General features: G+C 43.3%; 2 protein-coding genes and 2 long non-coding RNA genes across 5 annotated transcripts; 1 reads left to right on the top strand and 3 right to left on the bottom strand.

Annotated features, from left to right (window-relative positions):
• Positions 1–13,022: 13,022 nt before the first annotated feature.
• On the bottom strand, positions 13,023–25,184 carry LOC138980867 (uncharacterized). Its single transcript, XR_011460465.1, has 3 exons — positions 25,101–25,184; positions 21,585–22,748; positions 13,023–14,658 (listed from the first exon to the last, which is right to left on the bottom strand). It is a non-coding gene; the product is annotated as an uncharacterized lncRNA (long non-coding RNA).
• A 6,960-nt stretch (positions 25,185–32,144) lies between these two features.
• Positions 32,145–45,654, bottom strand: LOC138980156 (neuropeptide S receptor-like). The gene is made up of 3 exons (XM_070352983.1): positions 45,576–45,654; positions 36,711–37,865; positions 32,145–32,737 (listed from the first exon to the last, which is right to left on the bottom strand). Exons 2-3 carry the CDS (start codon positions 37,751–37,753, stop codon positions 32,419–32,421), a joined length of 1,362 nt encoding a protein of 453 aa, XP_070209084.1. The 5' UTR covers positions 37,754–37,865; positions 45,576–45,654; the 3' UTR covers positions 32,145–32,418.
• On the top strand, positions 39,348–42,728 carry LOC138980157 (uncharacterized). Of its 2 annotated transcripts, XR_011460256.1 has the most exons (3): positions 39,348–39,545; positions 40,335–40,425; positions 41,403–42,728. It is a non-coding gene; the product is annotated as an uncharacterized lncRNA (long non-coding RNA). The 2 variants fall into 2 exon arrangements; XR_011460255.1 differs by having other exon boundaries at positions 39,508–40,425.
• Positions 45,655–52,600: 6,946 nt separating the features above from the next.
• On the bottom strand, positions 52,601–58,484 carry LOC138980866 (neuropeptide S receptor-like). The gene is made up of 3 exons (XM_070353742.1): positions 58,406–58,484; positions 55,457–56,659; positions 52,601–53,193 (listed from the first exon to the last, which is right to left on the bottom strand). The coding sequence occupies exons 2-3, from the start codon at positions 56,545–56,547 to the stop codon at positions 52,875–52,877; spliced, it is 1,410 nt and encodes a 469-aa protein (XP_070209843.1). The 5' UTR covers positions 56,548–56,659; positions 58,406–58,484; the 3' UTR covers positions 52,601–52,874.
• Positions 58,485–69,603: the final 11,119 nt, after the last annotated feature.

The following is a 69,603-nucleotide window of genomic DNA, read 5'->3' as shown; positions in this document are numbered from 1 at the left end:
GCTGCACAGGTACAGTCTAGCCTCTGGGTTCATTTTGAATGACAGAAAATGTTCTCTTACAACCATAAACTACATCAAGTCACTTTCAGACTAACTTCCAGGAACAGGTTCGGGTTATTCTCAACATAAAGCCGTTGTAACACGCATTCAGGATCAGGATCAGGATCGATACATTGCAGGAACCCTTTTAGGTTATTATCGCAACGGAAACGAGAGAGCGCAACCCCCAACATTAAAAATGTTAATAATAGGAATTATTTGATCCTAGCCTATCCTCTTTTTCTAGGGAGGTCAGTTTTGGGGGCTAGGGGGTCGGTTGAAGAACAGGCAGCATCCGAGTGACACTCCCAGCCTTCCCCCACACGCAGATCCCCACACACCCTAAATCCTATCCCTAACCAAATTTAAAAGCAGGTTAAAAACATGTTTGGCGCTAGTGTGGAGCGGCCGTCATGGCACCTCTGCTATTTATTATAATAATTTATTATTAATAATGGCATATTCACATTCCACACACAGACACTGGTATATACACCAGAAGTCTATAACAGTAACATCTAATCTACCAAGCTTCCAGTAACAACACTTACCCATCTCGATGGCGTTTTAGCACTCTACATTACGGTGCACAGAGCTTCTGGCCCAGGGAATTGCCCACCATGGAACCTAATACCATGACGCGTTGATAATCTTATGATGTCATCTGCGTGTCCTGACGTCATCTGCCTGTCCTGACGTAAACTAACTAAAATAGACTACAGTATCTCTGAATAGACGGAGCTCCTGTGCTGGTCGAGACTCCTTACGAAACAAGACAAGAAAGAGCGTCCTGGCATCTGCTCAAAACACAACATCGGGAAAACTTGCGCTACACTTCAAAATCAACAAAGAATTAGTTCTTCACCAAGGGATTCTTGACACCCACATATCCTTGGCATTCGTTGTCATTAATCCAACAAAATAAGGGCACACATTTGTGGCCCACAAACTGCAAATGTGCCTCACAATTTTTTGGGCTTATTTTTATGGGACACATTTTGGTTTTGTGGGCCACAAACTGTATTTGTGGAGCATAAAATAAGGGGCACAAATTAAGCTTCATAAAAAATAAGGACAAATATTTGTGGGGCTTAAAAAATGTTTTGGGCTCTTTTTTGTCCTCCCTAATTTGGACGTTCAGCGTGGTTTTCAGACCTACTGCGTTTCGGTTTTTAGTTAATGGCGGATCGAAGGCGCTTGCTACAGATCTCTAGACAGAATCTCCAATGGCAATGATGTTTGCTAATGCGAGAGAATTGGGACGGGCGAACCTTTGCATATTAACCAGAGGTAAGTTTCCATGTTTCGTTTCATAACTGAGAGTGGGTTTATGGTAGTATGTGTTGCAACATGTGTCATTTCGACTCACTCGAGTCACTGTCAGTCACTCAGTGTCACCGTGTCAGTCCACAGGCGGAAGGTATCGTCCACTGGACTACTACTATCACATCAAGACTACTTTCTGTGATAGTAGTAGTCCAGTGGACGATACCTTCCGCCCGTGGTCAGTCCACAGGCGCAAGGTATCGTTCACTGAACCAACACGTAGATAGTTGCCCTGAACAGGGATTTTCTCATTAATTTGAAGAAAATTACCACTACCACGTGCTTTTTGCAACCTCTTTTCAAGGTGCATGATCATGATAATTTATAAATTCCTTTTGTTTTTAAAGATTGAGTCTAACTTGAAATACTCAAATAGGTAACCTTCTGATCGGTTATAATTATGTTATTGCAGGTTGGTGTCATGAAGTGGATTGTAGTGTGAATAAAGGATCTTTTCTGAAAACGTGTTCTGCCCTATTTTTTTACACTGACTTCAAACTTCACACCAACACACTCCAAACACAGAATTTTGGGAGGATGCAGACTTATTATTTCCTCACCAAAATATAACACAATTCTTCACTTCAAATACATCAATACGAATCAACTTCTTGAACACACAGTTCACACAACATATAGCATTCACTCAATGCATGTAAATATATAGTATAAAGATACTTTCTCAAAGATAGATTAACGCACAAGATAAGGTGCTGACAGACACTCACGAGTTCGTATCACGGCTCACTGCATGTCGTCATTTACACATCCTTGTGTCGCTGAATCCCGTAGATGATGAATTCCCAGAAACTTTCCTTATAGGTGCCAACACACACCTTTCACGTTTCTCCCCGAGAAACATTTCCACCATTTGCGAAAATAACCGTCGCTACGACTGGTACGATGAAGACTCCGCCGTCTAGCCATCTGCGCCGATGTGGTCCTTTGCTCTCCACCATCGCTCCGCGCTCTTACGTGTGAGGTCCCTCCCTCGCTCACGTCCTCATGACCCCTCGTCATGGAAACCCCTAAAGAATTAACCCAAGTCTTAGTACACATTCTCTTAAACCATCTCCTCTTCCTACATTAAAGTCATGTAAACATCTCTCTCGTTCATTCTACATTCACATTCCGTCCACAGACAAAATCCAACTACACTTCATCCATGAATCACTTAATCCATCACTGACACTACCACACATAGTATCACTGTCTTAAACATAACATAAATGCGTAACAGCAATTATGTTCAAGAATTTACCAACGAAAACCACAACACAATCACAACAAGAATTCTCTCAAACTTCACACTAGATTTTAGTGCACTTTGTATACACTAACCTTTACATTCCAGCTATGTATTCCAACTTCAATAATATACAACATAGTAAATCATTTACCTTAAAGCCATATGTACTCGATGACTATACACGCTAATTGCTTTACCAACAGCTGGAGACAGACTAAATTAAGTTCCCTGCAAAATATTGTGGTCTAGGACCCCTTAAATGTTGAGATATTTGAATTTGAATTTTGATCTGGATCGTCCTATTTATAGATTTGGCAACACATGTAACGTTGATGCAAGGGAGAGAACACCGCGGCTTTGTTGACATCTTCACTTTTTCAGAGGCTAGAACAAGCTGTAATGCATGTATTATGGTCCGCGCATGGTGACGTATCGTCATTATATGGTCTTATGGTGCGTTTGACATCGATTGTGGGCAAACTACACTTTGTAAACACGGGAGTGCGTTAGTATGCCTTTAAGAGACCCGTCTCTTGAAAGAGTACTTGTTCCCCGAACAAGACCGACACGCGCTGACAACCTTCTCGGTTGAAAATCTTAAACGCTGTGACGTTATTAAACCTCAGACCAGCTACATTTCTCATAAACACAACTCATGTCAAACTATGGTTTTCTCGTGCAACACACGAAACCCGAGATAACGCTACTCCTGTCCCCAACGCATCGCATTTCAATATTTAGGGAGGTTAAAACACGACGTGGTTGCACATCACAAATATCATACCCACATCTTTGTGACAGTTGGCATCAATCAGAAGAGAGCTAGAGCTAGTATGTTCAACTTCAAGGTCTCCTCTCAGCTGAAAAAAACAACCGATTGCTGCATGATCTTGAGGCTGTCACTGACAGAAGTAAAATATTTGATGCCACTGCCGCAAATCAGGTAAGAGTAAGGCAAAGAGGTTTTATTATGTACAACTGTCAGTGTTATGATGTACAGTGTGTTTTTTCCTTCCCCTCCCTCACGAGTCACATTCAAGTTCTGGTCAGAATAACTCATATGGAGGTGTGTGCGTATGACTGTGAGCAAGACTGAGAGAGTGTTTTCATTTTATTTTTATAATTCATGTTCAGGGATAATAATAAAATATTGAACACCTACTGACTTAGAGTCCAAACCACAGAACTGCTCAAACCTCTTAGCTTTATTTCACCAGTATGATGATCATGCAGTTCATCCAGTATTAGAATCATTACTAATACTAGAAGCGCATGACTTTCAGTGTGTACCTTTAAGTTTAATAAAAGTACAATGTATTGCTGTAAACAGTCACTCACTCACTCACTGTCAGGATATATCTCATTCTCAGTGAAACTGTGTGTCAAGTTCTATTATTTTTTCCTTTGTGCTCTACACACATGCATACATGTTATACATACATATATATAATATACATATGTATATGCACACATCCACTTGTCTACATTGTATGTCTGTCACTCTATCAGTCTATGTGAACACATTCAGTTCACTGATTCAGTCAAAAACTCACTAAATGTAAAAGGACTTATAAAATGTTATATTCTAGAAAGATATCAATGCCACTGTCCCACAGTATCATAAGAATCAAGCGTTAATGTTGGTTTGGTCGTCTGTTGTCGTTTTTATATTTAGTCAAGCTTTGACTAAATATTTTAACATCGAGGGGGAATCGAAACGAGGGTCGTGGTGTATGTGCGTATGTGTGTGTGTGCGTGCGTGTGTGTGTGTGTGTGTGTAGAGCGATTCAGACTAAACTACTGGACCGATCTTTATGAAATTTGACATGAGAGTTCCTGGGTATGAAATCCCCGAACGTTTTTTTCATTTTTTTGATAAATGTCTTTGATGACGTCATATCCGGCTTTTCGTGAAAGTTGAGGCGGCACTGTCACGCCCTCAGTTTTCAACCAAATTGGTTGAAATTTTGGTCAAGTACTCTTCGACGAAGCCCGGGGTTCGGTATTGCATTTCAGCTTGGTGGCTTAAAAATTAATTAATGACTTTGGTCATTAAAAATCTGAAAATTGTAAAAAAAAATAAAAATGTATAAAACGATCCAAATTTACGTTTATCTTATTCTCCATCATTTGCTGATTCCAAAAACATATAAATATGTTATATTCGGATTAAAAACAAGCTCTGAAAATTAAATATATAAAAATTATTATCAAAATTTTTTTTTCGAAATCAATTTAAAAGCACTTTCATCTTATTCCTTGTCGGTTCCTGATTCCAAAAATATATAGATATGATATGTTTGGATTAAAAACACGCTCAGAAAGTTAAAACGAAGAGAGGTACAGAAAAGCGTGCTATCCTTCTTAGCGCAACGAATACCCCGCTCTTCTTGTCAATTCCACGTGCACTGCCTTTGCCACGGGCGGTGGAGTGACGATGCTACGAGTATACGGTCTTGCTGCGTTGCGTTGCGTTCAGTTTCATTCTGTGAGTTCGACAGCTACTTGACTAAATATTGTATTTTCGCCTTACGCGACTTGTTATATTTAGTCAAGTTTTGACTAAATATTTTAACATTGAGGGGGAATCGAAACGAGGGTCGTGGTGTATGTGCGTGTGTGCGTGTGTGCCTGTGTGTGTGTGTGTGTGTGTGTGTGTAGAGCGATTCAGACTAAACTACTGGACCGATCTTTATGAAATTTGACATGAGAGTTCCTGGGTATGAAATCCCCGAACTTTTTTTTCATTTTTTTGATAAATGTCTTTGATGACGTCATATCCGGCTTTTCGTGAAAGTTGAGGCTGCACTGTCACGCCCTCATTTTTCAAACAAATTGGTTCAAATTTTGGTCAAGTAATCTTCGACGAAGCCCGGACTTCGGTATTGCATTTCAGCTTGGTGGCTTAAAAATTAATTAATGACTTTGGTCATTAAAAATCGGAAAATTGTAAAAAAAAATAACAATTTATAAAACGATCCAAATTTACGTTTATCTTATTCTCCATCATTTGCTGATTCCAAAAACATATAAATATGTTATATTCGGATTAAAAACAAGCTCTGAAAATTAAATATATAAAAATTATTATCAATATTAAATTGTCCAAATCAATTTAAAAACACTTTCATCTTATTTCTTGTCGGTTCCTGATTCCAAAAATATATAGATATGATATGTTTGGATTAAAAACACGCTCAGAAAGTTAAAACAAAGAGAGGTACAGAAAAGCGTGCTATCCTTCTTAGCGCAACTACTACCCCGCTCTTCTTGTCAATTTCACTGCCTTTGCCATGAGCGGTGGCCTGACGATGCTACGAGTAAAATGGCATTGCGTTCAGTTTCATTCTGTGAGTTCGACAGCTACTTGACTAAATATTGTATTTTCGCCTTACGCGACTTGTTTGTTGTTGCTCTTGTTGTTTTATGGGGGAGGGTGCAGTGTGTAAATTCATCTGGTTCTGTGGACAGTGTGTTTGTTGTTCCTCCACATAGGTAAATATCATACTGCATGTAGCTCCTAGTACTACTTGTCCTGTCAACTAACTGTTTTAAATTTGGTGCTCAAAGGAATGTTACTTCAGCCAATATTATATATTACAGGTTGGCATCGATCCGGCACAGTGGAAGAAGCAGATTGATTCCTTCGTGATCCGGAGGCTGTCAAGACTCAAATGGGAAATATTTCATGCTAATGGCAATTCAGGTAAGAGTTTTGCTACATGATCATATTGTGTTTTATCCTCCCTCTCAGTCTCAAGTTCTGGTTACATTCTGACTGTTGGTGTGTGTTTGTGTGTGAGAACCGAAGTGTGTGAGTGTGTGTGTGTGTGTGTGTGTGTGTGTGTGTGTGTGTGTGTGTGTGTTTGATTTTCCCTGGCCAGTCAGGAGAGCTGCCAGACATTAATAGTAATAATACCTGCAGATTTTTCTAGCCCTGCAGATTGATGTTACAGTTACACACCTTTGCTTTGCTTTTTGAATTTGATAGCAAGCGCTGACAGGGAATGTGTCTTCTATATTTCATATAATTAGAATGTTTACGCTCTTGGCATTTATGTGGGTTTAGTGTGTGTGTGTGTGTGTGTGTGTGTGTGTGTGTGTGTCAGTTACAAACACAATTTACTCCTTACTCATACTTAAAACTTGTTCTTGTCATTGTGTTTGGATTTAAGATCAGTTCCTTTGTCATTCATTTGTCAGTAGGGACAAAAGATGACGAAGACCTGGCCAGTGAATGTGGATGAAAAGCAGTGCTATCCAAGTCCAGCTGTGATCGATGGGGAAACTACAGCAACAGCGGCAGTAAATGTCCACTCAGTATTGGTTGTACTGAGCATTACAACTTGTTGCTATTGTAAATTTGTCAATGTTTTAAAGGCCCACTACGCCTCATTTAAAAAGTTGTCCTAACCTTTAACATGGGATAAGACCATCCCTCCACTTTGTCACAGACCAAAAATCAACACTTTGACTGCTTTCTGTAGTGAGGTAGATGTTTTGGTGGTTTCGGTGATTTTTTTTTTCTTTAGAAGAAGCTGTACCTGAATTTATTCTTTAAAAAGATACCACTCTGCATAGAGAGCCTTGAGGCAGTTCATTTTTGGTATGCAACTATTAGTGCCCGTATGGTCTTATTTCATGTAAAAGCCTCGGGTATGTCGTCAGGCGTCCGACATAGACGGATTGAAAGGCTCACATGTCTGATTCACATAGCCGCATGGCGGTCAGATGTCCTATCGTTTTGAACTGAGCGCTGTCATTGTCCGATAAGAACTCCATTCCTTCTGGCAGCGCACTATTCTATATTTTTCTCTCAAGATACACATTTTCAAAAAGCGACCGAGCACTCTCGCGTACATGTGCACTGAAATTTTGCAGTGCGGATCTTGTGTTTTCGGGAATTCCAAACCGTTTGTGATGTGGGCTGTTTGGGTACACGTGCACCTGTCTGCAGCACATTAAAGTTAGGAGTACGGGAGACAACTCCAACTGACCATAAGTCTTGCGTCTGCTTTTGGTTTCAGTTCGAGACATTTTGACGAAGCGCATTGAATTATGCCACCGAAATAAAACTAAGGCCTGTCCACTTACAAAAACGGCTCTGTCAAAGTACAGTAAATCTTCATCAGACCTGATTTTCTTAGATTTTTGAGGTCTTAAAAGGGGGTGCCACTGTATGTGTTACCCCCCCCCCCCCCCCCCCCCCCGCGGGTTAGGGGGAAGAATTTACCCGATGCTCCCCAGCATGTCGTAAGAGGCGACTAACGGATTTTGTACCCCCCCCCCCCCCCCCCCCCCCCGCGGGTTAGGGGGAAGAATTTACCCGATGCTCCCCAGCATGTCGTAAGAGGCGACTAACGGATTTTGTTTCTCCTTTGACCCTTGTTAAGTGTTTCTTGTATAGAATATACAGTAGTCAATTTTTGTACAGATTGTAGTCAAGCAGTATGTTAGAAATGTTAAGTCCTTTGTACTGGAAACTTGCATTCTCCCATTATATCTTATTTAAAGATGCACTAGCAGATTAGGGTTCTGATCCTCAACTAATGCATTCCTACCACAATTAGAATCCCCCACCCCCCCACCCCCACCCTCATCCTACCTACATGTATGTACGGCCCTGTTAAAGAGGAGAGACTGGGTGGCCGAGTGGTAACGCACTTGCGCTCGGAAGCGAGAGGTTGCGAGTTCGACCCTGGGTCAGGGCGTTAGCAATTTTCTCCCCCCTTTCCTAACCTAGGTAGTAGGTTCAAGTGCTAGTCTTTCGGATGAGACGAAAAACCGAGGTCCCTTCGTGTACACTACATTGGGGTGTGCACGTTAAAGATCCCACGATTGACAAAAGGGTCTTTCCTGGCAAAATTGTATAGGCAGAGAAAAAAATGTCCACCAAAATACCCGTGTGACTTGGAATAATAGGTCGTGAAAAGTAGGATATGCGCCGTATTGAATGGCTGCGATCTGCTGGCCGATGTGAATGCGTGATGCATTGTGTAAAAACAATCCATCTCACACGGCATAAATAAATCCCTGCGCCTTGAATATGTGCGCGATATAAATTGCATAAAAAATAGAATAAAGTAAAAAAAATCCCTGCGCTTAGAACTGTACCCACGGAATACGCGCGATATAAGCCTCATATTGATATTGATTGATAGTGAGGGATCTGAAAAGGGGGTTACACTGTAATGGGACACGTCGAAGGCGAGTCAGTATAACGTATTTGCTTTTCAGTCTTGTTGACGCGGGCGGAAAGCGAAGATAGTCTACCACGAGGGTAACCTCACTGGACTGTAAATCTTATCCAATCCAATCCAATCCAATCCAGTATGTAGTGACTGACTAGTGCATTCTTTTTATCATGAATGCATGCAACGACGGACGATGTAGTTCACCGATTACTTACAGCTTGCAGAGAATCTAAAACATCGAATGACTCAAGTAGGTGATGCCGCAAACCGAACCAAACAATGTGTCCATAACAGTCTAGATCTATATTTCGAAAGCATTCGTTAGTTAAAGACACAGTAAGCCTCCCGTAAACCATCACAGATACGGTCAGGCTTTTACACACAGTACAAACACCCTTTCATTTAAACACTCACCGATTGAGAACATCCTTGCTGCCCTCCGTAAAGAGCGAACCATTTTCAAAGAATTTATTTGTGCGTGGTTTATCATACCCCTGAGCCATCGTGAACCCGTGTGAACCAGTTTCCCTTTTTCACAATGTAGTCGTCAGTTAGTCATTTGAATGCGACTCGATGTGAGCTTATTTACAATAGCACGTTTTTATGCACGAAACAAACGGCTGTGGTTCACAAGAACTCTAGCGATGGCTTTTGACTGTTGAGAGGAACGGCAATATGCACTGATAAACCGTCGTCTGCTACGACCCTTGCGTGACCCTGCTTCCGGGCTTTTCTTTTTTCAAACTTTCACAACTTCGAATTGTACTGATCTTGTCTTGATGAAAAAAGAATTCTTTTATGATTACAGAATGTTTGTGTCACAAGCTGTCAATTTATTATTTAGATTTTAAAAGTTAGGTCAAGCGCAAAAACGCACCACGGTCCAAAAACATTTTGATAATCATCGATTCACGGCTATCGCCTGTTTACATCGATAGAATGAGACCGGAAGGGAAGTAACTCATGTTTGACCTGAGTTCAGGATGGGTCCAAAAAGTGTTCGAGACAATCTGCAAAATTAATTATTTAAAAATTGCTCGCTCTTTACGTAGGGCACCTAGGGTGTTCCCGTTTGGTGAGCGTTCAAATGGAAGGGTGTTTGTACTGTGTGTAAAAGCCTGACAGTAACTATGTGTGATGGTTTACGGGAGACTTACTGTCCGGGCGTGAATTCCGGTATTCATAACAGCCGTCCAGCACCAAAACGAGGAGCCATTGTTGTTGAGGACCAAGTCCACGAAAATAAATTCTTTGAAAATTTCTCACGCTCGACAGAAAGCAGCCAGGATGTTTCCGTTCGGTGAGCGTTCAAATGGAAGTATGAGCTCTGGGGAGCTCTGCGATGGTTTACGGGAGGCTTACTGTGCCCTTAAGGGAAAATTGTGAGGTAACTCCTTCAAAACAGCAACATCTGCACTGTATTTCTTTTTCTATGAGTAGGGCACAATGTCCGCAAATGTTAGTGTCATCAAAATCTTGGAGGTGCAACCTTTTCTGCAAAAGTTCTTTTATTTCAGTCACTGTCGGATACTCTGAGCACTTGATCCAGGTCATTTTATAATTGCACGAAATGTGTTATGTCTCGACTCTTGATGTTGATACATTTAAAGCATGAACTAGCCGTCACAACAGCACAATGTTACAATGTTGAGTTCAAACAGCATCCCAGATTTTCGACAGTCGTGGATAACCACTGAGGAGATCTCCCCTGAACTCTTGACAACCACTGTTGACAACAAAAAGTAGTTCCTCGTGGTCGCCATCTTTGCTTTGAGGTGCATTTCAAAATAAACTTTTAATTATTTATTCACTAGTATTCAGAAGGAAAATGTACATGTGAATGGGTCCATGTGTTTGCTTGGTCATCTAAAATGTTGTTGATGTCATTGTTCACTTTCTTTTCCGTTAAGGTGGCATCTGTTGCAAAGCTGTGTTACGCCCCATTTTGTCGTATCGGCCCATTTTGACGCATTAAGACAACATGGGCCACCCTCATGCCCCATTTTATCGCACATTGCCCATATTGTCGCACCTGCGACAAAATTGGCCGCGAGTGTAGATATTTTGATGTTTAGCTCAGGAAGGCCAGTCCCGTTTGCTTACTAGCATCAGCATAAAAACACCTGGTTCCTGAGTGTGAGTGGGAATGTGTATACTTGTGTGTGTATACATTTTCGAGTGTCTCCCCATCTGTCTGTCAGTCTGCCTGTCTGTCCAATCGTCCGTCTATTTCAAACTTGTTCACACGATAGTTAGATAATACAGATTTTCAGAAGGGGTTAATGGGGACATGTTTCAGTCTGCATAAACAGATACACACACATCAGTTTCATCAAGTACTTTTGAAAGACCGAGTGACAGACACACACATCAGTTTCATCAAATACTTTTGAAAGACCGAGTGACAGACGCACACACATCAGTTTCATCAAATACTTTTGAAAGACCGAGTGACAGACACACACACACATCAGTTTCGACAAGTACTTTTGAAAGACCGAGTGACAGACACACACACATCAGTTTCGACAAGCACTTTTGAAAGACCGAGTGACAGACACACACACATCAGTTTCATCAAGTACTTTTGAAAGACCGAGTGACAGACACACACACATCAGTTTCATCAAATAGCCTACTTTTGAAAGACCGAGTGACAGACACACCCACATCAGTTTCATCAAGTACTTTTGAAAGACCGAGTGACAGACACACACATCAGTTTCATCAAATACTTTTGAAAGACCGAGTGACAGACACACACACATCAGTTTCATCAAGTACTTTTGAAAGACCGAGTGACAGACACACACACATCAGTTTCGACAAGCACTTTTGAAAGACCGAGTGACAGACACACACACATTAGTTTCATCAAGTACTTTTGAAAGACCGAGTGACAGACACACACACATTAGTTTCATCAAGTACTTTTGAAAGACCGAGTGACAAACACACACACACATCAGTTTCGACAAGTACTTTTGAAAGACCGAGTGACAGACACACACGCATCAGTTTCATCAAGTACTTTTGAAAGACCGAGTGACAGACACACACATCAGTTTCATCAAATACTTTTGAAAGACCGAGTGACAGACACACACACATCAGTTTCATCAAGTACTTTTGAAAGACCGAGTGACAGACACACACATCGGTTTCATCAAATACTTTTGAAAGACCGAGTGACAGACACACACACATCAGTTTCATCAAATGCTTTTGAAAGACCGAGTGACAGACACACACATCAGTTTCATCAAATACTTTTGAAAGACCGAGTGACAGACACACACACATCAGTTTCATCAAGTACTTTTGAAAGACCGAGTGACAGACACACACATCAGTTTCATCAAATACTTTTGAAAGACCGAGTAACAGACACACACACATCAGTTTCATCAAGTACTTTTGAAAAACCGAGTGACAGACACACACATCAGTTTCATCAAATACTTTTGAAAGACCGAGTGACAGACACACACACATCAGTTTCATCAAATACTTTTGAAAGACCGAGTGTCAGACACACACACATCAGTTTCATCAAGTACTTTTGAAAGACCGAGTGACAGACACACACACACATCAGTTTCATCAAGTACTTTTGAAAGACCGAGTGACAAACACACACACATCAGTTTCATCAAGTACTTTTGAAAGACCGAGTGACAGACACACACACACATCAGTTTCATCAAATACTTTTGACAGACCGAGTGACAGACACACACACACACACTAAGAGGGAGGATCATTCACATTACACCGTGGCTGAACATTATTTTTCACCCAAATCTATCCAATATCTCACAACCTTCGTGATGGAAATATGGTAACTCTGACAGATAGGCAGACAGAAAGACAGACAGACAGACAGACAGACAGACGGACAGACAGATGCATGTCCCCATTAACCATTTCTGTAAAACTGGTAACATCCACAAATCGTGTGAACAAGTTTGGTGTAGACGGACGATCGGACAGACAGACGGTCAGACAGATGGAGAGACACTTGAAATTGTAGGTAATGTCGCCAGTCACTTCACCCATAGCTATCCAATATCTCACAACCTTCGTGGTGGAAATATGGTAACTCTGACAGATAGGCAGACAGAGAGAGAGAGAGAGAGAGAGAGAGAGAGAGAGAGAGAGAGAGAGAGAGACAGACAGACAGACAGACAGACAGACAGACAGACAGACAGACAGACAGACAGAGACAGAGACATAGACAGAGAGTTCGCTGTTTCACACTTAGTTTTAGAGACAAACGAATATACGTATGGATGGATGGAAGAATGGATGGATGAATGGATGGAAGAATGGATAGATGGATGGATGGATGGACGGACGGACGGACAGACGGATGGACGGATGGCAGACGGACAGAAGGACTGACAGATTGGCTGAAGGGCGGACTCTGACTGACTGACTAACTGACTGACTGAATAACGGACGGACAGAAGGATGGGAATGTTTGCATACACCATGTCTATAAGCAACAAGCTTGTTCAGCAAGTACGACACATTGGGGTATGAGAGTGGACCCATTTTGTCGTAATGCGAAAAAATGGGCCGATGCGATAAAATGGGGCATGAGGGTGGCCCATTTTGTCGCAAAAATCGGCCCATTCTGTGGTAATTTGTCTAATGCGTCAAAATGGGCCGATGCGACAAAATGGGGCGTAACAAAGCTGGTTGTTGTTTGTTCTTCGTCCATATTTATTTCGGTGACGTTTTATCTTTGACGACAAAGAGCAAGGCACACTACGTTCTGTAACGTATGATACACGTACTTCTTCAGCATACTCGTCGCTTTGTCGTTGTTGAAACTCAGTCTTGACTTTCGTGTTCGATCGCCGCTTTTTGAAATAAAACCAGCAGTTATTTCTTCGAGCTTTTTCTCTTGCAGACGTGAACGTTGCCATGATTTTCTTGTTATGCCACAGATCACGCACTATTCTCCCATAATTTATGGCACGCCCATGATGACGACACACAGCACATACGCAAGAGCAACCATGCCGTTATAAACAATGACGAAGGCAGAAGACTTGTACTCATCAATGACCGAACACTGAGCGCCAGTAATATTTGAGTCCGGAAAACTTCGCGTTCACTTTCCGGTAAGCACCGCATAAGGCAAGGCAAGAACGAACGAAGCAACGCCACAGAATAGGACACACATGTAGCCGGTTTTCAAAACAGGTGCATTTTCTGCCGCATGCTGCAAATCATGCACTGTCTGTCTTTCGACAGACACATCAACCAATACGGTAGCAGAGAACGGGACCAGGAAAATGGTGACACTTCTTGACATCTTGTAAGCCCACCCAGAGTAAAACGTGGCACTAAAACATATATCTCTACTATTTGCAAAGGAATTGCACATACGTTGATGAGAAAATCACAGTTACTCATGGCCAGAATGCAAGTTCTCGAAACGCTGGGTTAGAACCTCCTGTAGTACACATGGAAGACGAGTGTGTTACCCACTATGCTCACTATCATCAACACGACAAGGAAAACTATGGTTGGTACTGAGTTGAACACAAACTCCGCGTTTTTCTGATTCAGAAATTCATTTATAATGACAGTGCATTGAATAACGAGTCTAATTCTGGGCTCGTGGACCCTTTTGTGACGTCATCATTACTTGAGCGACTTGTCCGTGGTGAACTCTCCAGCATGTTCCTTGGAATATCTAATGACGGTGACGGTGACGTTGTTGATGCTGTTATTGTTGTCGAAAATGACGTTGTTGATGCTGGTATTGTTGTAGAAACTGTTGATGTTTGTTGTGTTCTTCTTGGTGTTGTTGTTTTTACAGCTGCATTTGTATATCTAGAACAAACGAAAAAAAACAATCAATATTGTGAGTATGTTCAAACAATTTGCCACACATATAAACACATTGATGTATAGACGTCTAGTGAACACTTTTATCTACATCAGAAACAAATAACATATTCTGAGAAAGATGAAGAAAATCAAAACAGCTCTAATTTGTGACTGTAATTAATATCACTTGAAGACACAGAGACATATATGTAAGCAGACTCGGCCGCGCACACACACACACACACAAACACACACACACACACACACACACACACACACAAACACACACACACACACACACACACACCCACACACATACGCACACACACATACACCCACCCACCCACACACACACACACACACACACCCACACACATACGCACACACACATACACCCACCCACACACACACACACACACACCCACACACATACGCACACACACATACACCCACCCACACACACACACACACCCACACACATACGCACACACACATACACCCACCCACACACACACACACACACACACACACACACCCACACACATACGCACACACACATACATATACACACATACACTCACACACACACAGAAATCAACCATAATGCACGATACGTAGAGGTTACATGCCGAGTCTCAAATAATGGTCGAAGTTGGCGGATCATGAAAAATGCGAGCTTCAGCGAGCTTTTTCATGACCGCGAACTGAGACCATTATTTTTAATAATCACTGAGACGAGGTGTGTAACCTCTTTATTCCTCCTTTCTTCAGTTATTCAAAGAAGACAGGAGTTTTTGTGCGAAAGTTTGATCGAATCCGAATCACTCAACCAGTCAACCTGCGCAGGCGATTGATTAATGCGCGGTTGTATAGTTCCGTGCAAATCATTCAGGAATCAGGAATCAGGAATTTTACGCCGCTTGGAACCTTTTTAGGTTATTTGCGCGACGGGGGTGAGAGCGCACCGCCTATACGTTAAAAACAAACTAAGGACCTATTAATTTCTGTGTGTCCTCATAAAATCATCTAAACATGTTACTTCAAGTAACCCCTAGTTTAGGACACCCCATAACCTATACAATTTCCTATCATTGTTTGGGTGTTTGAGGAGCTGGGGGGTAACGAGGGACGTAAAGCACCCAACATACACGCCGACCCCAGTCCTCTTATTTTAGCTTTTAGCAAATATCACTGTTCTGTGCGAACAGCTACCTGTCTTGACCTACAAGGCACCACAGTTCTGTGCTCACAGCTACCTGTCTTGACCAACAAGGCACCACAGTTCTGAGCCCACAGCTACCTGTCATGATCTATCAAATATCACTGTTCTGTGCGAACAGCTACCTGTCTTGACCTACAAGGCACCACAGTTCTGTGCTCACAGCTACCTGTCTTGATCTACTGTTCTGTGCTCACAGCTACCTGTCTTGATCAAACAAGGTAACACTGTTCTGTGCTCACAGCTACCTGTCTTAACCTGCAAGGTACCACAGTTCTGTGCTCACGGCTACCTGTCTTGATCAATACGGTACCACAGTTCTGTGCTCACAGCTACCTGTCTTGCTCTACAAGGTAACACTGTTCAGTGCTCACAGCGGGAGCATATCGTTACTCCCCCGTATCGTTACTCCCCCGGCTCGTTACTCCCCCGGCTTGTTACTAACCCTAACCCTAACCCTATGGGGGAGTAACGAGCCGGGGGAGTAACGAGCCGGGGGAGTAACGAGCCGGGGGAGTAACGAGCTGATCTCCTCACAGCTACCTGTCTTGATTTACATGGTACCACTGTTCTGTGCTCACAGCTACCTGTCTTGACCTACAAGGCACCACAGTTCTGAGCTCACAGCTACATGTCTTGACCTACAAGGCACCACAGTTCTGTGCTCACAGCTACCTGTCTTGACCTACAAGGCACTACAGTTCTGAGCTCACAGCTACCTGTCTTGACCTACAAGGTGCCACTGTTCTGTGCTCACAGCTACCTGTCTTGACCTACAAGCCACCACAGTTCTGTGCTCACAGCTAACTGTCTTGACCTACAAGGCACCACAGTTCTGAGCTCACAGCTACATGTCTTGACCTACAAGGTGCCACTGTTCTGTGCTCACAGCTACCTGTCTTGACCTACAAGGCACCACAGTTCTGAGCTCACAGCTACCTGTCATGATCTATCAAATATCTCTGTTCTGTGCGAATAGCTACCTGTCTTGACCTACAAGGCACCACAGTTCTGTGCTCACAGCTATCTGTCTTGATCTATAAGGTAACACTGTTCTGTGCTCACAGCGGGAGCATATGGTCCTTTGTCGCTGCCCTACACGCCACCAGGCGTGAAAGGCAGTAAGTAAGTAAGTAAGTTGACCTACAAGGCACCACAGTTCTGAGCTCACAGCTACCTGTCATGATCTATCAAATATCACTGTTCTGTGCGAACAGCTACCTGTCTTGACCTACAAGGCACCACAGTTCTGTGCTCACAGCTATCTGTCTTGATCTATAAGGTAACACTGTTCTGTGCTCACAGCGGGAGCATATCGTTACTCCCCCGTATCGTTACTCCCCCGGCTCGTTACTCCCCCGGCTTGTTACTAACCCTAACCCTAACCCTATATGGGAGTAACGAGCCGGGAGAGTAACGAGCTGATCTCCTCACAGCTACCTGTCTTGATTTACAAGGTACCACTGTTCTGTGCTCACAACTTCCTGTCTTGACCTACAAGGCACCACAGATCTGTGCTCACAGCTACCTGTCTTGACCTACAAGGCACCACAGTTCTGAGCTCACAGCTACCTGTCATGATCTATCAAATATCACGCAAAATTCCACTCGTGCAAAACACGAGTGTACGTGGGAGTTTCAGCCCACGAACGCAGAAGAAGAAGAAGAAGAAGACCTACAAGGCACTACAGTTTTGTGCTCACAGCTACCTGTCTTGACCTACAAGGCACCACTGTTCTGTGCTCACAACTACCTGTCTTGACCTACAAGGCACCACAGTTCTGAGCTCACAGCTACCTGTCTTGACCTACAAGGCACCACAGTTCTGTGCTCACAGCTACCTGTCTTGACCTACAAGGCACTACAGTTCTGAGCTCACAGCTACCTGTCTTGACCTACAATGTGCCACTGTTCTGTGCTCACAGCTACCTGTCTTGACCTACAAGCCACCACAGTTCTGTGCTCACAGCTACCTGTCTTGACCTACAAGGCACCACAGTTCTGAGCTCACAGCTACATGTCTTGACCTACAAGGTGCCACTGTTCTGTGCTCACAGCTACCTGTCTTGACCTACAAGGCACCACAGTTCTGAGCTCACAGCTACCTGTCATGATCTATCAAATATCTCTGTTCTGTGCGAATAGCTACCTGTCTTGACCTACAAGGCACCACAGTTCTGTGCTCACAGCTATCTGTCTTGATCTATAAGGTAACACTGTTCTGTGCTCACAGCGGGAGCATATGGTCCTTTGTCGCTGCCCTACACGCCACCAGGCGTGAAAGGCAGTAAGTAAGTAAGTAAGTTGACCTACAAGGCACCACAGTTCTGAGCTCACAGCTACCTGTCATGATCTATCAAATATCACTGTTCTGTGCGAACAGCTACCCGTCTTGACCTACAAGGCACCACAGTTCTGTGCTCACAGCTATCTGTCTTGATCTATAAGGTAACACTGTTCTGTGCTCACAGCGGGAGCATATCGTTACTCCCCCGTATCGTTACTCCCCCGGCTCGTTACTCCCCCGGCTTGTTACTAACCCTAACCCTAACCCTATGGGGGAGTAACGAGCCGGGAGAGTAACGAGCTGATCTCCTCACAGCTACCTGTCTTGATTTACAAGGTACCACTGTTCTGTGCTCACAACTTCCTGTCTTGACCTACAAGGCACCACAGATCTGTGCTCACAGCTACCTGTCTTGACCTACAAGGCACCACAGTTCTGAGCTCACAGCTACCTGTCATGATCTATCAAATATCACGTAAAATTCCACTCGTGCAAAACACGAGTGTACGTGGGAGTTTCAGCCCACGAACGCAGAAGAAGAAGAAGAAGAAGAAGACCTACAAGGCACTACAGTTTTGTGCTCACAGCTACCTGTCTTGACCTACAAGGCACCACTGTTCTGTGTTCACAACTACCTGTCTTGACCTACAAGGCACCACAGTTCTGAGCTCACAGCTACCTGTCTTGACCTACAAGGCACCACTGTTCTGTGCTCACAGCTACCTGTCTTGACCTACAAGGCACCACAGTTCTGAGCTTACACCTACCTGTCTTGACCTACAAGGTACCACTGTTCTGTGCTCACAGCTACCTGTCTTGACCTGCAAGGCACCACAGTTCTGAGCTCACAGCTACCTGTCATGATCTATCAAATATCACTGTTCTGTGCTCACAGCTACCTGTCTTGACCTACAAGGCACCACAGTTCTGAGCTCACAGCTACCTGTCATGATCTATCAAATATCACTGTTCTGTGCTCACAGCTACCTGTCTTGACCTACAAGGCACCACAGTTCTGAGCTCACAGCTACCTGTCATGATCTATCAAATACCACTGTTCTGTGCGAACAGCTACCTGTCTTGACCTACAAGGCACCACAGTTCTGTGCTCACAGCTACCTGTCATGACCTACAAGATACCACTGTTCTATGCTCACAGCTACCTGTCTTGACCTACAAGGTACCACTGTTCTGTGCTCACAGCTACCTGTCTTGACCTACAAGGCACCACAGTTCTGTGCTCACAGCTACCTGTCTTCACCTACAAGGCACCACTGTTCTGAGCTCACAACTACCTGTCTTGACCTACAAGGTACCACTGTTCTGTGCTCACAGCTACCTGTCTTGACCTACAAGGCACCACTGTTCTGAGCTCACACCTACCTGTCTTGACCTACAAGGTACCACTGTTCTGTGCTCACAGCTACCTGTCTTGACCTACAAGGCACCACTGTTCTGAGCTCACAACTACCTGTCTTGACCTACAAGGTACCACTGTTCTGTGCTCACAGCTACCTGTCATGACATACAAGGCACCACTGTTCTGAGCTCACAACTACCTGTCTTGACCTACAAGGTACCACTGTTCTGTGCTCACAGCTACCTGTCTTGACCTACAAGGCACCACAGTTCTGTGCTCACAGCTACCTGTCTTGACCTACAAGGCACCACAATTCTGAGCTCACAGCTACCTGTCATGATCTATCAAATATCACTGTTCTGTGCGAACAGCTACCTGTCTTGACCTACAAGGCACCACAGTTCTGTGCAAACAGCTACCTGTCATGACCTACAAGGTACCACTGTTCTGTGCTCACAGCTACCTGTCTTGACCTACAAGGCACCACAGTTCTGTGCTCACAGCTACCTGTCTTGACCTACAAGGTACCACTGTTCTGTGCTCACAGCAATGAGTTTTATTATAATTATAGAATGTATACAGAGAATTTTGAGTTTGAAAAGTACTTGTCCATCCTGCCGGTTAATTTAGCAAACGCTGTTTTAAAATTTAGAACACTGAATCATAAATTGCCTATACAAAAAGGTAGGACTCTTAGTATTCCCAGACAAGACAGAATCTGTCACAAATGTTCATCAGGTGACCTTGGGGACGAGTTCCATTATATTTTTGTATGTCCTTTTTTTACCAATTATAGAAAACAGTTGTTACGGTGCTATTATTATGCCCGCCCCAATTCAGTTAAATTCAGAGAGCTTTTTTCCACTACAAAAAAGAGTTTATTGCTAAAACTCGCAAAGTTCATGACACTTGTCATGGACTGTTTGAGAAGCGAGTAAAATTTAATTCTCTTTTAGCTTTATACTCCGTTATCTGTTTTGTGTTGTTTGTAATAGTATCTTTGTCCTTATGTTAACTCACCCATCACCCCCCCTCCCCCTTCCCCCCATTTCCCATAGTAAAGAAATGTATGTAATTACTTTGTGTGTTTTATTATTATTATTATTATTATTATTATTATTATTATTATTATTATTATTATTATTTATTATTATTATTATTGTTGAATTGTTTCTTGTATTGTTTTTGCTCTCCCTCACCCCTCAACTCCCTTTTCTGTACATAGTCTGATTTCTTTTTGTTTTAGTTCCTTTTATTTGGTGTTGAATGAAATGTGTTTTTATTGTGTTTTTTAATTTTCCATGTACCCTCACGGGGTTTTATCGGAATAAAACTTGACTTGACTTGACTTGCTACCTGTCTTGACCTACAAGGCACCACTGTTCTGAGCTCACAGCTACCTGTCTTGACCTACAAGGTACAACTGTTCTGTGCTCACAGCTACCTGTCTTGACCTAAAAGGCACCACAGTTCTGTGCGAACAGCTACTTGTCTTGACCTACAAGGCACCACAGTTCTAAGCTCACAGCTACCTGTCTTGACCTACAAGGCACCACAGTTCTGTGCGAACAGCTACCTGTCTTGACCTACAAGGCACCACAGTTCTGTGCTCACAGCTACCTGTCTTGACCTACAAGGCACCACAGTTCTGAGCTCACAGCTACCTGTCTTGATCTATCAAATATCACTGTTCTGTGCGAACAGCTACCCGTCTTGATTAACCAAGTACCACTGTTCCGTGCCCACAGCTACCTGTCTTGATCTACCAGGTACCTTTGTTTTGTGCGCACAGCTACCTATCATGATCTATCAAATATCACTGTTCTGTGCTCACAGCTACCCGTCTTGATTAACAAAGTACCACTGTTCCGTGCCCACAAACACCTGTCTTGGTCTACCAGGTACCTTTGTTCTGTGCGCACAGCTACCCGTCTTGATCTATCTATCCGCTGCCATTGTGCTGTGCTCACATCTACCTGTCTTGATCAACCAGGTACCCACACACACACGTATACACACATTACAAAGACAAATGATCACACAGACGGTACAAATGAAATCACCTTCTCTTATCCCAAAACAGACGACGGCACTCATAACGAAATCTGCGCGAGAAAAAACAGTAGACGATAGGGTTGACAGCGCTGTTGATGAAATATAAACGCAGACCAATCATGCTCAAGTTCAGGTCCAAAGACCGCATGAATTCTCCAGAGGTTCGTTGGTCAAGTATTTCAATGACGAGGTAAGGGAGATAGGTACAAACGAACATCACGGTCAGAACAAACATCATGATCGTTGTGCGCATAGGAACGTCCTTGACCTGGCCTTTGACCGCTGATATTTTTTCTGTCTGCAGCTGTGTAGCAGACGTGAACGTTGCCATGGTTTTCTTGTGTTGCCACAGATGATGCACTATTCTCCCATACGACACGCTCATGATGACGACACACAGCACATACGCAAGAGCAACCATGCTGTTATAAACTATGAGAAAAGCAGAAGACTTGTACTCATCACTGAACGAACACTGAGCGCCAGTAATATTTGAGTCCGGAAAACGTCGCGTGCTTTTTCCGATAAGCACCGCATAAGGCAAGGCAAAAACGAAAGAAGCAATGCCACAGAATAGGATACACAGGTAAGCGGATTTCAAAGACAGGTATTGTTTGCTGCAGATCGCTTTCTGTCTTTCGACAGACACAGCAACCAATACTTTGGCAGAGAACAGGACCAGGAAAAGTGTGACACTTCTTGACATCTTGCAACCCCATACAGAGTAAAACGTGGCATTGAAACATATCTCCGTTATCTGCAAAGGAATTGCACAGACGTTGAGGAGAAAATCAAGGTTACTCATGGCCAAAATGTAAGTTCTCGAAACGCTGGGTTTGAACCTCCTGTAGTACACATTGAAGGCAAGTGTGTTACCCACTATGCCCACTACCATTAACACGACAAGAAAAACTATGGTTGGTACTGAGTTGGACACAAACTCCGCGTTTTTCTGATTCAGGAATTCATCCACATTGTCTGGGTCTAATTCTTGTCTCGTGGACCCTGTTGTGACGTCATCATTACTTGAGCGACTCGTCCCTGGTGAACTCTCCAGCATGGCTGTTGGAATGTCTTATGACAATGACGTTGTTGTTGGTGTGGTTGTTGCAGTTGTTGTTGTTGTTTTTGTTGTTGTTGATGTTGTTGTTTTTACAGCTGCATTTGTATATCTACAGAACAAACGAAAAATAAAATCAATAGTGTGAGTATGTTCAATTAATTTGCCACACATACAATCAGATTGATGTATACACGTCTAGTGAACACTATTACCTACTACATCAGAAAAAAAATAACATTTTCTGAGAATGTTTGTTCTATTAAAACAGCTCTTATGTGTTACTAAAATCAATCTCACCTTATGACAGATATGCAAGCAGTCACGGCCTCACACAAAGACGCACAGAGAACACGAACACACACACACACACACACACACACACACACACACACACACACACACACACACACACTTGATCTACAAGGTGCCACTGTTCTGTGCTCACAATTACCTGTCTTGATCTACCAGGTACTCATGTTCTATGCTCACAGCTTCCCGTCTTGATCTACCAGGTACCACTGTTCTGTGCTCACAGGTACCCGTCTTGATCTACCAGGTACAACTGCTCTGTGCTCACAGGTACCCGTCTTGATCAACTAGCTACCACTGCTCTGTGCTCACAGGTACCCGTCTTGATCAACCAGCTACCACTGCTCTGTGCTCACAGGTACCCGTCTTGATCTACCAGCTACCACTGTTTTTACAGGGTGCACTCACGCACTCTCATTTGTAGGCCTGCATCACCAGTTACACAGTCATTGACCTGACCTGACTTTCTGCCTGATCTACTCGCGCACTCGACCTGCAGGCAATCTCCCATCCCAGGTTGCACGCTGCACAGGTACAACAGTCTAGCCTCGGGGTTCATTTTGAATTACAGAAAATGTTCTCTAAGGCCTGTCTTGCACTGTGCCGAATATCCTTGCGAATATGAACATGTTGTATTCGGCAAAAAAAGAGACGAATGGACAGGAAAAAATATTGAAAATTCGAAGCGTTACCGATCATTGCGAATGCATACAAATCCATATACGAATGTCTTGCGGATGTATTACGAACGTTGCGAGTGCTTGCAAACATTTTACGAATAAAGCGCTTATGCAATTCGCATTGTTCGTAATACTGCTCTTATACTGTGCCGAAGTTCCCTTGCGAATATAATTCACCAATAATTCGTAATGATCGGGACATGATCGCAAGACATTCGTAAATGTTCTTAACCATTCGTCTCTTGTTGCGAATATTAGCAACATGCTCCTAATATTCGCAAGCCATAGATTCGTAATCATCGTAAAGGTATTCGTGGCGCTCGCAAAGCGTTCGCAATGATCGGTACACATTCGCAAGCACTCGCAACTATTCGTAAGACATTCGCAAGAAATGTGTATATGAACATGTTGTATTTGGCAAAAAAAAGAGACTAATGGACAGGAAAAATATTGACCATTCGAAGCCTTACGAATCCTTGCGAATGTCTTACGAATGGTTGCGACTGCTTGCGAATGTCTACTGATCATTGCGAATGCATACGAATCTATATTCGCAAGGATATTCGGCACAGTGTAAGACAGGCATAACGACTGTTTGCGAATGCCTTGCGAGCCTGACGAATACATTGCGATGATTACGAATGTTCGCAAGGCACAGTGTGAGACAGGCATAACGAATGGTTGCGAATGTCTTGCGAGCGTTACGAATACATTGCGATGATTACGAATGTCTTGTGAAATCTTACCAGTACGTTGCAAAAAAGTTAAGAATATGACTTCTTTGCGAATATTAGGAACATGTTGCTATGTTCAAAACAAGAGACGAATGGTGGCGAATGGTTAAGAACATTTACGAATGTCTTGCGACCATGTCCCGATCATTGTGAATTATTGGAAAATTCTATTCGCAAGGGCAATTCGATCGGCACAGTGTAAGAGTAGCATTACAACCATAAACTACATCAAGTCACTTTCAGACTAACTTCCAGGAACAGGTTCGGGTTATTCTCAACATAAAGCAGTTGTAACACGCATTCAGGATCAGGATCAGGATCGATACATTGCAGGAACCCTTTTAGGTTATCATCGCAACGGAAACGAGAGAGCGCAACCCCCAACATTAAAAATGTTAATTATAGGAATTATTTGATCCTAGCCTATCCTCTTTTTCTAGGGAGGTCAGTTTTGGGGGCTAGGGGGGCGGTTGAAGAACAGGCAGCATCCGAGTGACACTCCCAGCCTTCCGCCACACGCAGATCCCCACACCCCCTAAATCCTATCCCTAACCAAATTTAAAAGCAGGTTAAAAACATGTTTGGCGCTAGTGCGGAGCGGCCGTCATGGCACCTCTGCTATTTATTATAATAATGTATTAATGGCATATTCACATTCCACACACAGACACTGGTATATACACCAGAAGTCTATACCAGTAACATCTAATCTACCAAGCTTCCAGTAACAACACTTACCCATCTCATTGGCGTTTTAGCACACTTCTTTTCGGTGCAGAGCTTCTGGCCCAGGGAATTGCCCACCATGAAACCTAATACCATGACGCGTTGATAATCTTATGATGTCATCTGCGTGTCCTGACGTCATCTGCATGTCCTGACGTAAACTAACTAAAATAGACGGAGCTCTCGTGCTAGTCAAGACTACTTACAAAACAAGACAAGAAAGAGCGTCCTGGGCATCCGCTCAAAACACAACATTGATGGAAAACTTGCGCTAAACTTCAAAATCAACAAAGAATTAGTTCTTCTCCTAAAGGGGGGCTCACACACAGGCGGAGCAAGGGTGGAGCGGAGCAAGACAATTGTCTCCGCTCTCCACCTGCCCTCTCACACACACGCTCCGGTTCTGCTCCGTTCCTGCTCCGGTAGGGGATTCCCCTATGATATGACGTAGTTTCTCCACTCGCGCTGTCTTATGGGAAATATTTTTACACGTGGATAAGCAGTGGCGGGAAAAAAACACCGTGATGTTTTATCGCAATTACTGAACATCTTTCTAAATGGACTCTGTGTAAGTCAATGTGTGTGCGTGTGTGCCAGTGCGTTTTAGAGCTTTTCAGACACACAATTTGTGAGTGTGGGGGTCGGGTGAAGAGAGAGGTGGACTAACAACTGTTGGGACATGTTTTCAGTTTTGGTTCTTTTTTGTTTCATCGAGTTATATCCGAAGCTTCAAAGATGTTCAATGTGTTATTTAGAATAAATAAAGTTTAAATTTGTGTGAGTGCGCTCAGCTCGCTCTCTCGTGCAGTCGGTCCCTTCTGCGGGATGGGTTACACCTTGGAGTAACGTGTTCGGCGGATGGGTCGGAATGCACGTGAGAGGGACCCTGTATCGTGTGGCAGTTGTGTGTGTATGGCCTATTAAGTAAAATATTCCTGCACCTGGATATGTGATTGTTAGCTTTTGTAGTCAGTGTAGTCAGTCAGCTTTTGTACACCAGCGCAGCAGCAGCAAAGTATTTTGTCAGCTAAGCTGACTTGGAAATTTTTTCTCAGTTCTTTTCACTTCAAAATGTTTATACGCAGCAGTGCAAAATGACTGACAGAGACAGTTCCAAATTCAAGTTTGACAAGTGGGTCAAACAGCTCCCTTCTACGGTGGCAGAAATGTTGGTGGAGGCCGGTTTTGACACGCACATCGCACTGGTAAATGCCACGAGGGCCAGTGTGACTGAACTCAAACTAAAGCCGAGCCACCATGTTGCTACTTTGGCTCTGATACGTGAACTTCAGGGCGACGATGGGCCACTGTCAAGAGAGCAGGCAGCGGCGACATCACCGGCGACGACAGCGGCTACGGCAGCAACGTCCCTCGACAAGTTATTGCAGAGGTCAACGACCGGCACGGGCGCCGCGACGCCGCTGGACGGAGGCCGTGTAGACCTGGATCCTACCGTTTTTCTGAACACACAGCCACGTTCAGGTGAGGCCCTCAAAATAACAGACTTCATCACATACCGGGAGGCGGAACAGCAGGAGATCGAGCTTTGAGAGGGCGTATTCATTCGACTGAGCGCCAATCAAAAAACCAAGCTAGACAATGTTTCGCCTGCCCAGTTTCTAAGTGCCAACGCAAGAATTATGGCGAAACTTATCGAGACCTTTCTTCAGTTATTCAAAGAAAAGAGGAGGTTTTTTGCGAAAGTTGGATCGAATCCTATTCACTCAACCAGTCAACCTGCGCAGGCAATCGAATAATGCGCGGTTGTATAGTTCCGTGCAAATCATTCCATTCTGTTAACACTTCTTGTCAGTTTTCCTATTTTGGACTAAAATCAAGTACACAGATATGCTGTTATTCTGCTGTGGCGGCAAAGGCAGATATTGTGTGTTTTGTATAATGTTTTGGTATCGCTTAGGATAATGTTCTTTCGTCAAATGGGACTAGCAGACGAACTTTTGCACCCGTGTTCCAACGTTAAAAACTGTATGAAGTTCAGTTTTCTGGGGAAAATAGTGTATGAAACCGCTTTATGTTGTTTAAATTGATGAGATGTGTGCATTTGGTTGCGTGTGATCTGTTTATTAAATGAAATATTGTTGAAAACTGACCGTCGGATTGCAGTCTCTTGTCGAAGAAACTGAGTGAAAAGAAGGGAAACTACTCTTGTCGCTAGACAAAGTATGAGTTACTTGCCTTGCGGGAAATTGCTTGTGATGAACGTTTGAGCACGGCAAATCTAGATTCAGAAAACAACCGAACTCATGGATTTTATATGAAGATTCATGTGTTCAGGCCTGTAGTTGTTAATTTAAATGCGGTATGTTTGTATTGTTTGCTCCAGAGATGTATACTTCGTACGTTAGAGCACTTCCAATTTCCCCCTCGATGAATTCGGCGAATTGGTGTTGGAGGGAATTGTTGTTTTCCCTTAAAATGTCCCGAAATTGTTCTCTGCAGTTGAGCCGTTCAAACCTGGGTTGAAGTCGGTGGCCCCTTTCAAAAAGGGTACACACCGGTTCTTAACCACAGCGAAACAATCGATAACACTCGCAATCAAGAAGAACCGGTGTGTACCCTTTTTGAAAGGGGCCACCGAGGGGGAAATTGAAAACGAGACAGAAACCATCAAATGTCTCCGCGACGAAGCTCTCGCCATCGCGGGTAAAGATGAAGAAGCCCTCAACATGCTGAAACTCAGCCTCCAAAAATTCATCAAGGATGAACAAACTTTGGTACAACGCCACCGTGACTACGAGGAAGACAGGGAAAGACGCGAACACCGCAACCAACAACGAAAACGGCCACGGGACCACTCAACAAGTAACTACAGAATCCCCAAGCTGCCAAAGCGACAATAGGCAAAACGTTTGTCTAATACCTACACTCCGGTCTGCCCTTGGGCGGACCACCCTCATCTTCCAAAAAGGGATGAATTGTTTCGTTGCTAAACCACCTTATGAAACAACCAACACACTACCTCCCCCTGTCAACCTGTACATACAGTACACAGACAAAATAATGAGAAGGGTTGAACAAACAACCACACCACTCCCCACATTTACCTGTACCATCAGTACACACAACAATACGGAGAAGCCTCAATCACTGAGAGGACAGTACACACAAATACACCCAAACAAGGGAACTGAAAAATAGTCATCTATAAATGATTATTCTCAATCGAGAAACAAAGTGATGAGGATATGGGTTTGAATAGTTGTCCCCTAACGAGGCTACCTTTCAGTTTCCCCAGAACACCTCTATAAAATCACAAAGAAGCTATCCTAACAATTTGAAACTGTAAATATTGCCGAAAAGTACTATAATTGGGAGAGGTACTTAGGGATCTCTGGGCTGCCTGCTGCATTTGCCGGGTTTGGCAGACCCTTGATTTTTTACCCCCTAGGAAGTGCTCATGGATGCAGAATCATTTGTCTGCAAACTCTACAACCCGAACACCCAGCACACGTCCACACAGCCGCTGCGATGCGACGTTTTCCACAGCGTGAAGAAAACGCTTGAGAACTTCCCCCCCCACACAAGATGCTTTGAACCTACACATCAAGAGATCTCACTACCAGGCACTTGTGTGGAGGCGGGCTCTGGAAACTAAGCCACACCTACCGGCTGTTGTCAACAGTGGATGGAAGCTGGTCACGAAGGAGACTGGCGACGTGATTGAGCCCATCCTGCTGAGTCGTGCACCCACAACTGACACAAGACAACGTTTTCTCGAGCTCATAGATTGTGGCTGCACATCTTGTGCTACAAGACGCTGCAGATGTTGGTCCAGTGGACAGGGATGCACAAGAGCATGCCGATGCAAAGACTGCAGAAACCCACACACTTTGGCAGGGCTACGCAACTAAGCCTTGAAATACCACTTTGTGCCTGAGAAACTATTGTTCTGTTTCCATGGAGGCATGTAGCCTGTCATACTCAGTGATCCAGAAGCGACAAATCGTTTCTTATAATGTTACATACCCATTATTGTGCCATCATTACATGTTCATTGCTAAAAAGGGAAGACCTAACGAGTGTAATGCATAAACGTGTGTGCATCATGTTGTACTATGGTATTTGACATTGTTCTTGTGTATTGAAGAGTCAGAGTTGTTGTGTACTGAAAGTGCATAATTAGCATGATAATTATGCTATATAGTATCATTGGTGTTTCAGAAATATTACAATTTTCAGTTTATATCACCACCCAATGTTTGTATTTTCTTGTCATCATTGATTTCAATTTGTTGTTCTCCAAAGCAATATGGAGTAAACTCTTTGGACGCTGATATGGCATTGTCTAAGATAGCAAATTCAGAAAGATAATACTTACTAAATTCGTACATCGCACAGAGCTATTTTGTCAAATATTTAATTTTTGTAAGGAAATGTGAATGTTAGGGTTATTTTTTGTGCCACCATTGACTTTGTCATCATGCAAAACATAGGAACTGACTCCATGTTTTTGAGTTTATCCCAAATATAAGCTGAGATATGAAGAAAAATGTAGATTGTGGCGGCCATTTTGAAAAGTGTCATGGCGGCCATAATATCCAAATTCAGAATGTCCACCTACTCAGATCATGTTTATTCTTGCATATGTGAATTCTTCATGTCAAAATACATATACGTAGCCCTTTAGTTTGTCACTTTAGTCCATATAACACGTGAGATATGGCCCGCATAAGATTTTCAGGCGGCCATTTTGAAAAGTGTCATGGCGGCCAAACAAACCAAATTCAGAATGTCCACCTACCTAGACTACACTACACCACGGCCAGACTCTCCATTGAGACCAGGTGGATGCTTGTAACCCTCAACGTTTAGCGTCCCATTTTTTTGGCAAGCTACAGATTTCAGCTACCCGACTATTAGAGTCACCACCATAAGCTTGAGCTTGTTGATGATCCGTAACATGTACCATGTTCAAATGCATACGAATTGTTGAATAAAAACTGTTTAAACCAGCATCACGGTCAGAACAAACATCATGATCGTTGTGCGCTTGGGAATGTCCTTGACCTGGTCACTGACTTTTGAGTTTTTTTTCTGTCTGCAGCTGTGTAGTAGTAGTGTACGGGTCGAGTGGGAGACAAGGTGGCATCTGTTGCAAAGCTGTGTTACGCCCCATTTTGTCGCATCGGCCCATTTTGACGCAATAAGACAACATGGGCCATCCTCATGCCCCATTTTATCGCACATTGCCCAAATTGTCGCACCTGCGACAAAATGGGCCGCGAGTGTAGATATTTTGATGTTTAGCTCAGGAAGGCCAGTCCCGTTTGCTTACTTGCATCAGCATAAAAAAACACCTAGTTCATGAGTGTGAGTGGGTATGTGTAGACTTTTGTGTGTATACATTTTCGAGTGTCTCCCCATCTGTCTGTCCAATCGTCCGTCTATTTCAAACTTGTTCACACGATAGTTAGATAATAAATATTTTCAGAGGGGGTTATTGGGGACATGTTTCTGTCTGTCTGTCTGCATAGACAGATACACACACATCAGTTTCATCAAATACTTTTGAAAGACCGAGTGACAGACACACACACACACTAAGAGGGAGGATCATTCACATTACACCGTGGCTGAACATTATTTTTCACCCAAATCTATCCAATATCTCACAACCTTCGTGATGGAAATATGGTAACTCTGACAGATAGGCAGACAGAAAGACAGACATTCAGACAGACAGACAGACAGATGCATGTCCCCATTAACCATTTCTGTAAAACTGGTAACATCCAAAAATCGTGTGAACAAGTTTGATGTAGACGGACGTTTGGACAGACAGACAGACTGACAGACAGACAGACAGACAGACAGACAGACAGACAGACAGATGGAGAGACAGATGGAGAGACACTTGAAATTGTAGGTAATGTCGCCAGACACTTCACCCATAGCTATCCAATATCTCACAACCTTCGTGATGGAAATATGGTAACTCTGACAGATAGGCAGACAGAGAGAGAGAGAGAGAGAGAGAGAGAGAGAGAGAGAGAGAGAGAGAGAGAGAGAGAGAGAGAGAGAGAGAGAGAGAGAGAGAGAGAGAGAGAGAGAGAGAGAGAGAGCTGTTTCACACTTAGTTTTAGAGACAAACGAATATACGTATGGATGGCAGACGGACAGAAGGACTGACAGATTGGCTAAAGGGCGGACTCTCTGACTGAATGACTAACTGACTGACTGAATGACGGACGGACAGAAGGATGGGAATGTTTGCATACACCATGTCTATAAACAACGGGCTTGTTCAGCAAGTACGACACATTGGGGTATGAGAGTAGACCCGTTATGTCGTAATGCCAAAAAATGGGCCGATGCGATAAAATGAGGCATGAGGGTGGCCCATTTTGTCGCAAAAATCGGCCAATTCTGTCGTAATTTGTCTAATGCGTCAAAATGGGCCGATGCGACAAAATGGGGCGTAACAAAGCTGGTTGTTGTTTGTTCTTCGTCCATATTTTTTTCGGTGACGTTTTATCTTTGACGACAAAGAGCAAGGCACACTACGTTCTGTAACGTATGATACACGTACTTCTTCAGCATATTCGTCGCTTTGTCGTTGTTGAAACTCGGTCTTGACTCTCGCGTTCGATCGCCGCTTTTTGAAATAAAACCAGCAGTTATTTCTTCGAGCTTTTTCTCTTGCAGACGTGAACGTTGCCATGATTTTCTTGTGGTGCCACAGATCACGCACTATTCTTCCATAATTTATGGCACGCCCATGATGACGACACACAGCACATACGCAAGAGCAACCATGCCGTTATAAACAATGACGAAAGCAGAAGACTTGTACTCATCACTGACCGAACACTGAGCGCCAGTAACATTTGAGTCCGGAAAACTTCGCGTGCACTTTCCGGTAAGCACCGCATAAGGCAAGGCAAGAACGAACGAAGCAACGCCACAGAATAGGACACACATGTAGCCGGTTTTCAAAGACAGGTGAATTTTCTGCCGCATGCTGCAAATCATGCACTTTCTGTCTTTCGACAGACACATCAACCAATACGGTAGCAGAGAACAGGACCAAGACAATGGTGACACTTCTTGACATCTTGCAAGCCCACCCAGAGTAAAACGTGGCACTAAAACATATATCTCTACTATTTGCAAAGGAATTGCACATACGTTGGTGAGAAAATCACAGTTACTCATGGCCAGAATGCAAGTTCTCGAAACGCTGGGTTAGAACCTCATGTAGTACACATGGAAGACGAGTGTGTTACCCACTATGCCCACTATCATCAACACGACAAGGAACACTATGTTTGGTACTTAGTTGGACACAAACTCCGCGTTTTTTTCTGATTCAGAAATTCATTGATGATGACAGTGCATGGAATAACGAGTCTAATTTTGGGCTCATGGACCCTGTTGTGACGTCATCATTACTTGAGCGACTTGTCCGTGGTGAACTCTCCAGCATGTTCTTTGGAATATCTATTGACGGTGACGGTGACGTTGTTGATGCTGTTGTCCGTGGTGAACTCTCCAGCATGTTCCTTGGAATATCTATTGACGGTGACGGTGCCGTTGTAGAAAATGTTGATGCTATTATTGTTGTAGAAAATGTTGATGTCATCATTGTTGTTCTTGGTGGTGTTGTTTTTACAGCTGCATTTGTATATCTAGAACAAACGAGAAAAACAATCAATATTGTGAGTATGTTCAAACAATTTGCCACACATATAAACACATTGATGTATAGACGTCTAGTGAACACTTTTATCTACATCAGAAACAAATAACATTTTCTAAGAAAGATGAAGAAAATCAAAACAGCTCTAATTTGTAACTGTAATTAATATCACTTAAAGACACAGAGACAGATATGCAAGCAGACTCGGCCGCGCAACACACACACACACACACACACACACGCACACACACACACACACACACACACACACACACACACACACACACACACACACACACACACACACACACACACACACACACACACACATACGCACAGAGAAATCAACCATAATGCACGATACAAAATGTTACACGTCACAATTATACAGTATCAAATAATAGCATATCGCCGATCTGTTCATCCCAATACAGACAGTCGTCTTGATCAACCAGGTACCACTGTGATGTGCTCACAGCTACCTGTCTTGATCTACCAGTTACCATTGTTCTGTGCTCACAGCTACTGGTCTTGATCTTCAAGGTAACACTGTTCTGTGATCAGAGCTACCTGTCTTGATCTACAAGGTAACACTGTTCTGTGCTCACAGCTACCTGTCTTGATCTACAAGGTAACACTGTTCTGTGCTCACAGCTACCTGTCTTGATCTACAAGGTAACACTATTCTGTGCTCACAGCTACCTGTCTTGATCTACAAGGTAACACTGTTCTGTGCTCACAGCTACCTGTCTTGATCTACGAGGTAACACTGCTCCGTGCTCACAGCTACCTGTCTTGATCTACAAGGTAACACTGTTCTGTGCTCACAGCTACCTGTCTTGATCTACAAGGTACCACTGTTCTATGCTCACAGCTACCTGTCTTGACCTACAAGGTACCACAGTTCTGTGCTCACAGCTACCTGTCTTGACCTACAAGGTACCACAGTTCTGTGCTCACAGCGGGAGTATCTCGTTACTCCCCCGCATCGTTACTTCCCCCGGCTCGTTACTCCCCCGGCTTGTTACTAACCCTAACCCTAAGGGGGAGTAACGAGCCGGGGGAGTAACGAGCCGGGGGAGTAACGAGCCGGGGGAGTAACGAGCTGACCCCCTCACAGCTACCTGTCTTGATCTACAAGGTACCACTGTTCTGTGCTCACAGCTACCTGTCTTGACCTACAAGGTACCACAGTTCTGTGCTCACAGCTACCTGTCTTGATCTACAAGGTACCACTGTTCTGTGCTCACAGCTACCTGTCTTGATCTACAAGGTACCACAGTTCTGTGCTCACAGCTACCTGTCTTGATCTACAAGGTACCACTGTTCTGTGCTCACAGCTACCTGTCTTGACCTACAAGGTACCACAGTTCTGTGCTCACAGCTACCTGTCTTGATCTACAAGGTACCACTGTTCTGTGCTCACAGCTACCTGTCTTGACCTACAAGGTACCACAGTTCTGTGCTCACAGCTACCTGTCTTGATCTACAAGGTACCACTGTTCTGTGCTCACAGCTACCTGTCTTGACCTACAAGGTACCACAGTTCTGTGCTCACAGCTACCTTTCTTGATCTACATGGTACCACTGTTCTGTGCTCACAGCTACCTTTCTTGACCTACAAGGTACCACAGTTCTGTGCTCACAGCTACCTTTCTTGACCTACAAGGTACCACAGTTCTGTGCTCACAGCTACCTTTCTTGATCTACAAGGTACCACTGTTCTGTGCTCACAGCTACCTGTCTTGACCTACAAGGTACCACTGTTCTGTGCTCACAGCTACCTGTCTTGACCTACAAGGTACCACTGTTCTGTGCTCACAGCTACCTGTCTTGACCTACAAGGTACCACAGTTCTGTGCTCACAGCTACCTTTCTTGATCTACAAGGTACCACAGTTCTGTGCTCACAGCTACCTTTCTTGACCTACAAGGTACCACAGTTCTGTGCTCACAGCTACCTGTCTTGACCTACAAGGTACCACAGTTCTGTGCTCACAGCTACCTGTCTTGACCTACAAGGTACCACAGTTCTGTGCTCACAGCTACCTGTCTTGATCTACCAGGTACCACTGTTCTGTGCTCACAGTGTCACAAAGATGTGAGTAGCATATTTGTGAGGTGAAACCACGTCGTGTTTTTAACCTCCCTAAATAGCGAAGGGCGATGCGTAGCTGACCGGTGAAGCGTTATCTCGAGTTTGGTGCGTTGCACGAGAAAACCATAGCTTGAGATGAGCTGTGTTTTGAGACATGTAGCTGGTCTGGGGTAAATAACGACACAGCGTTTGAGATTTTCAACCGGGAAGGTTGTCGGCGCGTGTCAGACTTGTTCTGGGAACAAGTACTCTTTCAAGAGACGGGTCTATGATTTACTATGTTGTATATTATTGACGTTGGAATACATAGCTGGAGTGTAAAGGTTACGGTGTATACAAAGTGCACCAAATCTTAGTGTGAAGCTTTGAGAGAATTCTTGATGTAATTGTATCACGGTTTTTCATGGGGAATTTCTTGAACATAATTGCTACGCATTTATGTTATGTTTAAGACGGTCATGCTTTGTAGGTGGAGTGTTATTCATAGATTAAGTGTTAGTTTGGATATTGATATGTGGACGGAATGTGAACGTAGAATGAACGAGAATGTATGAGTGGTACATGAACGTTTGGAAGAAGAGATGGTTTTAGAGAATGTTGTATTAAGACTTGGTTAAATTCTTTAGGAGTTTCCATGAGGGATTTCCATGGCGTGTACTAGGGAGGGTCCTTACACGGGAGAAGCGCGGGACGATGGTGGCGAGCAAGGGACTACATCGGCGCAGATGACTAGACGAGTGGAGTCTTCATCGATACCGGTCGTAGCTGACGACGGTTGTTTTCGCAAATGGCGGAAGGGTTTCTCGGGGAGATGGGTTTCTCGGGGAGAAACCGTATCGTTACTTCCCCCGGCTCGTTACTCCCCCGGCTTGTTACTAACCCTAACCCTAAGGGGGAGTAACGAGCCGGGGGAGTAACGAGCCGGGGGAGTAACGAGCCGGGGGAGTAACGAGCTGACCCCCTCACAGCTACCTGTCTTGATCTACAAGGTACCACTGTTCTGTGCTCACAGCTACCTGTCTTGACCTACAAGGTACCACCGTTCTGTGCTCACAGCTACCTGTCTTAATCTACAAGGTACCACTGTTCTGTGCTCACAGCTACCTGTCTTGATCTACAAGGTACCACTGTTCTGTGCTCACAGCTACCTGTCTTGACCTACAAGGTACCACAGGTCTGTGCTCACAGCTACCTGCCTTGATCTACAAGGTACCACTGTTCTGTGCTCACAGCTACCTGTCTTGACCTACAAGGTACCACAGTTCTGTGCTCACAGCTACCTGTCTTGATCTACAAGGTACCACTGTTTTGTGCTCACAGCTACCTGTCTTGATCTACAAGGTACCACTGTTCTGTGCTCACAGCGGGAGCATCTCGTTACTCCCCCGTATCGTTACTTCCCCCGGCTCGTTACTCCCCCGGCTTGTTACTAACCCTAACCCTAAGGGGGAGTAACGAGCCGGGGGAGAAACGAGCCGGGGGAGTAACGAGCTGATCCCCTCATAGCTACCTGTCTTGATTTACAAGGTACCCCTGTTCTGTGCTCACAGCTACCTGTCTTGACCTACAAGGTACCACAGTTCTGAGCTCGCAGCTACCTGTCATGATCTATCAAATATCACTGTTCTGTGCGAACGGCTACCTGTCTTGATTAACCAAGTACCACTGTTCCGTGCCCACAGACACCTGTCTTGATCTACCAGGTACCTTTGTTCTGTGCGCACAGCTACCCGTCTTGATCTATCTATCCGCTGCCATTGTGCTGTGCTCACATCTACCTGTCTTGATCAACCAGGTACCCACACACACACCTACACACACATTACAAAGACAAATGATCACACAGACGGTACAAATGAAATCACCTTCTCTTATCCCAAAACAGACGACGACACTCATTACGAAATCTGCGCGAGCAAAAACAGTAGACGATAGGGTTGACAGCGCTGTTGATGAAATATAAACGCAGACCAATCAGGCTCAAGTTCAGGTCCAAAGACCGCGTGAATTCTCCAGAGGTTCGTTGGTCAAGCATTCTAATGACGAGGTAAGGGAGATAGGTAGAAACGAACATCACGGTCAGAACAAACATCATGATCGTTGTGCGCATGGGAACGTCCTTGACCTGGCCTTTGACCGCTGATATTTTTTCTGTCTGCAGCTGTGTAGCAGTTGCCATGGTTTTCTTGTGTTGCCACAGATGATGCACTATTCTCCCATACGACACGCTCATGATGACGACACACAGCACATACGCAAGAGCAACCATGCTGTTATAAACAATGAGAAAAGCAGAAGACTTGTACTCATCACTGAACGAACACTGAGCGCCAGTAATATTTGAGTCCGGAAAACGTCGCGTGCTTTTTCCGATAAGCACCGCATAAGGCAAGGCAAAAACGAAAGAAGCAATGCCACAGAATAGGATACACAAGTACGCGGATTTCAAAGACAGGTATTGTTTGCTGCAGATCGCTTTCTGTCTTTCGACAGACACAGCAACCAATACTTTGGCAGAGAACAGGACCAGGAAAAGTGTGACACTTCTTGACATCTTGCAAGCCCATAAAGAGTAAAACGTGGCATTGAAACATATCTCCGTTATCTGCAAAGGAATTGCACAGACGTTGAGGAGAAAATCAAGGTTACTCATGGCCAAAATGTAAGTTCTCGAAACGCTGGGTTTGAACCTCCTGTAGTACACATTGAAGGCAAGTGTGTTACCCACTATGCCCACTACCATTAACACGACAAGAAAAACTATGGTTGGTACTGCGTTGGACACAAACTCCGCGTTTTTCTGATTCAGGAATTCATCCACATTGTCTGGGTTTAATTCTTGTCTCGTGGACCCTGTTGTGACGTCATCATTACTTGAGCGACTCGTCCCTGGTGAACTCTCCAGCATGGCTGTTGGAATGTCTTATGACAATGACGTTGTTGTTGGTGTGGTTGTTGCAGTTGTTGTTGTTGTTTTTGTTGTTGTTGATGTTGTTGTTTTTACAGCTGCATTTGTATATCTACAGAACAAACGAAAAATAAAATCAATAGTGTGAGTATGTTCAATTAATTTGCCACACATACAATCAGATTGATGTATACACGTCTAGTGAACACTATTACCTACTACATCAGAAAAAAATAACATTTTCTGAGAATGTTTGTTCTATTAAAACAGCTCTTATGTGTTACTGTAATCAATCTCACCTTATCTATATATATATATACGACTAGTGTCTGTGTGTCTGTCTGTGTATCTGTCTGTGTGTCTGTGTGTCTGTGCGCGATGCACGGCCAAAGTTCTCGATGGATCTGCTTCAAATTTGGTGGGCATATTCAAGTAGACCCGGGACACGACACAACCTGGTCGATATTTCAACACGTGCTCTCAGCGCGCAGCGCGGAACCGATTTTGGTTCCACCTCAGCTATTTTGGTTCCACCTCAGCTTACCCGGGCCCCCATACCGACACACCATAGCCGCTACACCACATCACAACGCCAAAGTTCTCGGTGGATCTTTTTCAAATTTGGACACCGTATTCAGCTACACCCCGGACACAATATCATCGATGAGATATTTCAACACGTGCTCTCAGCGCGCAGCGCTGAACTCATTTTCGTTTTTGTGTTCATTTCACCATTATAAGTAACTCTTCCTTATCTTCTCCAGTGTTTGGCGTTTATCTCCCTTCCTTCGTGTGGCTTTCCCGTTCAGTTGTAAGTTACTACACTGCGCTGTCCACTGCGCTGAGCGTCTTCGGATATTCCCGGCGTCAAACACTGTACATAAGGAAGACGTGGAACTTGCGAAGAAAATGCGAAAAAGTGTTTGTGGGTTATCGTCCCTAGTCACATGCTGACGGCGAAAACAAAATGGCGGATCGCGTAGGTACCGATCGCGTGCGAGGTGGTGGTAAATTGTGCTCGGCTTTTTGTTGCAAGAACGCCCGTTACAAACAGAGCTGCTTCGGGAAAACTTTCCACAAGTTCCCTAAAGAAGAAAAAAGGTGGGTTGTGCAGTGATTATTTCATCAGGTTTACCTTCTTCAGAATGAGAATGCAATGGCTCGAGTCAACTCACTCAGATAAGCCAACTGTCTCTGGGCATTTTTGTCTGCTATGATACTACAGTATTTATAGAACTAATATGCAAATGAAATATTACAAACATAGCATGGATCGGTTCATCCTGAGATTTCTGTACTAGCTGTACTATGTACGCGTGTGTCTGCGTGTGTATCTGTGCCTGTGTACACTGTACTTACGACTGTGAGTGTGAGTCAGCAGTCAGTACAAAACAACAGTTTACACTTGATGACAAACTACCCGTGATCATATTTGCCGAAATCTTTATCAAACCTTGCTTACGGGAAAACTACAGTACAAAGGTACATCACTCATCCGTTTTGCGTTCAGGCAGAGCGTTAGATTTAGACTGAAGATCTGATTTATTTTTTGTCTTTCCTTTTTGCTTAGTTTAACAATAACATTGTTGTTTTTATTGTCAAACTAGGTGCAGAATATGGATGCAATTCACAAGGCGAGAGGACTTTGAAAAGCTGCAGCCAGCTGATGTTCAAGGTCTCAAGCTTTGTACTGATCACTTTGAGGCCAACCAGTAAAACAATCCTGCAGAGAGGATCACTTGTGTGGAATGCTGTCCCGACATTGTTTGCAGTGCCCAATCCACCACCGAAGGTTATTTATTTATTGGTTTTAGGTTTTTGCAAACCAATGAAGCACACTATTAAATGCAGGTTGAGTAATGACAAGTTTGAGGCTGATGTAAGAATTGAAAAAAACCAGCATTGTTCCCATCAAATAATGCCTGTTTGCATTTAGCGCAAAAAAATGATAAGGCCAACAAAAAAAAGTTACTTATTTTGGATCGACGTCTTGATTATGATGATATGATGAACTTATTTTGCCAAAAAACAGCCCCAAATGGCAAAAAAAGTATAGGGTCGGCGTCAACAACAAAAAAGTTGTATGTTTCTGGTCACCTGACCCTACCTATGTTTTCCCGACGACCCTAGACTTTTATTTTGCATTTTCAAAAATAAAAGGGGTATTCGAAAATCAATTGTTTTCCTGTTTTTCAACAAAATAAGTTAAAAAGATGGTTTAAAAAAAAAAAGTTTAGAAAAAAAATCTCCACCTTTAGTCATGTTAGGCCACAAAAAAAGTCTGTTTAAGGTAACATAGGCCCCCCAAAAATAGCGTCGGTAGGTCGGCTTTTTATTTTTGTATTTTAGCCATCTGAATATTTTAATTTCATTTTTTAATGCCCCCAAAAAAGTCTAGGGCCGGTGGGAAAAAAATAGGGTCGGTCCGGATACTGTAAACAGATTATTTTTTGTTTTGCCTTACGAGAAACATACACTTTTTTGTGTGGCCTAAGACCAATGCCATGAAATTGGGAGAATTGTTTCATTGTGACTGGGTGTTGGTTGTGAGTTTGTCAGTTAAAGAGCTGTGCATTTGCAGGTTGCTAGTGGGAGGAAGCCACCATCGCAAAGGGTAGCTACAAATGAAGCCAGCACCGACCTGTCGCCTGATGCACAAATTGTTCAACCAGGTAAGAGATTTTTAACCATGAAGAACACCCTGACATCAAAAAATGTTTAAACCCATCCATTACATAGTTGATAATTGCTGTATAGGGTGACGGGCGCTGTGGCGGGGTGGTAAGACGTCGGTCTATTAACTCGGAAGGTCGAGGGTTCGAATCCCGGTCGCGGCCGCCTGGTGGGTTAAGTGTGGAGATGTTTCCGATCTCCCAGGTCAACTTATGTGCAGACCTGCTAGTGACTTATCCCCCTTGGTGTGTACACGCAAGCACAAGATCTTGTAATCCATGTCAGAGTTCGGTGGGTTTTAGAAACACAAAAATACCCCGCACGCTTCCTCCGAAAGCGGCGTATGGCTGCCTAAATGGCGGGGTAAAAACGATCATACACGTAAAATTCCACTTGTGCAAAAAAAATGAGTGCACGTGGGAGTTTCAGCCCACGAGCGCAGAAGAAGAAGAAGAAGCTGTATAGGGCGGATGCATGGATGGATGAAATTGTACCTGTAGTTCCAACACGTAAAGATGGGAAACATATCCTGTTAGAGGCATGGTGTAACAAGAAACAATTAAGTGGCTCTATTCCCATCTCCCCCCCCCCCCCCCTTTCCCCGTCGCGATATAAGCTTCGTGGTTGAAAACGACGTTAAACACCAAATAAAGAAAGAAAGAAAGAGGCATGGTGTGTGAGGAGTTTACCTGGTACTGTTGTCCTAATCAATCAGTCAATCAATCAATCAATATGAAGCTTATATAGCGCGTATTCCGTGGGTACAGTTCTAATGGCCTCACCCATTCAGTACCAAACAAGGTCAATTCCATCATTGTTCCACATCGTATCCATAGTTGCTAATACACTTCATTTCTGGCCTGCCTTCCTACGCTATTGTTTATTTTCATTTTGTGATTTAATTACACGTGTTTTAATTTCTTCCAGGTTGTAACTTGTTATGGTTATGTTATTTTATGTGTGTTTTCTTTTTTAGATGACATTCAGGCGATCCTGGAGGACATAGGATGTAAAGCATCAAAGTCGTCATCTTCCCCATCCCCTCGTGAAGCGGAACTTTGGCAGAAGGTCAACAAACTGAGGAGCAAGGTTTTCCGATTAGAAAAGAAAACGATGGAACCCCGTGTAAAACGAGCGAGTAAATTAGCCAAGCCTCCCAAGAAAGACTTTGTAGTAGAACAGTTGTCTCATATATTATCAGGCGAGGCGAGCTATTTTGCCATTTATGCCTGTTACATATTTACCGGTTATCTGCTGCTGTGTCCAATCCTGGCAGAGACGGGAACGCATGTTACCAAGGAGCTGAAGGAGAGTCAATGAGATGAGAGAATGTGATTAACAATTGCCAACTCTCTCCGTACAAAGAGGGTCCAAAATTGTATAAAAAAAATAGATGGTAGGCAATTCAAAATTAAAAAAAGGACTCTCGGAGCATGGACTTAATGAGTCAAAAATTAAAGAAGGCTCTATGAGCCGAAGTACATGTTTTGTCTATTGTCTTTTTTATTTTGAATTCCCTACCATCTATATTTTGATACAATTTTGGACCCTCCCTGGTGTGTTGTTTCTGATGTACCTTTTAGTCTGTTTACAGTAACATAGGCACACAAAAAGAGGGTCGGTAGGTCGGCTTTTCTTAAAAAAATTTTATAACCATCTTTTTAAATTATTTTGCAAAAAAACAGGAACAAAATTGATTTTTTTTTCTTTTTCTTTTTTTCCAAATGCCAAAAAAAAAAGTCTAGGGTTGGTCTAGAAAAATAGGGTTGGTCGGGATACCGTAAACAGGCTATTTTGCTTTGTTTTGCCTAAGCAAAGACTAACAAACTTTCTTTAGGGTCTGACATTGTATATACTATACAATTTTTGGGGTATTAACTAAATACATGTATACAGTTTTCGATTCCTTTTATACTTTTTCACAAATTAGCCCCCCCCCCCTTTTTTTTTTGTAGTCTGCCCTGGGGGCGGGAGGTCTCCTAATTTCGGTTTCTAGGGTCACCTTATGCTTCCCCATGAGCTGAGAACTTAATTTAAAATGAGCCTCGATTTTTTTATTTGTATTTTGTAATTGTGCCTTTGTCCAGTCACATGATTTCACTTTGTACTTAAAAACTTGGCGCTGTCATCATTTATTGCTATTTATTGTTCAGTTGTTCAGTATTTATTGCTATTGGGCATCAGTTATTCAGTTGCCCTCTTTCGAATGAGCCATGCATGCATTATGGATGTGTTTAGCAATGTAAAAGAAGAAACAATGTGAAGCAAACATATAGCACCAAATAAAATAACCGAATCAGAATGGAAACTTCTTCAGTTTATGTGTGTGTGTGTGTTTGCTGTTTTAAATACCGAAAATGTGAAAATAAAGCAAGTCACAGCATGAGAAAGATCGACTGTATTAGTCATGACAAAGCAGGAGACAGCCTGGTCAGCATGTAGAAAAGGGGAATAACTCGTATTTAGCCATTCTCATTTCTAAGCATGCCCAATGAGGAAGTTATCCTTCTTCCCATTGTAGTTTCTTTGCCGGCGTTCTGTTACTGTTACCTATTTTTAGAAGGTCAACGCAGTGTACAGAACGTAAATTGGACCCGTAAATTATCCTCACTGTAAAAGTGCAAAGGTCGAATCAATTTATAGCCACGCGAAAAATACACTGTCATCTATCTCTCTATAGATACGGCTTCTCTGTGTTTGTGTGTGTGTGTGTGTGAGTGTGTGTGTCTCTATGTAAGCAACACCTGTGCATTCTTCAGTTCTGTTTGTGATGTGGTCTGGCGGCTTTTGTGTAATTTTATGTACTGGCCTTCCTTTGAGAAGCCATAACTTGCTCAGTCCTGTTTGAGTGGAGTTCGCCTCCAAAGGTGATTAACACGGTTACATTCGTCGACAAGGATGGGACTCGATATGGTCAGGAATGGCATTATGGCCACTGAATCATTTTCGTGCTGTTCCCATTCCACGAATCTGGGAGGGACCTAAGCTTGGCGGGTCCATAGTTCGGCGTACGGCTCTAAGTACTTCTTCCCGGCGAAGCCGTCTACCCGGCGAAGCGGGTATTCATTCTAGTGACAGATATGCAAGCAGACACGGCCTCACAAACTGACGCACAGAGAACACGAACACACACACACACACACACACACACACACACACACACACACACACACACACACACACACATTTGATCTACCAGGTACCACTGTTCTGTGCTCACAGGTACCCGTCTTGATCTACCAGGTACAACTGTTCTGTGCTCACAGGTACCCGTCTTGATCAACCAGCTACCCCTGCTCTGTGCTCACAGGTACCCGTCTTGATCAACCAGCTACCACTGCTCTGTGCTCACAGGTACCCGTCTTGATCTACCAGCTACCACTGTTTTTACAGGGTGCACTCACGCACTCTCATTTGTAGGCCTGCATCACCAGTTACACAGTCATTGACCTGACCTGACTTTCTGCCTGATCTACTCGCGCACTCGACCTGCAGGCAATCTCCCATCCCAGGTTGCACGCTGCACAGGTACAACAGTCTAGCCTCGGGGTTCATTTTGAATTACAGAAAATGTTCTCTAAGGCCTGTCTTGCACTGTGCCGAATATCCTTGCGAATATGAACATGTTGTATTCGGCAAAAAAAGAGACGAATGGACAGGAAAAAATATTGACAATTCGAAGCGTTACCGATCATTGCGAATGCATACAAATCCATATACGAATGTCTTGCGGATGTATTACGAACGTTGCGAGTGCTTGCAAACATTTTACGAATAAAGCGCTTATGCAATTCGCATTGTTCGTAATACTGCTCTTATACTGTGCCGAAGTTCCCTTGCGAATAGAATTCACCAATAATTCGTAATGATCGGGACATGATCGCAAGACATTCGTAAATGTTCTTAACCATTCGTCTCTTGTTGCGAATATTAGCAACATGCTCCTAATATTCGCAAGCCATAGATTCGTAATCATCGTAAAGGTATTCGTAGCGCTCGCAAAGCGTTCGCAATGATCGGTACACATTCGCAAGCACTCGCAACTAGTCGTAAGACATTCGCAAGAAATGTGTATATGAACATGTTGTATTTGGCAAAAAAAAAGAGACTAATGGACAGGAAAAATATTGACCATTCGAAGCCTTACGAATCCTTGCGAATGTCTTACGAATGGTTGCGACTGCTTGCGAATGTCTACTGATCATTGCGAATGCATACGAATCTATATTCGCAAGGATATTCGGCACAGTGTAAGACAGGCATAACGACTGTTTGCGAATGCCTTGCGAGCCTGACGAATACATTGCGATGATTACGAATGTTCGCAAGGCACAGTGTGAGACAGGCATAACGAATGGTTGCGAATGTCTTGCGAGCGTTACGAATACATTGCGATGATTACGAATGTCTTGTGAAATCTTACCAGTACGTTGCAAAAAAGTTAAGAATATGACTTCTTTGCGAATATTAGGAACATGTTGCTATGTTCAAAACAAGAGACGAATGGTGGCGAATGGTTAAGAACATTTACGAATGTCTTGCGACCATGTCCCGATCATTGTGAATTATTGGAAAATTCTATTCGCAAGGGCAATTCGATCGGCACAGTGTAAGAGTAGCATTACAACCATAAACTACATCAAGTCACTTTCAGACTAACTTCCAGGAACAGGTTCGGGTTATTCTCAACATAAAGCAGTTGTAACACGCATTCAGGATCAGGATCAGGATCGATACATTGCAGGAACCCTTTTAGGTTATCATCGCAACGGAAACGAGAGAGCACAACCCCTAAAATTAAAAATGTTAATTATAGGAATTATTTGATCCTAGCCTATCCTCTTTTTCTAGGGAGGTCAGTTTTGGGGGCTAGGGGGGCGGTTGAAGAACAGGCAGCATCCGAGTGACACTCCCAGCCTTCCGCCACACGCAGATCCCCACACCCCCTAAATCCTATCCCTAACCAAATTTAAAAGCAGGTTAAAAACATGTTTGGCGCTAGTGCGGAGCGGCCGTCATGGCACCTCTGCTATTTATTATGATAATGTATTAATGGCATATTCACATTCCACACACAGACACTGGTATATACACCAGAAGTCTATACCAGTAACATCTAATCTACCAAGCTTCCAGTAACAACACTTACCCATCTCATTGGCGTTTTAGCACACTTCTTTTCGGTGCAGAGCTTCTGGCCCAGGGAATTGCCCACCATGAAACCTAATACCATGACGCGTTGATAATCTTATGATGTCATCTGCGTGTCCTGACGTCATCTGCATGTCCTGACGTAAACTAACTAAAATAGACGGAGCTCTCGTGCTGGTCAAGACTACTTACAAAACAAGACAAGAAAGAGCGTCCTGGGCATCCGCTCAAAACACAACGTTGATGGAAAACTTGCGCTAAACTTCAAAATCAACAAAGAATTAGTTCTTCTCCTAAAGGGGGGCTCACACACAGGCGGAGCAAGGGTGGAGCGGAGCAAGACAATTGTCTCCGCTCTCCACCTGCCCTCTCACACACACGCTCCGGTTCTGCTCCGTTCCTGCTCCGATCCTGCTCCGGTAGGGGATTCCCCTATGATATGACGTAGTTTCTCCACTCGCGCTGTCTTATGGGAAATATTTTTACACGTGGATAAGCAGTGGCGGGAAAAAAACACCGTGATGTTTTATCGCAATTACTGAACATCTTTCTAAATGGACTCTGTGTAAGTCAATGTGTGTGCGTGTGTGCCAGTGCGTTTTAGAGCTTTTCAGACACACAATATGTGAGTGTGGGGGTCGGGTGAAGAGAGAGGTGGACTAACAACTGTTGGGACATGTTTTCAGTTTTGGTTCTTTTTTGTTTCATCGAGTTATATCCGAAGCTTCAAAGATGTTCAATGTGTTATTTAGAATAAATAAAGTTTAAATTTGTGTGAGTGCGCTCAGCTCGCTCTCTCGTGCAGTCGGTCCCTTCTGCGGGATGGGTTACACCTTGGAGTAACGTGTTCGGCGGATGGGTCGGAATGCACGTGAGAGGGACCCTGTATCGTGTGGCAGTTGTGTGTGTATGGCCTATTAAGTAAAATATTCCTGCACCTGGATATGTGATTGTTAGCTTTTGTAGTCAGTGTAGTCAGTCAGCTTTTGTACACCAGCGCAGCAGCAGCAAAGTTTTTTGCCAGCTAAGCTGACTTGGAAATTTTTTCTCAGTTCTTTTCACTTCAAAATGTTTATACGCAGCAGTGCAAAATGACTGACAGAGACAGTTCCAAATTCAAGTTTGACAAGTGGGTCAAACAGCTCCCTTCTACGGTGGCAGAAATGTTGGTGGAGGCCGGTTTTGACACGCACATCGCACTGGTAAATGCCACGAGGGCCAGTGTGACTGAACTCAAACTAAAGCCGAGCCACCATGTTGCTACTTTGGCTCTGATACGTGAACTTCAGGGCGACGATGGGCCACTGTCAAGAGAGCAGGCAGCGGCGACATCACCGGCGACGACAGCGGCTACGGCAGCAACGTCCCTCGACAAGTTATTGCAGAGGTCAACGACCGGCACGGGCGCCGCGACGCCGCTGGACGGAGGCCGTGTAGACCTGGATCCTACCGTTTTTCTGAACACACAGCCACGTTCAGGTGAGGCCCTCAAAATAACAGACTTCATCACATACCGGGAGGCGGAACAGCAGGAGATCGAGCTTTGAGAGGGCGTATTCATTCGATTGAGCGCCAATCAAAAAACCAAGCTAGACAATGTTTCGCCTGCCCAGTTTCTAAGTGCCAACGCAAGAATTATGGCGAAACTTATCGAGACCTTTCTTCAGTTATTCAAAGAAAAGAGGAGGTTTTTTGCGAAAGTTGGATCGAATCCTATTTACTCAACCAGTCAACCTGCGCAGGCGATCGATTAATGCGCGGTTGTATAGTTCCGTGCAAATCATTCCATTCTGTTAACACTTCTTGTCAGTTTTCCTATTTTGGACTAAAATCAAGTACACAGATATGCTGTTATTCTGCTGTGGCGGCAAAGGCAGATATTGTGTGTTCTGTATAATGTTTTGGTATCGCTTAGGATAATGTTCTTTCGTCAAATGGGACTAGCAGACGAACTTTTGCACCCGTGTTCCAACGTTAAAAACTGTATGAAGTTCAGTTTTCTGGGGAAAATAGTGTATGAAACCGCTTTATGTTGTTTAAATTGATGAGATGTGTGCATTTGGTTGCGTGTGATCTGTTTATTAAATGAAATATTGTTGAAAACTGACCGTCGGATTGCAGTCTCTTGTCGAAGAAACTGAGTGAAAAGAAGGGAAACTACTCTTGTCGCTAGACAAAGTATGAGTTACTTGCCTTGCGGGAAATTGCTTGTGATGAACGTTTGAGCACGGCAAATCTAGATTCAGAAAACAACCGAACTCATGGATTGTATATGAAGATTCATGTGTTCAGGCCTGTAGTTGTTAATTTAAATGCGGTATGTTTGTATTGTTTGCTCCAGAGATGTATACTTCGTACGTTAGAGCACTTCCAATTTCCCCCTCGATGAATTCGGCGAATTGGTGTTGGAGGGAATTGTTGTTTTCCCTTAAAATGTCCCGAAATTGTTCTCTGCAGTTGAGCCGTTCAAACCTGGGTTGAAGTCGGTGGCCCCTTTCAAAAAGGGTACACACCGGTTCTTAACCACAGCGAAACAATCGATAACACTCGCAATCAAGAAGAACCGGTGTGTACCCTTTTTGAAAGGGGCCACCGAGGGGGAAATTGAAAACGAGACAGAAACCATCAAATGTCTCCGCGACGAAGCCCTCGCCATCGCGGGTAAAGATGAAGAAGCCCTCAACATGCTGAAACTCAGCCTCCAAAAATTCATCAAGGATGAACAAACTTTGGTACAACGCCACCGTGACTACGAGGAAGACAGGGAAAGACGCGAACACCGCAACCAACAACGAAAACGGCCACGGGACCACTCAACAAGTAACTACAGAATCCCCAAGCTGCCAAAGCGACAATAGGCAAAACGTTTGTCTAATACCTACACTCCGGTCTGCCCTTGGGCGGACCACCCTCATCTTCCAAAAAGGGATGAATTGTTTCGTTGCTAAACCACCTTATGAAACAACCAACACACTACCTCCCCCTGTCAACCTGTACATACAGTACACAGACAAAATAATGAGAAGGGTTGAACAAACAACCACACCACTCCCCACATTTACCTGTACCATCAGTACACACAACAATACGGAGAAGCCTCAATCACTGAGAGGACAGTACACACAAATACACCCAAACAAGGGAACTGAAAAATAGTCATCTATAAATGATTATTCTCAATCGAGAAACAAAGTGATGAGGATATGGGTTTGAATAGTTGTCCCCTAACGAGGCTACCTTTCAGTTTCCCCAGAACACCTCTATAAAATCACAAAGAAGCTATCCTAACAATTTGAAACTGTAAATATTGCCGAAAAGTACTATAATTGGGAGAGGTACTTAGGGATCTCTGGGCTGCCTGCTGCATTTGCCGGGTTTGGCAGACCCTTGATTTTTTACCCCCTAGGAAGTGCTCATGGATGCAGAATCATTTGTCTGCAAACTCTACAACCCGAACACCCAGCACACGTCCACACAGCCGCTGCGATGCGACGTTTTCCACAGCGTGAAGAAAACGCTTGAGAACTTCCCCCCCCCCACACAAGATGCTTTGAACCTACACATCAAGAGATCTCACTACCAGGCACTTGTGTGGAGGCGGGCTCTGGAAACTAAGCCACACCTACCGGCTGTTGTCAACAGTGGATGGAAGCTGGTCACGAAGGAGACTGGCGACGTGATTGAGCCCATCCTGCTGAGTCGTGCACCCACAACTGACACAAGACAACGTTTTCTCGAGCTCATAGATTGTGGCTGCACATCTTGTGCTACAAGACGCTGCAGATGTTGGTCCAGTGGACAGGGATGCACAAGAGCATGCCGATGCAAAGACTGCAGAAACCCACACACTTTGGCAGGGCTACGCAACTAAGCCTTGAAATACCACTTTGTGCCTGAGAAACTATTGTTCTGTTTCCATGGAGGCATGTAGCCTGTCATACTCAGTGATCCAGAAGCGACAAATCGTTTCTTATAATGTTACATACCCATTATTGTGCCATCATTACATGTTCATTGCTAAAAAGGGAAGACCTAACGAGTGTAATGCATAAACGTGTGTGCATCATGTTGTACTATGGTATTTGACATTGTTCTTGTGTATTGAAGAGTCAGAGTTGTTGTGTACTGAAAGTGCATAATTAGCATGATAATTATGCTATATAGTATCATTGGTGTTTCAGAAATATTACAATTTTCAGTTTATATCACCACCCAATGTTTGTATTTTCTTGTCATCATTGATTTCAATTTGTTGTTCTCCAAAGCAATATGGAGTAAACTCTTTGGACGCTGATATGGCATTGTCTAAGATAGCAAATTCAGAAAGATAATACTTACTAAATTCGTACATCGCACAGAGCTATTTTGTCAAATATTTAATTTTTGTAAGGAAATGTGAATGTTAGGGTTATTTTTTGTGCCACCATTGACTTTGTCATCATGCAAAACATAGGAACTGACTCCATGTTTTTGAGTTTATCCCAAATATAAGCTGAGATATGAAGAAAAATGTAGATTGTGGTGGCATTTTGAAAAGTGTCATGGCGGCCATAATATCCAAATTCAGAATGTCCACCTACTCAGATCATGTTTATTCTTGCATATGTGAATTCTTCATGTCAAAATACATATACGTAGCCCTTTAGTTTGTCACTTTAGTCCATATAACACGTGAGATATGGCCCGCATAAGATTTTCAGGCGGCCATTTTGAAAAGTGTCATGGCGGCCAAACAAACCAAATTCAGAATGTCCACCTACCTAGACTACACTACACCACGGCCAGACTCTCCATTGAGACCAGGTGGATGCTTGTAACCCTCAACGTTTAGCGTCCCATTTTTTTGGCAAGCTACAGATTTCAGCTACCCGACTATTAGAGTCACCACCATAAGCTTGAGCTTGTTGATGATCCGTAACATGTACCATGTTCAAATGCATACGAATTGTTGAATAAAAACTGTTTAAACCAGCATCACGGTCAGAACAAACATCATGATCGTTGTGCGCTTGGGAATGTCCTTGACCTGGTCACTGACTTTTGAGTTTTTTTCTGTCTGCAGCTGTGTAGTAGTAGTGTACGGGTCGAGTGGGAGACAAGGTGGCATCTGTTGCAAAGCTGTGTTACGCCCCATTTTGTCGCATCGGCCCATTTTGACGCAATAAGACAACATATGGGCCATCCTCATGCCCCATTTTATCGCACATTGCCCAAATTGTCGCACCTGCGACAAAATGGGCCGCGAGTGTAGATATTTTGATGTTTAGCTCAGGAAGGCCAGTCCCGTTTGCTTACTTGCATCAGCATAAAAAAACACCTAGTTCATGAGTGTGAGTGGGTATGTGTAGACTTTTGTGTGTATACATTTTCGAGTGTCTCCCCATCTGTCTGTCCAATCGTCCGTCTATTTCAAACTTGTTCACACGATAGTTAGATAATAAATATTTTCAGAGGGGGTTATTGGGGACATGTTTCTGTCTGTCTGTCTGCATAGACAGATACACACACATCAGTTTCATCAAATACTTTTGAAAGACCGAGTGACAGACACACACACACACTAAGAGGGACTATCATTCACATTACACCGTGGCTGAACATTATTTTTCACCCAAATCTATCCAATATCTCACAACCTTCGTGATGGAAATATGGTAACTCTGACAGATAGGCAGACAGAAAGACAGACATTCAGACAGACAGACAGACAGACAGATGCATGTCCCCATTAACCATTTCTGTAAAACTGGTAACATCCAAAAATCGTGTGAACAAGTTTGATGTAGACGGACGTTTGGACAGACAGACAGACAGACAGACAGACAGATGGAGAGACACTTGAAATTGTAGGTAATGTCGCCAGACACTTCACCCATAGCTATCCATTCACCCATAGCTATCCAATATCTCACAACCTTCGTGATGGAAATATGGTAACTCTGACAGATAGGCAGACAGAGAGAGAGAGAGAGAGAGAGAGAGAGAGAGAGAGAGAGAGAGAGAGAGAGAGAGAGAGAGAGAGAGAGAGAGAGAGAGAGAGAGAGAGAGAGAGAGAGAGCTGTTTCACACTTAGTTTTAGAGACAAACGAATATACGTATGGATGGCAGAAGGACTGACAGATTGGCTAAAGGGCGGACTCTCTGACTGAATGACTAACTGACTGACTGAATGACGGACGGACAGAAGGATGGGAATGTTTGCATACACCATGTCTATAAACAACGGGCTTGTTCAGCAAGTACGACACATTGGGGTATGAGAGTAGACCCGTTATGTCGTAATGCCAAAAAATGGGCCGATGCGATAAAATAAGGCATGAGGGTGGCCCATTTTGTCGCAAAAATCGGCCAATTCTGTCGTAATTTGTCTAATACGTCAAAATGGGCCGATGCGACAAAATGGGGCGTAACAAAGCTGGTTGTTGTTTGTTCTTCGTCCATATTTTTTTCGGTGACGTTTTATCTTTGACGACAAAGAGCAAGGCACACTACGTTCTGTAACGTATGATACACGTACTTCTTCAGCATATTCGTCGCTTTGTCGTTGTTGAAACTCGGTCTTGACTCTCGCGTTCGATCGCCGCTTTTTGAAATAAAACCAGCAGTTATTTCTTCGAGCTTTTTCTCTTGCAGACGTGAACGTTGCCATGATTTTCTTGTGGTGCCACAGATCACGCACTATTCTTCCATAATTTATGGCACGCCCATGATGACGACACACAGCACATACGCAAGAGCAACCATGCCGTTATAAACAATGACGAAAGCAGAAGACTTGTACTCATCACTGACCGAACACTGAGCGCCAGTAATATTTGAGTCCGGAAAACTTCGCGTGCACTTTCCGGTAAGCACCGCATAAGGCAAGGCAAGAACGAACGAAGCAACGCCACAGAATAGGACACACATGTAGCCGGTTTTCAAAGACAGGTGAATTTTCTGCCGCATGCTGCAAATCATGCACTTTCTGTCTTTCGACAGACACATCAACCAATACGGTAGCAGAGAACAGGACCAAGACAATGGTGACACTTCTTGACATCTTGCAAGCCCACCCAGAGTAAAACGTGGCACTAAAACATATATCTCTACTATTTGCAAAGGAATTGCACATACGTTGATGAGGAAATCACAGTTACTCATGGCCAGAATGCAAGTTCTCGAAACGCTGGGTTAGAACTTCATGTAGTACACATTGAAGACGAGTGTGTTACCCACTATGCCCACTATCATCAACACGACAAGGAACACTATGTTTGGTACTTAGTTGGACACAAACTCCGCGTTTTTTTCTGATTCAGAAATTCATTGATGATGACAGTGCATGGAATAACGAGTCTAATTTTGGGCTCATGGACCCTGTTGTGACGTCATCATTACTTGAGCGACTTGTCCGTGGTGAACTCTCCAGCATGTTCCTTGGAATATCTATTGACGGTGACGGTGACGTTGTTGATGCTGTTGTCCGTGGTGAACTCTCCAGCATGTTCCTTGGAATATCTATTGACGGTGACGGTGCCGTTGTAGAAAATGTTGATGCTATTATTGTTGTAGAAAATGTTGATGTCATCATTGTTGTTCTTGGTGGTGTTGTTTTCACAGCTGCATTTGTATATCTAGAACAAACGAAAAAAACAATCAATATTGTGAGTATGTTCAAACAATTTGCCACACATATAAACACATTGATGTATGGACGTCTAGTGAACACTTTTATCTACATCAGAAACAAATAACATTTTCTAAGATAGATTAAGAAAATCAAAACAGCTCTAATTTGTAACTGTAATTAATATCACTTAAAGACACAGAGACAGATATGCAAGCAGACTCGGCCGCGCAACACACACACACACACAAACACACACACACACACACACACACACATACACACACAGAAATCAACCATAATGCACGATACAAAATGTTACACGTCACAATTATACAGTATCAAATAATAGCATATCGCCGATCTGTTTATCCCAATACAGACAGTCGTCTTGATCAACCAGGTACCACTGTGATGTGCTCACAGCTACCTGTCTTGATCTACCAGTTACCACTGTTCTGTGCTCACAGCTACTGGTCTTGATCTTTAAGGTAACACTGTTCTGTGATCAGAGCTACCTGGCTTGATCTACAAGGTAACACTGTTCTGTGCTCACAGCTACCTGTCTTGATCTACAAGGTAACACTGTTCTGTGCTCACAGCTACCTGTCTTGATCTACAAGGTAACACTGTTCTGTGCTCACAGCTACCTGTCTTGATATACAATGTAACACTGTTCTGTGCTCACAGCTACTGGTCTTGATCTACAAGGTAACACTGTTCTGTGCTCACAGCTACCTGTCTTGATCTACAAGGTAACACTGTTCTGTGCTCACAGCTACCTGTCTTGATCTACAAGGTACCACTGTTCTGTGCTCACAGCTACCTGTCTTGATCTACAAGGTATCACTGTTCTGTGCTCACAGCTACCTGTCTTGACCTACAAGGTACCACAGTTCTGTGCTCACAGCTACCTGTCTTGATCTACAAGGTAGCACTGTTCTGTGCTCACAGCTACCTGTCTTGATCTACAAGGTACCACTGTTCTGTGCTCACAGCTACCTGTCTTGGCCTACAAGGTACCACAGTTCTGTGTTCACAGCTACCTGTCTTGATCTACAAGGTACCACTGTTATGTGCTCACAGCTACCTGTCTTGATCTACAAGGTACCACTGTTCTGTGCTCACAGCTACCTGTTTTGACCTACAAGGTACCACAGGTCTGTGCTCACAGCTACCTGTCTTGATCTACAAGGTACCACTGTTCTGTTGTGAGGCGGGGATATAGCTCAGTTGGTAGCGCGCTGGATTTGTATTCAGTTGGCCGCTGTCAGCGTGAGTTCGATCCCAGGTTCGGCGGAAATTTATTTCACAGAGTCAACTTTGTGTGCAGACTCTCTTCGGTGTCCGAACCTCCCCCCGTGTACACTACATTGGGTGTGCACGTTAAAGATCCCACGATTGACAAAAGGGTCTTTCCTGGCAAAATTGCTTAGGCACAGTTAATAATTGTCTACCTATACCCGTGTGACTTGGAATAATAGGCCGTGAAAGGTAAATATGCGCCGAAATGGCTGCAATCTACTGGCCGTATAAAATTTCATCTCACACGGCATCACTGCAGAGCGCCTAGAACTGTACCCACGGAATATGCGCGATATAAGACTCATTGATTGATTGATTGATTGTGCTCACAGCTACCTGTCTTGACCTACAAGGTACCACAGTTCTGTGCTCACAGCTACCTGTCGTGATCTACAAGGTACCACTGTTCTGTGCTCACAGCTACCTGTCTTGATCTACAAGGTACCACTGTTCTGTGCTCACAGCGGGAGCATCTCGTTACTCCCCCGTATCGTTACTTCCCCCGGCTCGTTACTCCCCCGGCTTGTTACTAACCCTAACCCTAAGGGGGAATAACGAGCCGGGGGAGAAACGAGCCGGGGGAGTAACGAGCTGATCCCCTCACAGCTACCTGTCTTGATTTACAAGGTACCCCTGTTCTGTGCTCACAGCTATCTGTCTTGACCTACAAGGTACCACAGTTCTGAGCTCGCAGCTACCTGTCATGATCTATCAAATATCACTGTTCTGTGCGAACGGCTACCTGTCTTGATTAACCAAGTACCACTGTTCCGTGCCCACAGACACCTGTCTTGATCTACCAGGTACCTTTGTTCTATGCGCACAGCTACCCGTCTTGATCTATCTATCCGCTGCCATTGTTCTGTGCTCACATCTACCTGTCTTGATCAACCAGGTACCCACACACACACCTACACACACATTACAAAGAAAAATGATCACACAGACGGTACAAATGAAATCACCTTCTCTTATCCCAAAACAGACGAAGACACTCATCACGAAATCTGCGCGAGAAAAAACAGTAGACGATAGGGTTGACAGCGCTGTTGATGAAATATAAACGCAGACCAATCAGGCCGAAGTTAAGGTCCAAAGACCGCGTGAATTCTCCAGAGGTTCGTTGGTCAAGCATTTTAATGACAAGGTAAGGGAGATAGGTAGAAACGAACATCATTGTCAGAACAAACATCATGATCGTTGTGCGCTTGGGAATGTCCTTGACCTGGCCTTTGACCTCTGATTTTTTTTCTGTCTGCAGCTGTGTATTTAGATCGTGTCGTGAGAGAGACAAGGCGGCATCTGTTGAAGACGTGAACGTTGCCATGGTTTTCTTGTGGAACCACAGATGACGCACTATTCTCCCATATGACACGCTCATGATGACGACACACAGCACATACGCAAGACCAACAATGCTGGTATACACATTGAAGAAAGCAGAAAACTTGTACTCATCACTGATCGAGCACTGAGCGCCAGTAATATTTGAGCCCGGAAAACGTAGCGTGTGTTTTCCGGTAACCACCGCATAAGGCAAGGCAAGAACGAACGCAGCAACACCACAGTATAGGATACACAAGTAACCGGATTTCAAAGACAGGTGTCGTTTGCTGCAGATCACTGTCTGTCTTTCGACAGACACAGCAACCAATACGATGGCAGAGAACAGGACCAGGAAAAGTGAGAAACTTCTTGACATCTTGCAAGCCCATACAGAGTAAAACGTGGCACTGAAACATATCTCCGTTATCTGCAAAGGAAGTGCACAGACGTCGAGGAGAAAATCAAGGTTACTCATGGCCAAAATGCAAGTTCTCGAAACGCTGGGTTTGAACCTCCTGTAGTACACATTGAAGACGAGTGTGTTACCCACTATGCCCGCTACCATTACCACGGCAATAAAAACTATGGTTGGTACTGCGTTGGACACATACTCCGCGTTTTTCTGATTCAGGAATTCATCCACATTGTATGGGTCTAATTCTTGTCTCGTGGACCCTGTTGTGACGTCATCATTACTTGAGCGACTCGTCCCTGGTGACCTCTGCGACATGGCTGTTGGAATGTCTTATGACAATGACGTTGTTGTTGTTGGTGTGGTTGTTGTAGTTGTTGTTGTTTTTGTTGTTGTTGATGTTGTTGTTTTTACAGCTGCATTTGTATATCTACAGAACAAACGAAAAATAAAATCAATAGTGTGAGTATGTTCAATTAATTTGCCACACATACAATCAGATTGATGTATACACGTCTAGTGAACACTATTACCTACATCAGAAAAAAAATAACCTTTTCTGAGAATGTCTGTTCTATTAAAACAGCTATTATGTGTTAATGTAATCAATCTCACCTAATGATAGATATGCAAGCAGACGGCCTCACACAAAGACGTACAGAGAACACGAACACACACACACATACACACACACACACACACACACACACACACACACACACACACACACACACACACACACACACACACTTGATCTACAAGGTGCCACTGTTCTGTGCTCACAGTTACCTGTCTTGATCTACCAGGTACTCATGTTCTATGCTCACAGCTTCCCGTCTTGATCTACCAGGTACCACTGCTCTGTGCTCACATGTACCCGTCTTGACCAACCAGCTACCCCTGCTCTGTGCTCACAGGTACCCGTCTTGATCAACCAGCTACCACTGCTCTGTGCTCACAGGTACCGGTCTTGATCTACCAGCTACCACTGCTCTGTGCTCACAGGTACCGGTCTTGATCTACCAGCTACCACTGCTCTGTGCTCACAGGTACCGGTCTTGATCTACCAGGTACCACTGCTCTGTGCTCACAGGTACCCGTCTTGATCTACCAGCTACCACTGCTCTGTGCTCACAGGTACCCGTCTTGATCTACCAGCTACCACTGCTCTGTGCTCACAGGTACTCGTCTTGATCTACCAGCTACCACTGCTCTGTGCTCACAGGTACCCGTCTTGATCTACCAGCTACCACTGCTCTGTGCTCACAGGTACCCGTCTTGATCTACCAGCTACCACTGTTCTTACAGGGTGCACTCACGCACTCTCCTTTGTAGGCCTGCATCACCATTTACACAGTCATTGACCTGACCTGACTTTCTGCCTGGTCAACTCGCGCACTCGACCTGCAGGCAATCTCCCATCCCAGGTTGCACGCTGCACAGGTACAGTCTAGCCTCTGGGTTCATTTTGAATGACAGAAAATGTTCTCTTACAACCATAAACTACATCAAGTCACTTTCAGACTAACTTCCAGGAACAGGTTCGGGTTATTCTCAACATAAAGCCGTTCAGGTAGCGAGGTAGTTTTTTTTTTCATCTCCCAGCACTGACATTTTTTTTGCCAAGTGGTGTCTGTCTGGACATTGTTCTAGAATTCATCTTTTAGCACAATATTAGCGACACTGTTTGGACAATTCTATTAAAATTAGGCGTACAAATTAGGCATTCAGGATCAGGATCAGGATCGATACATTGCAGGAACCCTTTTAGGTTATCATCGCAACGGAAACGAGAGAGCGCAACCCCCAAAATTAAAAATGTTAATACATGTAATAGGAATTATTTGATCCTAGCCTATCCTCTTTTTCTAGGGAGGTCAGTTTTGGGGGCTAGGGGGTCGGTTGAAGAACAGGCAGCATCCGAGTGACACTCCCAGCCTTCCCCCACACGCAGATCCCCACACACCCTAAATCCTATCCCTAACCAAATTTAAAAGCAGGTTAAAAACATGTTTGGCGCTAGTGTGGAGCGGCCGTCATGGCACCTCTGCTATTTATTATAATAATTTATTATTAATAATGGCATATTCACATTCCACACACAGACACTGGTATATACACCAGAAGTCTATAACAGTAACATCTAATCTACCAAGCTTCCAGTAACAACACTTACCCATCTCGATGGCGTTTTAGCACTCTACATTACGGTGCACAGAGCTTCTGGCCCAGGGAATTGCCCACCATGGAACCTAATACCATGACGCGTTGATAATCTTATGATGTCATCTGCGTGTCCTGACGTCATCTGCCTGTCCTGACGTAAACTAACTAAAATAGACTACAGTATCTCTGAATAGACGGAGCTCTTGTGCTGGTCGAGACTCCTTACGAAACAAGACAAGAAAGAGCGTCCTGGCATCTGCTCAAAACACAACATCGGGAAAACTTGCGCTACACTTCAAAATCAACAAAGAATTAGTTCTTCACCAAGGGATTCTTGACACCCACATATCCTTGGCATTCGTTGTCATTAATCCAACAAAATAAGGGCACACATTTGTGGCCCACAAACTGCAAATGTGCCTCACAATTTTTTGGGCTTATTTTTATGGGACACATTTTGGTTTTGTGGGCCACAAACTGTATTTGTGGAGCATAAAATAAGGGGCACAAATTAAGCTTCATAAAAAATAAGGACAAATATTTGTGGGGCTTAAAAAATGTTTTGGGCTCTTTTTTGTCCTCCCTAATTTGGACGTTCAGCGTGGTTTTCAGACCTACTGCGTTTCGGTTTTTAGTTAATGGCGGATCGAAGGCGCTTGCTACAGATCTCTAGACAGAATCTCCAATGGCAATGATGTTTGCTAATGCGAGAGAATTGGGACGGGCGAACCTTTGCATATTAACCAGAGGTAAGTTTCCATGTTTCGTTTCATAACTGAGAGTGGGTTTATGGTAGTATGTGTTGCAACATGTGTCATTTCGACTCACTCGAGTCACTGTCAGTCACTCAGTGTCACCGTGTCAGTCCACAGGCGGAAGGTATCGTCCACTGGACTACTACTATCACATCAAGACTACTTTCTGTGATAGTAGTAGTCCAGTGGACGATACCTTCCGCCTGTGGTCAGTCCACAGGCGCAAGGTATCGTTCACTGAACCAACACGTAGATAGTGGCCCTGAACAGGGATTTTCTCATTAATTTGAAGAAAATTACCACTACCACGTGCTTTTTGCAACCTCTTTTCAAGGTGCATGATCATGATAATCCAAGCGGAGCGCGGGCGGAGCCCGCGCGTAGCGAGGTAGTTTTTTTTTTCATCTCCCAGCACTGACATTTTTTTTGCCAAGTGGTGTCTGTCTGGACATTGTTCTAGAATTCATCTTTTAGCACAATATTAGCGACACTGTTTGGACAATTCTATTAAAATTAGGCGTACAAACTGATTTTGTTTCGGGGAATCCTCTCAGAGGATCAGAATTTTCATATAATATCATCGGAAGCTGTTACAACGGGAAAATGTGAAACTTTTGTCACTTTTTAACATGGAATTTCATCTTTGAGCGTTTCAAGCGGACTTTAATAAAATAGTTATTTGCGAATTAAGCAGCGGAAGACACTCACCGGTTCAACATGTGTATGGTCATTAAACCTCAAAACATTTCAGTAAGTGGTTTAGACAAACACCTCGGACATGTGAGGGTGACTGGTTTGTAGCTGAAGAGTTTTTTTCTAAAGTGTGTTCTAAATACAAATGACGTACTGGTAATGATGTAATGAGTTGTTCTAATCTTGTTCTTGGAACTCTTGCTGTTCCAAGCTTGTTCTTAGCAAGTCTTGGTGACGAGAACAAAGACTATCAATGAAATCTTTAGAAATAACCTCTGACAACGACGACGATGACGACGACGACGACGATAACAACAACAACAAATGACATCGACGACGACGACGACAACAACAACAACAACAACAACAACAACAACAACAACAACAACAACAACAAAAACAACAACACGAGAACAACAACAATCACGACAACGAACATGACAACAACAACACCAACAACTACGACGACAACTACAACGACTGGGTTATGATGACATCACCAATGATTTAAAGGCCGTTAAAAAATCGTTAAATCCTATTTCTTCACTGATTCTTATGAAATGTTAAAGGTAGGTTTGTTGTCCCCAACTTATTTTCACTCCATACTTTTCCAGAAGAAAAACATAATTTTGGCAGTTAAAAACCGTTAAATTTCAATTCTTCACCGATATTTATGAAATTTTGTGGGTAGGTTCGTTGTCCCCAACTGATTTTCACTCTATACTTTTCCAGAAGAAAGACATAATTTTGGCAGTTAAAAAACGTTAAATTTCAATTCTTCACCTATCTTTATGAAATTTAGTGGGTGGGTCCGTTGTCCCAAACTGAATTTTAAGACATACTTTTCCAGACAAAAAACCTTATTTTTGGCAGTTAAAAACCGTTAAATCTCAATTCTTCATCGATATTTATGAAATTTTGTGGGTAGGTTCGTTGTCCCCAACTGATTTTCACTCCATACTTTTCCAGAAGAAAAACATAATTTTGGCAGTTAAAAACCGTTACATTTAAATTTTCACCTATCTTTATGAAATTTAGTGGGTGGGTCCGTTGTCCCAAACTGAATTTCAAGACAAACTATTCCAGTCAAAAAAACTTATTTTTGGCAGTTAAAAACCGTTAAGTCTCAATTCTACACCGATATTTATGACATTTTGTGGGTAGGTTTGTTGTCAGATTTGACATGATGGCAGAATTGAAAGTGTGAGATATCCTGATGTTTCACAATTTATGCTGCATAATTCAGCCCCATAGGCGCTTGAATTTTAGGTGGAGTTGGGTTTTTTTCAGCCCAAACCAGTAACCCCCACATGGTTTTCATGTCCCTTTCTGAGAGACTTCAAGAAGTTTCAATTTGACGTCATGATTAGCCTGCCGCATTAGCAAGTATGAAAACACGTCATCGATGACACATTTTAAGAGAGAGAGAGAGAGAGAGAGAGAGAGAGAGAGAGAGAGAGAGAGAGAGAGAGAGAGAGAGAGAGAGAGAGAGAATCATGTACACACAGATGGACGACTTCGCTTGGGGTATGTACGCATTAGCAAGTATGAAAACACGTCATCGATGACACATTTTAAGAGAGAGAGAGAGAGAGAGAGAGAGAGAGAGAGAGAGAGAGAGAGAGAGAGAGAGAGAGAGAGAGAGAGAGAGAGAGAGAGAGAGAGAATCATGTACACACAGATGGACGACTTCGCTTGGGGTATGTACTGCCCGGCAGTACACATCTACTTTATTTATAAATTCCTTTTGTTTTTAAAGATTGAGTCTAACTTGAAATACTCAAATAGGTAACCTTCTGATCGGTTATAATTATTTTATTGCAGGTTGGTGTCATGAAGTGGATTGTAGTGTGAATAAAGGATCTTTTCTGAAAACGTGTTCTGCCCTATTTTTTTACACTGACTTCAAACTTCACACCAACACACTCCAAACACAGAATTTTGGGAGGATGCAGACTTATTATTTCCTCACCAAAATATAACACAATTATTCACTTCAAATACATCAATACGAATCAACTTCTTGAACACACAGTTCACACAACATATAGCATTCACTCAATGCATGTAAATACATAGTATAAAGATACTTTCTCAAAGATAGATTAACGCACAAGATAAGGTGCTGACAGACACTCACGAGTTCGTATCACGGCTCACTGCATGTCGTCATTTACACATCCTTGTGTCGCTGAATCCCGTAGATGATGAATTCCCAGAAACTTTCCTTATAGGTGCCAACACACACCTTTCACGTTTCTCCCCGAGAAACATTTCCACCATTTGCGAAAATAACCGTCGCTACGACTGGTACGATGAAGACTCCGCCGTCTAGCCATCTGCGCCGATGTGGTCCTTTGCTCTCCACCATCGCTCCGCGCTCTTACGTGTGAGGTCCCTCCCTCGCTCACGTCCTCATGACCCCTCGTCATGGAAACCCCTAAAGAATTAACCCAAGTCTTAGTACACATTCTCTTAAACCATCTCCTCTTCCTACATTAAAGTCATGTAAACATCTCTCTCGTTCATTCTACATTCACATTCCGTCCACAGACAAAATCCAACTACACTTCATCCATGAATCACTTAATCCATCACTGACACTACCACACATAGTATCACTGTCTTAAACATAACATAAATGCGTAACAGCAATTATGTTCAAGAATTTACCAACGAAAACCACAACACAATCACAACAAGAATTCTCTCAAACTTCACAGTAGATTTTAGTGCACTTTGTATACACTAACCTTTACATTCCAGCTATGTATTCCAACTTCAATAATATACAACATAGTAAATCATTTACCTTAAGAGACCCGTCTCTTGAAAGAGTACTTGTTCCCCGAACAAGACCGACACGCGCTGACAACCTTCTCGGTTGAAAATCTTAAACGCTGTGACGTTATTAAACCTCAGACCAGCTACATTTCTCATAAACACAACTCATGTCAAACTATGGTTTTCTCGTGCAACACACGAAACCCGAGATAACGCTACTCCTGTCCCCAACGCATCGCATTTCAATATTTAGGGAGGTTAAAACACGACGTGGTTGCACATCACAAATATCATACCCACATCTTTGTGACAGTTGGCATCAATCAGAAGAGAGCTAGAGCTAGTATGTTCAACTTCAAGGTCTCCTCTCAGCTGAAAAAAACAACCGATTGCTGCATGATCTTGAGGCTGTCACTGACAGAAGTAAAATATTTGATGCCACTGCCGCAAATCAGGTAAGAGTAAGGCAAAGAGGTTTTATTATGTACAACTGTCAGTGTTATGATGTACAGTGTGTTTTTTCCTTCCCCTCCCTCACGAGTCACATTCAAGTTCTGGTCAGAATAACTCATATGGAGGTGTGTGCGTATGACTGTGAGCAAGACTGAGAGAGTGTTTTCATTTTATTTTTATAATTCATGTTCAGGGATAATAATAAAATATTGAACACCTACTGACTTAGAGTCCAAACCACAGAACTGCTCGAACCTCTTAGCTTTATTTCACCAGTATGATGATCATGCAGTTCATCCAGTATTAGAATCATTACTAATACTAGAAGCGCATGACTTTCAGTGTGTACCTTTAAGTTTAATAAAAGTACAATGTATTGCTGTAAACAGTCACTCACTCACTCACTGTCAGGATATATCTCATTCTCAGTGAAACTGTGTGTCAAGTTCTATTATTTTTTCCTTTGTGCTCTACACACATGCATACATACATATATATAATATACATATGTATATGCACACATCCACTTGTCTACATTGTATGTCTGTCACTCTATCAGTCTATGTGAACACATTCAGTTCACTGATTCAGTCAAAAACTCACTAAATGTAAAAGGACTTATAAAATGTTATATTCTAGAAAGATATCAATGCCACTGTCCCACAGTATCATAAGAATCAAGCGTTAATGTTGGTTTGGTCGTCTGTTGTCGTTTTTATATTTAGTCAAGTTTTGACTAAATATTTTAACATCGAGGGGGAATCGAAACGAGGGTCGTGGTGTATGTGCGTGTGTGCGTGTGTGCCTGTGTGTGTGTGTGTGTGTGTGTGTAGAGCGATTCAGACTAAACTACTGGACCGATCTTTATGAAATTTGACATGAGAGTTCCTGGGTATGAAATCCCCGAACTTTTTTTCATTTTTTTGATAAATGTCTTTGATGACGTCATATCCGGCTTTTCGTGAAAGTTGAGGCGGCACTGTCACGCCCTCATTTTTCAAACAAATTGGTTCAAATTTTGGTCAAGTAATCTTCGACAAAGCCCGGACTTCGGTATTGCATTTCAGCTTGGTGGCTTAAAAACTAATTAATGACTTTGGTCATTAAAAATCGGAAAATTGTAAAAAAAAATAACAATTTATAAAACGATCCAAATTTACGTTTATCTTATTCTCCATCATTTGCTGATTCCAAAAACATATAAATATGTTATATTCGGATTAAAAACAAGCTCTGAAAATTAAATATATAAAAATTATTATCAATATTAAATTGTCCAAATCAATTTAAAAACACTTTCATCTTATTTCTTGTCGGTTCCTGATTCCAAAAACATATAGATATGATATGTTTGGATTAAAAACACGCTCAGAAAGTTAAAACAAAGAGAAGTACAGAAAAGCGTGCTATCCTTCTTAGCGCAACTACTACCCCGCTCTTCTTGTCAATTTCACTGCCTTTGCCATGAGCGGTGGCCTGACGATGCTACGAGTAAAATGGCATTGCGTTCAGTTTCATTCTGTGAGTTCGACAGCTACTTGACTAAATATTGTATTTTCGCCTTACGCGACTTGTTTGTTGTTGCTCTTGTTGTTTTATGGGGGAGGGTGCAGTGTGTAAATTTATCTGGTTCTGTGGACAGTGTGTTTGTTGTTCCTCCACATAGGTAAATATCATACTGCATGTAGCTCCTAGTACTACTTGTCCTGTCAACTAACTGTTTTAAATTTGGTGCTCAAAGGAATGTTACTTCAGCCAATATTATATATTACAGGTTGGCATCGATCCGGCACAGTGGAAGAAGCAGATTGATTCCTTCGTGATTCGGAGGCTGTCAAGACTCAAATGGGAAATATTTCATGCTAATGGCAATTCAGGTAAGAGTTTTGCTACATGATCATATTGTGTTTTATCCTCCCTCTCAGTCTCAAGTTCTGGTTACATTCTGACTGTTGGTGTGTGTTTGTGTGTGAGAACCGAAGTGTGTGAGTGTGTGTGTGTGTGTGTGTGTGTGTGTGTGTGTGTGTGTGTGTGTGTGTGTGTTTGATTTTCCCTGGCCAGTCAGGAGAGCTGCCAGACATTAATAGTAATAATACCTGCAGATTTTTCTAGCCCTGCAGATTGATGTTACAGTTACACACCTTTGCTTTGCTTTTTGAATTTGATAGCAAGCGCTGACAGGGAATGTGTCTTCTATATTTCATATAATTAGAATGTTTACGCTCTTGGCATTTATGTGGGTTTAGTGTGTGTGTGTGTGTGTGTGTGTGTGTGTGTGTGTGTGTGTGTGTGTGTGTGTGTGTGTGTGTCAGTTACAAACACAATTTACTCCTTACTCATACTTAAAACTTGTTCTTGTCATTGTGTTTGGATTTAAGATCAGTTCCTTTGTCATTCATTTGTCAGTAGGGACAAAAGATGACGAAGACCTGGCCAGTGAATGTGGATGAAAAGCAGTGCTATCCAAGTCCAGCTGTGATCGATGGGGAAACTACAGCAACAGCGGCAGTAAATGTCCACTCAGTATTGGTTGTACTGAGCATTACAACTTGTTGCTATTGTAAATTTGTGTCAATGTTTTAAAGGCCCACTACGCCTCATTTAAAAAAAGTTGTCCTCACCTTTAACATGGGATAAGACCATCCCTCCACTTTGTCACAGACCAAAAATCAACACTTTGACTGCTTTCTGTAGTGAGGTAGATGTTTTGGTGGTTTCGGTGATTTTTTTTTTCTTTAGAAGAAGCTGTACCTGAATTTATTCTTTAAAAAGATACCACTCTGCATAGAGAGCCTTGAGGCAGTTCATTTTTGGTATGCAACTATTAGTGCCCGTATGGTCTTATTTCCTTTAAAAGCCTCGGGGATGTCGTCAGGCGTCCGACATAGACGGATTGAAAGGCTCACATGTCTGATTCACATAGCCGCATGGCGGTCAGATGTCCTATCGTTTTGAACTGAGCGCTGTCATTGTCCGATAAGAACTCCATTCCTTCTGGCAGCGCACTATTCTATATTTTTCTCTCAAGATACACATTTTCAAAAAGCGACCGAGCACTCTCGCGTACATGTGCACTGAAATTTTGCAGTGCGGATCTTGTGTTTTCGGGAATTCCAAACCGTTTGTGATGTGGGCTGTTTGGGTACACGTGCACCTGTCTGCAGCACATTAAAGTTAGGAGTACGGGAGACAACTCCAACTGACCATAAGTCTTGCGTCTGCTTTTGGTTTCAGTTCGAGACATTTTGACGAAGCGCATTGAATTATGCCACCGAAATAAAACTAAGGCCTGTCCACTTACAAAAACGGCTCTGTCAAAGTACAGTAAATCTTCATCAGACCTGATTTTCTTAGATTTTTGAGGTCTTAAAAGGGGGTGCCACTGTATGTGTTACCCCCCCCCCCCCCCCCACGGGTTAGGGGGAAGAATTTACCCGATGCTCCCCAGCATGTCGTAAGAGGCGACTAACGGATTTTGTACACCCCCCCCCCCCCCCCCCCCCCCCCGCGGGTTAGAGGGAAGAATTTACCCGATGCGCCCCAGCATGTCGTAAGAGGCGACTAACGGATTTTGTTTCTCCTTTGACCCTTGTTGAGTGTTTCTTGTATAGAATATACAGTAGTCAATTTTTGTACAGATTGTAGTCAAGCAGTATGTTAGAAATGTTAAGTCCTTTGTACTGGAAACTTGCATTCTCCCATTATATCTTATTTAAAGATGCACCTAGCAGATTAGGGTTCTGATCCTCAACTAATGCATTCCTACCACAATTAGAATCCCCCACCCCCCCACCCCCACCCTCATCCTACCTACATGTATGTACGGCCCTGTTAAAGAGGAGAGACTGGGTGGCCGAGTGGTAACGCACTTGCGCTCGGAAGCGAGAGGTTGCGAGTTCGACCCTGGGTCAGGGCGTTAGCAATTTTCTCCCCCCTTTCCTAACCTAGGTAGTAGGTTCAAGTGCTAGTCTTTCGGATGAGACGAAAAACCGAGGTCCCTTCGTGTACACTACATTGGGGTGTGCACGTTAAAGATCCCACGATTGACAAAAGGGTCTTTCCTGGCAAAATTGTATAGGCAGAGAAAAAAATGTCCACCAAAATACCCGTGTGACTTGGAATAATAGGTCGTGAAAAGTAGGATATGCGCCGTATTGAATGGCTGCGATCTGCTGGCCGATGTGAATGCGTGATGCATTGTGTAAAAACAATCCATCTCACACGGCATAAATAAATCCCTGCGCCTTGAATATGTGCGCGATATAAATTGCATAAAAAAATAGAATAAAGTAAAAAAAAATCCCTGCGCTTAGAACTGTACCCACGGAATACGCGCGATATAAGCCTCATATTGATATTGATTGATAGTGAGGGATCTGAAAAGGGGGTTACACTGTAATGGGACACGTCGAAGGCGAGTCAGTATTTGCTTTTCAGTCTTGTTGACGCGGGCGGAAAGCGAAGATAGTCTACCACGAGGGTAACCTCACTGGACTGTAAATCTTATCCAATCCAATCCAATCCAATCCAGTATGTAGTGACTGACTAGTGCATTCTTTTTATCATGAATGCATGCAACGGCGGACGATGTAGTTCACCGATTACTTACAGCTTGCAGAGAATCTAAAACATCGAATGACTCAAGTAGGTGATGCCGCAAACCGAACCAAACAATGTGTCCATAACAGTCTAGATCTATATTTCGAAAGCATTCGTTAGTTAAAGGCACAGTAAGCCTCCCGTAAACCATCACAGATACGGTCAGGCTTTTACACACAGTACAAACACCCTTTCATTTAAACACTCACCGATTGAGAACATCCTTGCTGCCCTCCGTAAAGAGCGAACCATTTTCAAAGAATTTATTTGTGCGTGGTTTATCTTACCCCTGAGCCATCGTGAACCCGTGTGAACCAGTTTCCCTTTTTCACAATGTAGTCGTCAGTTAGTCATTTGAATGCGACTCGATGTGAGCTTATTTACAATAGCACGTTTTTATGCACGAAACAAACGGCTGTGGTTCACAAGAACTCTAGCGATGGCTTTTGACTGTTGAGAGGAACGGCAATATGCACTGATAAACCGTCGTCTGCTACGACCCTTGCGTGACCCTGGTTCCGGGCTTTTCTTTTTTCAAACTTTCACAACTTCGAATTGTACTGATCTTGTCTTGATGAAAAAAGAATTCTTTTATGATTACAGAATGTTTGTGTCACAAGCTGTCAATTTATTATTTAGATTTTAAAAGTTAGGTCAAGCGCAAAAACGCACCACGGTCCAAAAACATTTTGATAATCATCGATTCACGGCTATCGCCTGTTTACATCGATAGAATGAGACCGGAAGGGAAGTAACTCATGTTTGACCTGAGTTCAGGATGGGTCCAAAAAGTGTTCGAGACAATCTGCAAAATTAATTATTTAAAAATTGCTCGCTCTTTACGTAGGGCACCTAGGGTGTTCCCGTTTGGTGAGCGTTCAAATGGAAGGGTGTTTGTACTGTGTGTAAAAGCCTGACAGTAACTATGTGTGATGGTTTACGGGAGACTTACTGTCCGGGCGTGAATTCCGGTATTCATAACAGCCGTCCAGCACCAAAACGAGGAGCCATTGTTGTTGAGGACCAAGTCCACGAAAATAAATTCTTTGAAAATTTCTCACGCTCGACAGAAAGCAGCCAGGATGTTTCCGTTCGGTGAGCGTTCAAATGGAAGTATGCTTGTACTATATGTAGACGCTCGGGGAGCTCTGTGATGGTTTACGGGAGGCTTACTGTGCCCTTCAAAACAGCAACATCTGCACTGTATTTCTTTTTCTATGAGTAGGGCACAATGTCCGCAAATGTTAGTGTCATCAAAATCTTGGAGGTGCAACCTTTTCTGCAAAAGTTCTTTTATTTCAGTCACTGTCGGATACTCTGAGCACTTGATCCAGGTCAATTTATAATTGCACGAAATGTGTTATGTCTCGACTCTTGATGTTGATACATTTAAAGCATGAACTAGCCGTCACAACAGCACAATGTTACAATGTTGAGTTCAAACAGCATCCCAGATTTTCGACAGTCGTGGATAACCACTGAGGAGATCTCCCCTGAACTCTTGACAACCACTGTTGACAACAAAAAGTAGTTCCTCGTGGTCGCCATCTTTGCTTTGAGGTGCATTTCAAAATAAACTTTTAATTATTTATTCACTAGTATTCAGAAGGAAAATGTACATGTGAATGGGTCCATGTGTTTGCTTGGTCATCTAAAATGTTGTTGATGTCATTGTTCACTCTCTTTTCCGTTAAGGTGGCATCTGTTGCAAAGCTGTGTTACGCCCCATTTTGTCGTATCGGCCCATTTTGACGCATTAAGACAACATGGGCCACCCTCATGCCCCATTTTATCGCACATTGCCCATATTGTCGCACCTGCGACAAAATTGGCCGCGAGTGTAGATATTTTGATGTTTAGCTCAGGAAGGCCAGTCCCGTTTGCTTACTAGCATCAGCATAAAAACACCTGGTTCCTGAGTGTG

Source organism: Littorina saxatilis, linkage group LG11 (genome assembly GCF_037325665.1).
Source record: "Littorina saxatilis isolate snail1 linkage group LG11, US_GU_Lsax_2.0, whole genome shotgun sequence".
NCBI classification, from domain to species: Eukaryota; Metazoa; Mollusca; class Gastropoda; order Littorinimorpha; family Littorinidae; genus Littorina; species Littorina saxatilis.
This window is presented reverse-complemented; position numbering and strand designations above follow the sequence as displayed.

What these genes read in the sequence shown, in the direction of transcription:
- LOC138980866 (XM_070353742.1), bottom strand. Translation starts at nt 56,547, where the DNA reads ATGTCGCAGAGGTCACCAGGGACGAGTCGCTCAAGTAATGATGACGTC. An exon ending in CTGTTTTGGGATAAGAGAAG is followed by an intron (nt 53,194 to 55,456) that starts GTGATTTCATTT and finishes CGTTTGTTCTAG; the next exon opens with ATATACAAATGCAGCTGTGA.
- LOC138980156 (XM_070352983.1), bottom strand. Translation starts at nt 37,753, where the DNA reads ATGCTGGAGAGTTCACCAGGGACGAGTCGCTCAAGTAATGATGACGTC. An exon ending in CTGTTTTGGGATAAGAGAAG is followed by an intron (nt 32,738 to 36,710) that starts GTGATTTCATTT and finishes CGTTTGTTCTAG; the next exon opens with ATATACAAATGCAGCTGTAA.